We start from the raw sequence: 72,089 nt of genomic DNA, 5'->3' as shown, positions 1-72,089 counted from the left end.
TTTGTGCTTGGATGTGAGACTAGATTTGAAAACGTCAACTTCGGGTAAATGTTTACCTTCAAAAGGTTCGAGAGTGATTCTTTGATGGCCAAGCTGGAATCTCCCCATTTAAGCAGAAGCTGGACTGCTCTAGCTGTTGCCTCCAAAAGCTGCACACTAATTAACAGTAATAAAACATGTAGTAAGTAAGCGTTATAATTAAAGAGGTGCACAATCTAATAAGGTCACAAAGCTCTCTTAAATGGGAATATAAGGTGAAACACGAAGAAGAAAAATAAGTATATTTGTTCTCAATAGTACCTCTAGTTGTGGTAAAGTGCACGCTTCTCCATCGGGGAGCATTCCATCTATGGTACGTTGTAGAAGATTTGGAGAACTAGATAGAATTACCAACGATTCTGGGCAATCATTATTTCTCATTAGCTCCACCATTAATTTTACTATCCGTTGATTAATAATCCATGTATTTTGATCTTGCTCACCATCTCTAGCAACCCAAGAAAAATAATCTGTCACTCCATATAAAAATAAATCCACCTGCACATAGAAAAAGTAAACTTGAAACATCACAATTGAAAAAATTGGATTCATCAACTAAGTGCACAAACAGAACCATCTGCTAACAACAATACGAGTGGGTTCGATTTGAGCTTGCCGAAATGGTCCAACTTGTTAGACAGAATATCCCTTATGAGATCTGGGTCCATTATGTTTATCCTAGGAGTTGTTCCATACCAAATAACAGACATTTTATTTGTATTCAATAACAAATTCAATTCTTATATGCTGATTAAATGTAAAGAATCAAAGATCTTCTACTTCAGTTGTTGAAAGATTGATTATGACATAAATATGGTTGGCCAAGTTGTTTTTCTCAACCAAAACAAACCTTACCTTAAAACATCTCCAAGTAATTTTTCTTAAAGGTATGCAAAATGACTAAACCGTGAATAATTTGTAGGTAAAAAATTCATGTATAATTAGTGAATAATGTGGAGAATTGCTAACTATGGTGAATCCATACAGTAGACCACTCTTAAGTTTTCATTATGTTTTTTTTACTTGTATTGAATCAGGTTCAAATGACAACCACAGTATTGCCAAATGAAGGGGGGAAATAACATGAAGTAGAAGACAATCTTCAAGTCGTTAAGTAAAATACCTTCCACCCATGAGTTAATCGCAGACGTGGTTAGTCTTTAAGAATGTCATGGACACACTGTGCTATGATAGTCCAATTCTGATAGGTACACCATGAAACACATAAATAAATAAGTTCAACTTGAAAGCTACACATAAGCTGCAATGCAGGATTCAATATGAACAGTCTAATTCAGTTGTAGAGATTAAAGCAGCCATTTTACCTTCCGGATATTGTCACCTTCAAAACTAAAATTGAAAAACTATATAAAAATACAAACGATTAGACACATCTATCAAACTATTCTTTAAGTAAAGTAAAAGATGAAAAAACTATTCCAGATATTGTCACCTTCCAAACTAAAATTGGCTACTAGCTAAACATTTAAAAAAATAAAAAACTTATAATAAATTGGTTAATTCCCATGAACCTACAAAGTTATGAATGCATGAGGCAAATGATTAAAAGAAGAATTGGTATTTCTTTGTTAACATAAGCATCATAGAGAAAGTAAAACCTATAAAGAGATGAGGTATATCTCAATATTTCTATGGGGTGGGGTAATCGACCACAACAAATACTTATTAGAATCACTGAATCATGTGAGTCAGTAGGTCCACTTTAACACAAAAGAGAGCAGTATTTCGTATATGGTTTAACCACATCATACTTTAACACAAAAGAGAGCAGTATATGGAAATAATTGACTTTCGTATATGGTTTAACCACATCAAGGTATCTTGACAATAAATTTACGTCAATGAATGAATCTCGTGTACAATGGATAACAGAAGTATTACTTAAGAAAATGTACCAAAACAGGTGAGTTTGCATTTGTAAAAAATTAGTCCAACTACATTTCCAATGTAGCCTCACACACAAACAGTCTAATTCAGACATTTGAAAGGAGACAATATATGCCCCCTTCTCAGTACTAAATTTTAAATTTATATGACATTTTGGAAGACAACAGCAAAAAGTATCCCCGTAGATTCACCCCTAGAACTCAAATTGCTTTTCTTTTAGTAAGATAGTATGGGTCATTCTCAACAAAAATGGCCACCTTGATTCAGCTCCTTGTAAGTGCAATGAGTGTGTGTCATTTTATTTACAGCTTCCATTTCTTTTTACCTTTTACTTTAGGTAATAAGGAGATACAACCACATCATCCCAGTTTTCTTGGTTTAATAACAAATTTTGATTGGAAGCATTTCTTGTCTGATGTTTCTCCTTTGCAGCTAAAAGAATACACTACATGGAAGGTTCATTGGTTAATAAAAAAGAAAAGCACGTTGATTTTGTTTCTATAGATCTGGTAAAGGCTAAACTACATCATTGAATTTAAGACACCCAGAGAAAGTGATGAATCTCAATATCATATATATGACAAATCGTGTTTGCCAAATAGTTGGCACACCAACTATTTTTATAACATGCCAAACAAACAATTAGAGACAAAAGGGATAAAAACAAAGAGGAAGAACAGAGCAGTGGCAACATTTAGAGCTCGAAAACCCAAACTGAAGAGCCTCTTGAGAGAAGTAAATGACAAGGTGGAGTAGTCATTAAAACAATATAATAGTTATCCGCACCTCAGATGACATATTTATTTCCATTGTTGGGTGTGTTATAAGTAAGAATCAGGATCAGGTAAGGTGTTCCGTTCTAGAAACGGTGTCCACATGGCATATTTTGGTTTGAATTTAAAACACATTGGACTCCTAACTAAGCCATTCTTCTCTTCATGGCATACAGCCCGAAGAATGTGCCACATAGACACTGTACGTTGCTATGATGGCCACATAAAAAACATAGCAGATATTCCAACAGTAAGGTAGCGGCCTAACTTAGCATCAGCCAAGAAACCAGCGAGAAAGGCTAGAAGATTGAGAGTACCCATGAAATTAGTAACTAGAGTTGCAGATTTGGAGGTCTAAATATGCAAAGTTCCAACTAAATAAGTCACCAAATTCATCGAAATTCCATTAACGCAAATCCTCTCAGCAAGTTCAGTACCTGTTCTAACAAAAAAACAGACAAAATTGTTAACTTTTTATGTGAAAAAAAAACAAGAAGAGTGACACATTAATTAATATTTATAAACTAAAGAAACATACCTAAGAATAGGCCAGCTGAAAGCCGTCCTCCTGTTTTGGATCTGTCAACTGGATTTCCTCTGAAGTCTACTGCTGTTCTATCATCTTCACTGTCACCATGGGTTGCAGTCGAAACCTACAAAAAAAAATAAGGAAAATGGATAAGAAAGAGAACCCATTAGCATGTTTTTTCATAACTTTGTGGGATTTTTGGATCTGTTTGGAAGTTTGAATTAGGGTTAGTGATTACCATTGTTGCAGAGAGAGAGAGACAGAGGGATGAAGGAAATGAAAATGATTAGCTGATCCAGAGCGGTAGCTCTAAGGCTTAAAAGAGGATAGTAGAGAGAGAGGCGGACAGAAAAGGGGTAATTTAGATATAGCTCCTTTAATGGGTTAGCATGCAAGCTTCTCCCCTTGATTCCAATTGTAGCATCGCATCTAGGATCCCCAAATCTTTAATAGAACAAAAAAATGAATAAAAATAAGCCAAAATCTAACCCATCTTAACTGGTGCTTACATTGAATTTCCATATTTTGTAGAGCTAGAATAGTAGCAGTTAAGAACCCCTCTCACTCGTCTCCACTACTTTTCTTGTACAGAGAGCTTTTGACCACCAAAAGGACATACTAGGCAGTAACCTGCTCCAAGAGATGGAGAATCTATACACATCCACTCCCATTTGCTTCAGCAACTTCACATCTTCCTGCAATTACAATAAAGTGATAGAGTCAGTATTGGGTACAATCATCGCTGCCACATATTTCAGAAAAAATATGCCTACAACAGTGGTGTCAACAATTAATTAATGTCCATTTTCCGTTTGGGAAAATTCCACAACATCACATTTGCTGGGCTGAACCTGGAGACAACGAATTAAGTAACTATCAGCCTTCTTATTAAGAGATTAGAGTATAAATAAAAGGGAAAAAACAAAACAATCAATCATTTTTTAGATTATGTTTTTTTATGATAATTTGTTCATGTTTACTCAAGAAATTATAGTGGAAACAAGAGAAAAATTATTACAATTTGAAAGAACAACCAAGTGTGGTTAAAGTGGTATTACAGTTACAAAAGAAAATAAACATTTTTACCTCATATCCTATACATGCAAAGGCATATATGTGTACCTCGTTGTGGTGGAAATTCTTGAGCACCAACACGTGGCTCAATTAAGGGCCAGAGTTAATGATTTAAGGACGGATGAACCGCGTTTTCTGCTCGGTTTATTAACCTCGACGGATGCACGGATTCTAAGCTCGAAACTAGGCCATCAGCCGATGAAGTAGTCCGGGCAAGTGCAGTATAGGTCGGTAGGACAGATCTGACAGATGTGCCAATGATAGACAGTCAGTCCTGGCAACCCACGTCATGTCAGATCAACTCAGATTTTCTTAGAAGTGATAGGGCAGTTGCAACAACTCCTGCAGCTGACATGTCAGGGAGTGAGCTAACTACCCTAGGTCACCTCAGAGGGTGGCACAGAAAACGATCAAGTCTAAACGCCTATATAAGGAAGAAAACTACGAGTAAAAGAGGTTCGAATTCTTCTTCTCTTAAAAAAAACTACACTGATCGATTTGTCTAACTTGATCGTCGGAGTGGGCTGATTTGCAGGTCCCCCCGAGCTGAGAGAGAAGGAAAGTGTAGAGCAAATTCTTGCATCTACAATTTGGCGCCGTCCGTGGGAAACTTACAGGGAGAAAAACGACCAAGATGGGAAGGGCTAGAGGCAAAAATCGTGGAGAGCCATCAAACCCGCTACCAGCAGACTCGCCTCCAAACGCGCAAGACCCAATGCTTGCAATGTACAATTTACTCACGGAGATGAGAGAGGAAATGCGCAGGGGGTTGGAGAAACAAAATGATGAGATAGTGAATATAAGGAGGGAAAACGAGGAGCTCAGGCAAAGGCTAGGCGAGCGTGCGGAGACCGAAGAAGGCCCAGGTGCAGAGCGGAGTAGCGATCATATTGTTCGAGCGACAAGGACGGAGGCAAACTGGACCGAAGATTCAGCAGCAGTAAAAACGCAGCAAGGAAGCTCCGAAGTTAAAGAAACGATGACGAGGTAGGAAATGGAGGAAATGCTCAGGAGAAGGGATGAGGAATTAGCCCGAGGAAAGGATCCCGCACAAAAGGTGAGGAACGCAATTCGGAAACTCAAAGGGACACCATTCTCGTCGGCGATAATGAAGTCAGAGCCACCCAGATCGTTCCACATGCCAAAGTTTGAAACTTATGACGAAACACGAGATCCTATGGATCATATACTGCACTACAGAAGTCAGATGGTATTGTACCAGAACGACGATCCATTACTCTGCAAGCTATTTTCGTCAACCTTGAGACTCGGGGCCATGATGTGGTTCCAGACCTTACCAGCTGGAACCATAACAAATTTTTTTGAGCTAGAGGAAACGTTTGTTGGGCAGTTTGTTCATCTACGAAGGAAGAAGGTCGGAGTTAACACTCTATTTAACCTTCGACAAGAGTCCGGGGAGAGTATTAGATCGTTCGTAACTCATTTTCGAACAAAAGCCCTGGATGTAGAAGGCATGGACGAGGCAACGGCCTGCGCGGCGTATATCGCTGCGGTCATCCTGGGGACACGGTTGCATGAGTCCTTGATCAAGTCTGACCCGACTCGTCTGGAAGACCTGTATGCAAAGGTGGAAAAGTACATCCTGGTGGAAGAATCGGTAAAGGGCAGGAGACGAAGCGCTCAAACAGTAGCCAACAGCGAAGGGGGAATGGACGCTGCAAAGGTACTGGCACACCTCGGAGGGGAAGGAAGCAAGAAAAGGCGGAGAGATTCGAACGAGCAGTCGTGGTGGAAGAGAGGCCGGGTATATACCCCGCTCAATGAAAAACTATCCGTGATACTGAGGCACATAAAGGGAGAACCCGACTTCATTCAACCACCACGGGGGTATAAGGGGAAACCGGGAAAACCGTATTGCGAGTACCATGAGGGTGAGGATCATCCTACCGAGGACTGTTACAGGCTGCGCCATATCATCCAGGATATGATCGAGGCAGGGAAACTCAAAGGTTATGTCTCGGCGAGAAGAGGAAGAGGAGGAGAAACTGCCTAGAGAACCGAGCGGAAGTCCGAACAAAGGCGACCGATTAAAGGAGGCCATAGAGAGACGGAGGAACGCAGAATAGTCCACACTATCACGGGGGTGTTGGGGGCCGAGATGCCATCTAGGCAGGTGATGCGGGAAAGAGTAAAAAAGATCCGACATATGGTCGGGGTTAACAGTGTGGCATCAGGAGTACGGACGGCAGGAACGACGAACCACGGAACTGATTCCCAGGCAATTGTGTTCACGAAAGATGACCTGAAGGGAACGTCAAGGCCCCATCAGGACGCATTAGTCATCGCACTCCCAGTGGGAAACGTCGAGCTCCGTAGAATACTGGTGGATTCGGGAAGCGCGGTGGACATTCTTTTCCTAAGCACGACAAAGAGGATGGGGGTTTCAGAGAGTTTGGAACCAACACCGACCCTCGTCTATGGGTTCAATGGTGCTCCGAGCAGTCCGGTAGGAGAAATCACGCTCCCGATCACTACAGGGTCAAAAGTGGTAATGACAAGATTCGTGGTAATAGATGCGGATTCTGCCTATAACGAGATCCTGGGGCGAAGGTGGATACACGAGATGAGAGCGGTCCCGTCAACCTATCATCAAGTTATTCATTTCCCGGGTAAGGAAGGAATAATGGAAATTAGGGGTGACCAGAAGATGGCGCAGAGGTGTTTTCACCTGGCCTTGAAGCAAGACCGAGGCCCGAGGCCGTCCCCCCGAAGAAGAGAAAGGTACCTCCAACTGTTAATGAAGCTTCGTAGCAATTACAGAAGTAGCCGCAGCAAAAGCAGCGGGTAACAGTTGAGGAAGTCGAAGCCGTGGACCTCGGCGGTGATGGAGGACAGCTAGTTAGTATTGGTACCACGATGTTGCAGGAGGAGAAGGCAGCACTGCTCCAACTTCTGAAGGCAAACAAGGACGTGTTCGCGTGGTCATTGGAGGACATGCCTGGAATAGACCCATCAATGGCATGTCATAGATTAAATGTCGATAAAAGCTTCCGACCTGTTAGACAAAAGTCGAGGAGGCTGTCTCCGCGCCTTAGGCAGGGGGTAAATGAGGAAATCGAGAAACTTTTAAAGACCGAGTTTATCAGGGAGGTAGAGTACCCAGAATGGATAGCGGACATAGTGGCAGTACCGAAGAAGGATGGGAGGGTGAGAGTGTGCATTGACTTCACGAACCTGAATAAGGCGTGCCCAAAGGATAGCTTTCCGCTGCCAAGGATCGACAGGTTGGTCGATGCTACTGCTGGTCATGAGAGAATGTCATTTATGGACGGCTACTCGGGGTATAACCAGATCCCCCTAGTAGTGGAGGACCAGGAACGAACATCATTCATCACCGAGCAAGGATTGTTTTGTTTTAAGGTTATGCCGTTCGGCTTGAGAAATGCCGGGGCCACTTACCAGAGACTCGTGACAAAAATGTTCGAAGGATTGATCGGGAAGATCGTGGAGGTATATATCGACGATTTATTGGTAAAAAGCAAGCGAGCAGGGGACCATCTGGTAGACCTCAAGCAAACATTTGATCGGCTGAGGAGTTTCAAAATGAAGTTGAATCCGAAGAAGTGTGTCTTCGCCGTCTCCTCTGGGAAATTCCTCGGGCACATTATCACCAGGAGAGGCATTGAGGCAAACCCAGACCAGATCCGGGCGTTGGTAGAAATGCCGAGCCCCACTAACCAGAAGTAGGTGCAGAAGTTGGCAGGGAGAATAGCTGCGCTGAACATGTTTATCTCCAGGGTATCCGATCGATGTCGTCCGCTCTTCACGTTGTTGCAAAAGGAGAAGAATTTCGCCTGGGGTGTGGAATGCGAGGTAGCGTTCAACGATCTGAAGAGGTATTTAGGGCAGCCACCGATCCTTAGCTCTCCGGAAGAGGGAGAGGAGTTGGGAATTTACCTGGCAACTAGTTCGTCATCAGTAAGCTCGGTTCTCTTTAAAGTCGATATGGGACAGGAATACCCCATCTACTATGTCAGCAAAATGTTGGGCTTATCGGAGATGAAGTACACCAGGACGGAAAGGGTGGGGTTGTCACTCGTCTACTCAGCACACAAGCTCAGACCTTACTTCCTTTCACATCGCATCCGAGTTGTGACGGACACCCTGTTGAAAGAGATGATGCACAGATCTGAAAAGTCGAGGAGGATGGCGAGGTGGGCTGTAATCCTCGGCGAATACGACTTACAATTCGAGTCCCGGACAGCAATAAAGGGACAGGTATTGGCAGATTTCCTTACGGATTTCCCGGTTGAGGATCCGAACTGGGAAGAGTTGGAGAACGAAGACGAAGGGATGGAAGAAGTGGAGTTGTGGGATAAGCAGGCAGGGTGGAGAATTTTCGTCGATGGGTCATCTAATTACTCAGGTTCGGGGGTGGGAATAGTAATTGTAACACCGAGCAACGATAGACTAGAAAAGATAGTCAAACTCGGGTATGGGGCATCAAATAATGAAGCTGAGTACGAGGCAGTCATCCACGGGCTGAGAATGGCAAGCTAGTTGAAAATCAGCCGGGTAAAGCTATGTACCGACTCCCAACTTATAGCAAACCAGTGCAACGGGAAATTTGAAGCAAAGGACGAACGCATAGCGAGATACCTGATCTCAGTTAAGCGGGAGATTAAGAAGTTCGACCAAGTGGAGATATGCCAGATACCCAGGGATGAGAACAGGCATGCAGATTCGTTGGCTTACATTGCCTTAATGCTAGGAGAAACAGAAGGACGGTCATTACCGGTGGAATACCTATCTAAAGCGAGCATCGAACACGAGGAAAAGGAGTACGCACAGGCTGGAAGAACCTCGGGATGGATAGAGGAGTTCACGCGGTACCTCCACTCAAAAGTTATGCCAGCGGATAAGGGGAAAGCCAGAAAATTACTTCTACAGGTCGGCAAGTACACTCTCATTGGGGAGGAGCTGTATAGGATGTCCTTCGGGGGACCACTTCTTAAGTGCCTTACTAAGGAAGAGTCCGAGCTCATAATGGCGGAAATCCACGAGGGAATCTGCGGCAATCATTCGGGAGGACGGTCGCTCGTCAATAAGGTTATCAGTCAGGGCTATTTTTGGCCTAGGATACAGGAAGACTGTAAGAAGTATGTAAGGACCTGTGATCAATGCCAAAAACATGCCCCCATGCATCTGCAGCCAGCCAGCGAACTCCATCTCATGAAATCACCCTGGCCATTCTCGATATGGGGTATGGACATTGTTGGACCTCTCCCTCGAGAAAAGGGGGGTAAGCTGTTCATCCTAGTAGCTACAGACTATTTTACTAAATGGGTGGAAGCTGTGCCCCTCACGCGGATTAGGGAAAGGGAAGTCATCAAATTCACTTGGGAGCACATCATAACGCGCTTTGGGATCCCTTATGCGTTGATCTCTGACAATGGAACGCAATTCAAGGGCAACCGCGTGCAATCGTACTTCAAGGAATACGGAATCCGATCACTGTAATCGTCACCAAGATATCCACAAGGAAATGGCCAAGCTGAAGCATCAAACAAGACAATCCTCGCGAACTTGAAGAAGAGGCTGGCGGAACATAAGGGAAGATGGGTAGACGAGCTACACAGTGTCCTATGGGCATACCGGACCACGGCGAGAAGGGCAACAGGTTTCACCCCGTTCGCACTAGCCTATGGAACGGAAGCTGTTATTCCAACCGAAATACAGGTTCCTACTACAAGGACGCAAGTGGCCGAGACAGAGTTCAACGAAGAAATGGTGGCTCGGAATTTGGATTGGTTGGATGAGACGCGGGAAAGGATCATAGAAAGGTTGGCAAGGTACCAACAAGTGTTGAAGAGGTCTTACGATCAGAAAGTACGTCCTAGGGAGTTCAAGGTCGGCGATATGGTATTACGAAAGGTATTTTCTAACACCAAAGAAGTCAATAGTGGGAAGCTCGGCTGCAACTGGGAAGGACCATACATTGTGCGGAAAGTCGGGGACGCAGGCGTGTACTACTTGGAGACTCCGGCGGGGGACGTAATTCAATCACCATGGAATGTATTCAATTTAAAGAAATATTATCAATAAAGTCATCTTCGCTCCTATGCCTGCCATCTAAGGGAAAGCCTCGACCCCTCCACAGGAGCCGAGCCCAACTGAGGAGTTGGTCGGAAGGGAAAAGCCTTGGTCCCACCACGAGGACCAAGCCCAACTGAGGAGTTGGACTAAGGGAAAGCCTCGGCCCCTCCACACGAGTCGAGCCCAACTGAGGAGTTGGTCGGAAGGGAAAAGCCTTGGTCCCACCACGGGGACCAAGCCCAACTGAGGAGTTGGACTAAGGGAAAGCCTCGGCCCCTCCACAGGAGCCGAGCCCAACTGAGGAGTTGGTCGGAAGGGAAAAGCCTTGGTCCCACCACGGGGACCAAACCCAACTGAGGAGTTGGACTAAGGGAAAGCCTCGGCCCCTCCACAGGAGCCGAGCCCAACTGAGGAGTTGGTCGGAAGGGAAAAGCCTTGGTCCCACCACGGGAACCAAGCCCAACTGAGGAGTTGGACTAAGGGAAAGCCTCGGCCCCTCCATAGGAGTCAAGCCCAACTGAGGAGTTGGTCGGAAGGAAAAGCCTTGGTCCCACCACGGGGACCAAGCCCAACTGAGGAGTTGGACTAAGGGAAAGCCTCGGCCCCTCCACAGGAGCCGAGCCCAACTGAGGAGTTGGTCGGAAGGGAAAAGCCTTGGTCCCACCACGGGGACCAAGCCCAACTGAGTTGGACTAAGGGAAAGCCTCGGCCCCTCCATAGGAGCCGAGCCCAACTGAGGAGTTGGTCGGAAGGGAAAAGCCTTGGTCCCACCACGGGGACCAAGCCCAACTGAGGAGTTGGACTAAGGGAAACCTCCATAGGAGCCAAGTCCAACTGAGGAGTTGGTCTAAGGACAAAGCCTCGATTCCTCAACAATAGCCGAGCCTAGCTGAGGAATTTGTTTGAAACTAAAGACCTGGTCCATACTAAGGAGTCTGATTCAGAGTCAGAGTCCCGGTTCTTCGCTGGCATCAAGCCCATGCTAAAATACCAAGATCAAGACAAGATCTCTGTCTTGAATAAACGATGAGCCTAAGGTGTTAGGTATAGTTAACTATTTAGGTTTTGTTTTTTAAGCAAAATACCTTAATTTAAAAGCAGAAAAGAGAAAGCAAAATAAAATGGAAGGCACAAAAGTTGGCACAAAAAAATATATATTTATATACTTCCATTGGGATTACATATGGAGTTACAAAATTATGCTACAAAGAAGGAAAAAGGAAAACTATTCGTCCGCTTCAATCGTTACCACGGCATCTTCGGGGGCTTGGATGTCAACTGGTGCAACTGGGGCTTCGGGACTCGGCTCGGGAGCAGCGGTTGGTGTAGCTCCTGGGATCACCTCCGGCCTCTTTGCAGCGGCCTCGGCTTTCCTTAGCTTCGCCTTTAGCTTATTATAAGCTGCCTCCCAGGCTTCCTCTGAAGAGTCCAGCTGGGCCTGGAGAGAGTTGAGCTGATCTTGAAGTGCTCTCTCCTGCTCTGCCTCCTTCGCCTTCACCAGCTCTTCCAGGGAAGAGATCTTCCCCTCCGCTAGAGCTAGCTTATCTTTATTCTGCTCCAGCTCGGATAGTGCGCTATCCAAGCTTGATTGGAGCTTTTGGGAATTGGCCGCAGCCGCATCCCTTTCAGCCTGAAGCTGAAGAACACGACCTTTCGCGGCCCGAAGGTTATCCACGGAAGCGTCGCGAGATTCAACGAGCTTGGCCACGACGTGTTGAGCCTGATCAGGAAGGAAGAAACGGCGTTAGCAGGATGAAAGAGCGGAAAAGATATAGCAAATTAGAAGAAAAGAACAAGTAACTTACCACGGCCAAGGCTCGGAACGCGTCGCGTGAGAATTTCGCTGAATCAGCAGTAAAACTTCGGCGAACCTTCTCGACGTCACGCGGGAGCGTGGACGCATCGAAGATTGCCCGGGCTATTGCCGGGTCAGATAAGGTAGAGTCCTTATCAGACACCGGCCTCCCCCGGATCATGGGTTGTACCACCCATGGAGAGGGAGGGGGCATACTCCCCCTTTGTGCCGATCCAGCCGAAGATGCCTGGGATGGCTCGGCTGGATGGTTAGATTCCTCGGGTGCGGGAGGTGGTGGCAGCTGGAGAATGGGGGCCGGAGAGCGAGGCCCCCTCCTTAACCTTTTGAGGAGAGGCTGATGATCTTCCTCTTCTTCTTCTTCCAGAGGGGCGCTCCCCACCCCGGCAGCTCCAGTAGGTGAAAGCGCCCTCGATCCGCGGGGTGCACGGATCCACTTTTGACTCTTGAGGTTTGGGAGTCGCCACCTAGTTATTGTGGTCTAGGAACCAAACTGACTTTAACATGGATAAAAAGAACTAATCTACCACAAAAAATCTGAATTCGGGGATCATGTTACGGGGTTGGAAGGTGTTAGGCACCAACCCCGCCCGGCCAAAGCCGGTCTCTACTAACTTCCCAAATATATCACATGGCTAAAAATCTAGATAAAAATAAAAAAATTACATACCTTTCCGATAGCAAGGATTTTGTTCCCTCAGATCTGACAAAAAGAGCTCATTGTACTGTACTCCCTTGCTTCGTTCTGTCTCCGGATTTGACTTCGGATCTCTTAGATCAAGGTATCTCCTTGTTTTTGGATCTGAACTCTTCAAGTTTGTTGCGGATTTGGGGGTGTTTTTGGAGGGATTTTAGGTGTTTTCTAGACTAAAATTGAAGGAGGGATGTTAGGTAAGGAGTTGGGGCTCCAAAACTAGGGTTTATGGGGGGCTAGGGGAGCTTCTAGACCTACTTCTCTTAGGGTTTATGATTTGATACGAAAATAGGGTGTGAGCACCTCTATTTATAGATGTTTTTAGGGGTTGATTTGGATAGAGTTAGTGTTTAATTAGAGATCTTTTAATTAGAGTTGTGTTTTAGTTAGACTTATTTTAGGTAGAATTGTGTTTTAATTAGAATTGTTTTAAGTAGAATTGTTTTTAAGTTAAAACTCTATTAGATAGAGTTATTAATCAATTATAATTCTATTATGACTTTTGGTCTTATTTGATTGACTTTTAATGTTTTGACTTTAGTCTTAATTGATTGACTTTTAATATCTTGACTTTAGTCTTGCTTAATTGACTTTAATTTTGACTTCAGTCTCAGTTGATTGACTTTAATACCTTGACCTTAGTCTTGCTTGATTGACTTTAAATTTTTGGAGAACCCCCCTTTAAAATATCTTTAATTCTTTGGACCCCCAAATGGAGGGGTCCTTAAAGAAATATCCTACGAACCCTCAACAATTTTACCCGAAAGTTCGAATGATCAATTTTTTAGGTTCAAAATTTTAAATTAATTTCATTAATGTTTCACTTTAATTATTTAATATTTTATTTATTAATTTCGAATTTTTTAATTATGAAAATTGTGAAATTACCGTTTTACCCCCGGAGAGGACTTTTCACGTTTCAAGTCGATTTTTAATGTTCTAGGATGTTTTAGAATCGATTTTTCGTAAGGAATTCAATGAAAATGTTGGTTTGTATCATTTATGAAAAAATTTTATGTGAAATGATTGTGAAGTTTCTTTTTGGTCTGCAAGATGATGATTTCTATGTTTCTGGGGTCGTATTTTCCTAGCGTAGCGTGGTTTCTAAGGTTTTGTCAGTTCGAGATACCTCATCCAGATTTCTGAAACATATCTGGTAACAAAAATAAAGCAATGGAATACACATCCATCATTGGGAATCATTGCAATCGGATTGACGAGTTGATTAATCAGGCGAGTGTAAAAATGGGGTGTCTACAGATGCCCCTCTTTGGCAGAGGGTTGAAGCAAACTAGATAGCAAATCTATTTTAGTAGATAGTGGGATATCCGAATGCCAAAGCTAATGACAGTTCATTTTGCAGCCTGATTTAGCAATTCGTCAAGGTGTTCGGATCCTTGAAGGTAAAGCTCTCCCCGAACTAAAACGTTGTCAGGTCCTTGAGCGAGAGCTCTCACTGAAAGTGTCAGATCCTTGAATTTTAGAAAATTCTCCTTGACTAATGAAACAAATGTGCAAGTGTGTGCAATGTGTGAAATTGAGTAAAATCTGAGTAAAATAAAACTCGAGAAAATTTGAATGATATTTGAGACAAATCTGAGCAAAAGTTGGGAGAAAGTTAAATGTCCTACTCTACCTACTCTAGGTGAAAGAGTAATGAATTTATATTTTTTTGAGAGTCTTATTCTACCTACTCAGAGTGAAGGAGTAATGCACTAAATTTTTTTTGGGAAGTTTTACTCTACCTACCCGGAGTGAAAGAGTAATGAACTATTTTTGATTTTTTTTTTTTTTTTTGGAAGTTCTACTCTACCTACTCGGAGTGAAAGAGTAATGAACTAAGCTTTTTGAGAGTCCTACTCTACCTGCCCAGGGTGAAAGAGTAATGAACTAATTATTTTGGGAAGTTCTACTCTACCTACTCGGAGTGAAAGAGTAATGAACTAAGCTTTTTGAGAGTCTTACTCTACCTGCCCAGGGTGAAAGAGTAATGAACTAATTATTTTGGGAAGTTCTGCTCTACCTACTCGGAGTGAAAGAGTAATGAACTAAGCTTTTTGAGAGTCCTACTCTACCTGCCCAGGGTGAAAGAGTAATGAACTAATTATTTTGGGAAGTTCTACTCTACCTACTCGGAGTGAAAGAGTAATGACCTAATTTTTTGAGAGTCCTACTCTACCTGCCCAGGGTGAAAGAGTAATGAACTAATTATTTTGGGAAGTTCTATTCTACCTACTCGGAGTGAAAGAGTAATGAACTAATTGTTTTGGGAGTCCTACTCTACCTGCTCAGGGTGAAAGAGTAATGAACTAATTTAATTTTTTTTTTTTTTTTTTGCAAGTTCTACTCTACCTACTCAGAGTGAAAGAGTAATGAACTAATTTTTTTAGGAGTCCTACTCTATCTGCCTAGGGTGAAAGAGTAATGACCTAAATTTTGAGGGAACAAACGGGGGATTAACCTCGCATTTGATTTTTTTTTTTTTTTAATAAAACGTTGGATTTTACAAAGGTCCGGTAAACATATTAACTCTCTTTGAATCTGAGGAGTTTTCAAAATTGCTATCAAGAGGGTAACATTTAATTCAAAGTTAACCTTATCCTTTGGGGTTGAAATTGACCAGTCATCAGAACAAAAATGCCCCTAGTTTGACAAGGAACATTGCACTGGGGATAATTGAACATAATTTGAAAATACATGCCCTTAGTGTAAGGGGGGAAACTATACTCTTTAGAAAAAGGAAGTGCCCTTGTTATGAAAGTTTGAAATTCTTGATTACCGCAAGCGCAATAAAGGTTTAACTTTTAATTTTGACTTTTTATATTGAAGATTTTGAGTTAGGCTCAAAGACATTGGAACAAAATATTTCTTTCTGAAATTCATCATAGAATTTGTTCTTTCTCCCCGTCGGTTCACTTAGGGACATGAAACTCTTTAGATCAATCATAGACGAGATACTTGTATCCACTGAGTCTATATTTGGTTCAAACTGGGTATTGAAACTTGATCATTCAGACTTTTGATATTTCGGCACGGACTGTCTTTTCAGCTTCTCAACTCAACGGAGATTTTCTTTTATTTTTTCATTGCTCTAAGTTTTGCCTAGATTGCCTTTTCAGGTTTTCAATCTAGCGAGCATACCCTAGCTTTTGCCTAGATCGCCTTTTTAGGTTTTCGATCTAGCGAGCTTACAATTTTTTCTCTTTTCTTTGCTCTGATTGTTGCCAAGGTCGTCCTTTCAGATTTTCAACCTTGCGAGCTTGCCTTAATTTTTGCCTAAGCCGCCCTTTTTGGATTTTCAACTTAGCAGACTTTTTTCTTCTTCTTCCCTTCTGAACTTCTGGAGTTGCTGTCTGATCATGATTTACTATCTTCCTTGACTTCTCGCACGGTACTTAGGAGGACTTTCATGAGTAAGTTTAGGACTGGGTATAAAAAGAAAAGAATTTTGAGGCTCAAAAACCCAAATGCCCCTTGTGTGGCATTTCCTTTTAAATTATTTTCTTTTTTCTTGAATTTTCTTCCCCACTTTGACAATTTTTTTCTTCTGAATTTTTTTCTTTTTAGATTTTTCCTTTGTCGGGGAATCTATTTTTATTTTATTTTTATTTTTTTTTTGATGTGATCGGGCCTGAAGTAACTTCTCAGGTTGCCTACGTACCCCAGGATTTTGGAATCAGACCAAAACGTAATTCGAAACTTCCCTCTCCTAGGTTAGGTGATCGGGCTAAGAAAGAAAAAGGCATAATTTTTCTTTTTGAAAAAGGTTGCAAAGGGGTTGAGAAAGGATATATTGAACTGGGTAACAGGAGAATTGATTCGGCCAAAGATGGCCTCCTTAAATGTAGTACCGTTTGATTTGGTCAAGGTTGGTTGGTTCTGGTAATTATATTCCATCATGATCTTGAAGTCTAGCAGTTCTTCCAGATAATATTTCCTTAATGATTGAATCTCTCCAATTGGGTTCAAACTTTTTAGAATCGAGGAAGAGTACTCAAAATTTTTTCCTTGGGTAGTCTGATGCTTTAGATCCTTGACTCATAAGTGATGAACTTTGACTTTCTTGTCAAACATGCAAGTGACTCCTCTCCATTGACAGATCCAATCTGTTTCTAAAAATTAACTTCCATCAAGACCTTGAGATACAGGATTTTTCCTTTTAACCGGTAAGATTGCTTCTATATCATACTAGAGTGACTCTAGTAGAAGACTGTATTGAAATGTAATATGTCCATAATACGAATGGTAACTTCTTTGGCCAGTCCCGGTGTGATGTGTGATTGACACATTTTCACGATGATTCTCTTGAGATTTTTACTAGCTGCTTCAACTATTCCATCGATTTTAAAATTCCAGCGCTAATGCATTTTATAATCCCTCCTCTGACTATGTCAGTCTATTCTGGTTGGTGTTCTCACAGGATGGGTATATATTTCATATTGAACAACACTCCAAATTTAACCGACATATTCTCATAGGACCATGTAAGCAAGTCATTTGAATTTTCTGAATAAATTTATCATCTCTTTGTGCTCCTCTGGGGATGAGTTAGTTCCAATCTGAATTTCTTGGAAATTATTTTTGTTACGAGGTCAATGACATTTAGTTCCTCGAGCAAGACATTTATCTTTTCATTCAAGAGGGGATTCCTTATTAGAGGAATTGCTCTTTGAAGCCAGTTATTAGTTAACTCGTTAATGCGCTCAAGGTATTCAAAAATTTTCTTTATTCAATTAAATTTAGATGGGGCAACTGACACCATTGCAGACTCGACAAACTAACTTGACTAGAACAAAATAAGAAAAAAGACAGACTTAACTACTGAATTGATAGAAAGAACTGGACTCAAGACTCATAAACAACTAAAGACAATTACCCACAACGGGCTTGATTATAGACTGAGAATTCGAGAAACTATTTCCAAGCGGTTAGACTGAGTTTTCTTCTTCAGATTCTTTGCATTATTCAGACTTACTTCTCCTCTCTTGGCCAAGACTGCATTTGGTGGTGAAAACCTCATTAGGGACCGTCACTTTGGTAAAAGGAGTGCTAGGAGGTTTATGATTGACTGATCGGATGAGAAGGATTGGGTCAAACAAGAGTTGAGTATTGGATATCATGTTCAAAGTCTGAGGAGGTTGGTAACTAGGTAGAGGGTTGGTAGTAACATTCGGCTGCTCAGGGGCAGGGACAGTAACTTTTTGGCGTCGATGAGGTCTTGAACTGTATGACGAAGAGCGACGTAACGATCAGTAAGATGACCGGGATTTTGGTGAAACTCACAAAATAGGTTGGTATTGTGAGAAGTGGGGAGTAGATTTGGTAAAGGTCGAGGTTGGAGAGGTGCAATGAGCCCTTTACTTAATAGTTTCTGAAAGACAATGCTCAAAGGCATACTAAGATTGGTGAATTTTCTACGTGGTCGAGGTTGACTAGGGTTAACTTGGTTACTAGGCAAGATAGTAGATTGGACGGGTGTAATAGACGTATGGGCTACATAGGCGTGATCAGCGCTAGACTTGGAATTGGTGAAAGGCTTTTTGAACTTGTTGTCAGAAGGATTGGAAAGGATTCCGGAAGCGAAAGCATCTTCCAATTGGCTACCAGCTTGCAATAGAGACTCGAATGTAGGAAGGTATTGGGAGACTAGATGTCGGGCATACCCTTGCGAGAGGTTTTTTAAGATAATAGCCACTTGTTCTTTCTCTGAAGGTCTATCCCACATTTGTGCAGCCTTGGCCCTCCAGCGACCAATGAAATCAGTGAATGTCTCCCCATTTTTCTGTTTAATTGCTTCCAAATCCCTTCTTGAGGTCTCAATCTCAGTACTGTATTTATACTGATGCCAGAAGGCCTTTGACATGTTCTCCCATGTACCCACAGTAACTGGATCTTGAGACATTAGCCAACGTAGTGCTGATCCTGATAAAGTTCTTTGGAACAATAATGTCATATGTTCGTCGCTGAGCCCCATAGTGCGCATGTTAGTAATATACACTTTAAGATGTGTTTTCGCACATCCTGTCCCACTGAATTTATCCATTTCAGGCATCACAAACTTCTCTGGCAAATGGATTCTAGGGATGCGGTTCAGAGTTTCAATGCCTGCTGCAATTTCATCAATACCCTTTATACTCTTCATAGCTGACTCCAATTGAGACATTCTATTAGATAATGCCGGATTTTCATCAACATACTCTTCATCTCCGTCGAGCTCGAAAACTTCACGTGGACGTTTCTCTTCAACCTTTTTCCCCTTCGGGTCATCTAAGGGAATTCCCGTTGATTTCGAGGTCTGTTCTAACATTTCCACCTTGCCTTTTATATTGCTAATATCATTGGCAAAGGCTGCCAAGATCTTACGGATCTCTGTGAGCTCAGATTCTGAAGCCATCTCTGCTTGTTGACTTGGTACTGTGGTTCTTTCTAACCGACTGGACTTACGACTCCAACTAGGAGGTGGACGCTTGAGTTTAGGCGCAATGATAATCCTTAAAACCTCTTTGAAGGTGAATTTAACCAATTTTAGTGTCACCCCCTTGATAACATTTTAATGAACCCTGAGATTTTATAGTATTTTGTGCACCAATCCGTTAAACAATTCATCCATTCAATGATTATTCAGAAGAAAAATAATTTTATTGCACTCTTGAAAATAATGTTTTTATTGAATAACAATTTTCACAATACTGATTATTTTTGCAATCATTTTCTTTTTAGAAAAACATATTTTGATAATTTTATAAGGTACATGCAAAAAATAGATTTTTGGTAAAAAACATATTTCAAAAAAATTTCATGCAAAAATAGATCTTTTGTAAATCATTTTCTTTTCTTTTCTTTCTTTTGGAAAATATTTTCTTCTGAAAAATATTTTTTCTCTGAAAAATACTTTTTTATTTGGAAATCATTTTCTCTGGGAAAATCTTGTTCTTATGAAAAATATTTTTTGAAAAACGTTTTTTTTCTTAGAAAATATTTTTTTCTAGAGAATATCACTTTTTCTAGAAAACACTTCTTTTGAAAAACATTTTTTCTGGGAAATACTTTGCATTTGTAAACTATTTTTCTTCTTTGAAAATTGATTTCTATTTCGATTTAAATGGCCCGGTCCATCAGGACTGTTGGATCGGGATGGACTGGGTCATTATTGTAAAAGAATGGATTCTTTATTGGGTCGGTGCACCCATTTTGATTTTCAAAAACAATATTTTTGATCCTTGAGGACAATCATACACTCTGATCTCACCATTCACATCACTCACATACATTCATCAATCAACGGACTCCATTCAATAAACAACCCGGGAACACCCACGATAAGTTCGAGTCGTGACCTACTAGGAAGGTTTCTAGACTCTAAGCTTACTACGTGCAATGCATTTTTATCTGGCCACCCTTGCCCAAGCACACCTATATACCTTTCGATACGTGGTGACTTGGTTTGATATACCGTATAGGTGATAATCTAAAACCTCAATTCACTTCTCTGAAGTCAAAAACAGTCAGTTCGATCTCCAGTTGAGAGGTGGCGCACAATGCTGAGTAAGGTCCCACTTAAATACCTCTCGTCTAGAATAGACGTAGTCTATCCCCCTCGTACAGTAGGGTACAGCGGGGCAAGATCTTGCTTAGGCACCGGTTTTGACCAAGAAGTGCAATTGATATACTTAGATTATCTTTTACACCTACGAGTACGAGTCAAGAGTTGTAGCTTTCATAAATGGTTTGGCATCCCACGAGGGGACCGACCACGTACTAGTACTACGTTGGCAATCGGGACATGTGACTGTGTGGTTCACAATAGGTCAAAAGCTCAGGTCGCTCCAGCCTGGGTGCATCAATATATCTCTCAGAATCACCTGATCAGACGGTATTAATGCCCCCAGTTTGATATACCCTAAGGTATGTGACTGGAGTTGTGGGTTTCATGAATGACGTCGCATCTCCGAAGAGACCGGGTCACGCACTAGTGCCACGTTGGCTATATGGGACGTGTAAGTGCTCAAAACAGTAAACGTGCATGTGGTGTGTGCAAAACAGCGTGGGGTGTGCCCGGGGCCTTTTTCAAACAAATGGGCCCATGGATCCAATCAAACCAATCATACATTTAATCAAAACCAAAATCATTCAAATCATATGAATATTCAATTAAGATCACATTATTCCCATCACATAAGCACATTAACATTACGATCAACATCAATTATGTATTTCAAGCAAGATCATGGTAAATTAATCAATAAATATGGCATATGATAATGATCAAACAAATATTGCAATAGGCATAATTTTTATAATTTTTAAGGTCCAATCAATGATCACTTTTGGGTGATCCAAAATAAATCGAGATTCCAATAGGTGTTACATTGATGATAGAATGACAATAGTTGAGATGAGCTCACTCTCAAGAACATTAATTGTGTCAACATTAGATAAATTCAGATTTTCTGTGAATTAGGAAAATAGAATCTGAACTTGCATCGATGATATCTAAGGCTCCCGATAACGAAATCGAGTGAACTCAAGTTCTAAATTAATCTACTCGATGAGATCTACATTTTATTAATAGGTGTCCAGACTTAGTTCTCACCAGAATGTTCTGTAAAAACGTTTTAACGTTGCTGTCCCAACTTTCATTCAGAAATAATTCCAAATTTACAGATTGAACTTGCATCGATGATATCTAAGGCTTTCGATAACGAAATTGAGTGAACTCAAGTTTTAAATTAATCTATCTGATGAGATCTACGTTTTATTAAGAGGTTCCCAGACTTAATTCTTACTAGAATGTTTTGTAAAAAAGTTTTAACATTGCTATCCCAACTTTCATTTAGAAATAATTCCAGATTTACAGATTGAACTTGCATCGATGATATCTAAGGCTTCCAATAACGAAATTGATTGAACTCAGATTCTAAATTAATCTACTCGGCGAGATCTATGTTTTATTAAGAGGCTCCCAGACTTAATTCTCACTAGAATATTCTCTTAAAAAGTTTTAACATTGCTATCCCAACTTTCATTCTGAAATAATTCCAGATTTACAGATTGAACTTGCATCGATGATATCTAAGGCTTCCGATAACGAAATTGAGTGAACTCAGATTCTAAATTAATCTACTCGACGAGATCTATGTTTTATTAAAGGCTCCCAGACTTAATTCTCACTATAATATTCTCTAAAAATGTTTTAATATTTCTGTCCAACCTTCATCATTCCATCATTTTCATAGGTCAATTTGAATCTTTCATTATTTAGGGGTCATCAAAAAGTGATCCTTAATTGGAAAAAAAAATGCAATACCCAAAATCATCTACAATCAAGACAAAAAATAAATAAACAGAAAAAATAAATAAAATAAATCCAACTAAATAAAAAAAACTAGGTCATCTTGGCAATGCTCCCATACTTGGAGTTTTTCAAGTTTGATCCTCAATAGTCCCCAGTGGAGTCGCCACTGAAAGCGCCCTCGATCCGCGGGGTGCGCGGATCCGCTTTTGACTCTTGAGGTTTGGGAGTCGCCACCTAGTTATTGTGGTCTAGGAACCAAACTGACTCTAACATAGATAAAAAGAACTAATCTACCAAAAAAAATCTGAATTCGGGGATCATGTTACGGGGTTGGAAGGTGTTAGGCACCAACCCCGCCCTACCAAAGCCGGTCTCTACTAACTTCCCAAATATATCACATTGCTAAAAATCTAGATAAAAATAAAAAAATTACATACCTTTCCGATAGCAAGGATTTTGTTCCCTCAGATCTGACAAAAAGAGCTCATTGTACTGTACTCCCTTGCTTCGTTCTGTCTCCTGATTTGACTTCGGATCTCTTAGATCAAGGTATCTCCTTGTTTTTGGATCTGAACTCTTCAAGTTTGTTGCGGATTTGGGGGTATTTTTGGAGGGATTTTAGGTGTTTTCTAGACTAAAATTGAAGGAGGGATGTTAGGTAAGGAGTTGGGGCTCCAAAACTAGGGTTTATGGGGGGCTAGGGGAGCTTCTAGACCTACTTCTCTTAGGGTTTATGATTTGATACGAAAATAGGGTGTGAGTACCTCTATTTATAGATGTTTTTAGGGGTTGATTTGGATAGAGTTAGTGTTTAATTAGAGATCTTTTAATTAGAGTTGTGTTTTAGTTAGACTTATTTTAGGTAGAATTGTGTTTTAATTAGAATTGTTTTAAGTAGAATTGTTTTTAAGTTAAAACTCTATTAGATAGAGTTATTAATCAATTATAATTCTATTATGACTTTTGGTCTTATTTGATTGACTTTTAATGTTTTGACTTTAGTCTTAATTGATTGACTTTTAATATCTTGACTTTAGTCTTGCTTAATTGACTTTAATTTTGACTTCAGTCTCACTTGATTGACTTTAATACCTTGACCTTAGTCTTGCTTGATTGACTTAAATTTTTGGAGAACCCCCCTTTAAAATATCTTTAATTCTTTGGACCCCCAAATGGAGGGGTCCTTAAAGAAATATCCTACGAACCCTCAACAATTTTACCCGAAAGTTCGAATGATCGATTTTTTAGGTTCAAAATTTTAAATTAATTTCATTAATGTTTCACTTTAATTATTTAATATTTTATTTATTAATTTTGAATTTTTTAATTATGAAAATTGTGAAATTACTGTTTTACCCCCGGAGAGGACTTTTCACGTTTCAAGTCGGTTTTTAATGTTCTAGGATGTTTTAGAATCGGTTTTTTGTAAGGAATTCAATGAGAATGTTGGTTTGTGTCATTTATGAAAAAATTTTATGTGAAATGATTGTGAAGTTTCTTTTTGGTCTGCAAGATGATGATTTCTATGTTTCTGGGGTCGTATTTTCCTAGCGTAGCGTGGTTTCTAAGGTTTTGTTAGTTCGAGATACCTCATCCGGATTTCTGAAACATATTTGGTAACGAAAATAAAGCAATGGAATACACATCCATCATTGGGAATCATTGCAATCGGATTGACGAGTTGATTAATCAGGCGAGTGCAAAAATGGGGTGTCTACAGTAGGCAGGGTTGGGGGAGCCTCGTTTATTTCCTGCTCGGAGTCTGAGCTGAGGACGGGTGGGGGGCGCTTGGATTGGAGCGCCATATCGGATCGGCGGATGGTGGGGGGGAGAAGAGCTGTCACTTGGTTGTAGAGTTCGGGGTTTGCAAGAAGATGAGCGATCACCACCGACTCCCCCGGGAACTATCCTTGCTCGGATCTGCAATATCGTTCAACCAACTGATCAGAAAGTCACAGAAAAAGGAAAAGGGGGCATGACAGGAATCAAGACGGGAACAATTAGTAAAGCTCACCTTGAGGGTTGAAGGATGAGAAGGCGAGAGGGGGAAGCTCGTCCCCTGGAGCGTTTTCCCATTGCCCGGCCATCTGGATCGGGAACAAGAACCACTCCTTGTCCGAGTCCGGCAGCTCGACCAAGGACGGCTTCCCTCTCCTCTTCGACAAATAAAAGAAGCCCGGCCTGTTCGGGCACTTCTTTAAAGCAAACTGGGCCCTGATGTCCCAGAGCCCGAGTTGGAGGCCCTCCTCCAAACCACTGTTCATGTGCTCAAAGGCACTGATGAGTCGGAAGAAATTTTCGCTCATTTGGCCAGGGGCCCTCCTATAAAAGTTTAGGACCTCCCGAGTCAACCTACTTAGAGGGACTCTGAGGCCCGCTTTTAGTTGCCCCCAGTGCACCACTATGGTACCGGGGGCACTACCTCTGAGCAGCGTGGCATCGTCCACATAGGACATGCCCACGCTGTCAGGGACACCAAATGTGTCCCTAACTAGCTCAAGGGGAGGGCAGGCAGGGGAATAAGATTTCCCCCTGGCCATGAATAGAGTGAGAAGGAAGAGGGCGGAGGCAGAGGAGAGGGAGAAACCTTGTTTTGGTTACCTTATTCTCTCCTCCTGAGAACCCAAAAGCCTTGGGTGATTGAACGACTGGTGGCGCGAGGGAGTTGAGAAGACGCAGCAGGGGCTCGAATGGAGACGCTGGCAAAGGCAAGGAAGGCACGAGAAGGCAGAAGGGCAGAGTAACGGCAAGGCAAATGAGAGTGAAAATGAAAATGAGAAATGGATGGGGTATTTATAGGCCTGAGAAGCCTCGAGATGTGTGGTTGAAATCAACAGCTGAGACCTTTTAAGCCAATAATGACGAGGCATTAATTGCTGAGAGATCCAATATGACCGTTCGAAATTCGCACACGAATCAAGCCGTCTACAGAACGCCACGTGTACTCTGTGCAATAATTGCGCCGTTTAAACCAACAGACAGGACGCACACTACGATAACAGCCCAACCGACCGCCGCCCTCGAAAAGTGAAAAGGCTAAGTAACGATTCGCCATAAAGACATCATTAATCTTAGCTGAGACCCAATGAGAGGGACTCACGTGTCAGTTTCCTAATTTCTTATTAAATATTCTCGAGTACCCGATCATTCTGCCCGAGCCCTCGAGAGGGGGTATTGTGGTGGAAATTCTTGAGCACCGACACGTGGCTCAATTAAGGGCCAGAGTTAATGATTTAAGGACGGATGAACCGCGTTTTCTGCTCGGTTTATTAACCTCGACGGATGCACGGATTCTAAGCTCGGAACTAGGCCATCAGCCGATGAAGTAGTCCGGGCAAGTGCAGTATAGGTCGGTAGGACAGATCTGACAGATGTGCCAATGATAGACAGTCAGTCCTGGCAACCCACGTCATGTCAGATCAACTCAGATTTTCTCAGAAGTGATAGGGCAGTTGCAACAACTCCTGCAGCTGACATGTCAGGGAGTGAGCTAACTACCCTAGGTCACCTCAGAGGGTGGCACAGAAAACGATCAAGTTTAAACGCCTATATAAGGAAGAAAACTACGAGTAAAAGAGGTTCGAATTCTTCTTCTCTTAAAAAAAACTACACTGATCGATTTGTCTAACTTGATCGTCGGAGTGGGCTAATTTGCAGGTCCCCCTGAGCTGAGAGAGAAGGAAAGTGTAGAGCAAATTCTTGCATCTACACTCGTCATCATCGAAAATTAGATGAGGTGGTTCTTGTAGATAAACATCAGCTGTTTTTGCCATTTGAGCGGCACAAATAAAGTCCATCAACTCCATAATAGAGGTATTTGGATCTGCAAACATTTAAAAATTGATAATCTAAGAATAAGCGATGAAACGGTAATAAAAATGCACCGATTTCTATGCTGAACTTGAATTAACACTGCAATTAATGTCACTCTTTCACATAGAAAAACCAATGTGGGTTATCTTAAGAAGATGTCATGCAGTTCAACAGCGAGAAGCTTTAACAGAGAGAACAAGAGATGGGCTTCACTAGGGTATCTTAGATGTTCAACAGTTTTAAGTAGCAGATTTCAATTTATTAATATTATTTTTTTAGGGAAAAGGGGGGGGGGGGCGAGTTGGTTTTGAGCATTCCTGCGCTAGATATAAGCATAAACAACAGCCATGTATAGTATCTGATGCACGAAAATTGTGAAGATATTTACAATCTTCAACTTCCAATGCAGGATACACACCACAAGCATCAATGGCTGACGAAGCCTCATCTACGAGGAAGCCCATATCCACTAAGTGCAACAATTTCTTCTCCTTGGCAGATGGATGTTCAACATCCTCCTGGCACCAAGAATCAGGAAATTTGAACCAGAGCACATGCTGTTAGCTAGAACGAATATCTTTTAAACTGCACAATATTTCCCTCATTCAATAGAGTTCGGAATGTGAAAATTTAACTGAAAGTATAATCAAAGAAAGAATGAACCCAAAAATCATTTTCTATTGCATGAAACACCTCAAATCATATGAAGAGAAGATCTGCATGAACGAAGTACAGAATTCTTCTCATAGCGCTCATGGGCTTCCATTGTTATCATACCATCCACAATCATTAAATCATATTGGCATTGGAACTACCAGTCAAGGTCCAGGTTTAGAAAATTCAAGAGGAAGCAACAATGGTAGGATTTTATCATAGGGATATGTATAATTGGCATAAGTATAAACCCCGACCATTGGATTTTGTGTTTCAACGGTCAGGATTATGTGTTTTTCACACATGCATGTGCACCCACATATACACACAAGTTTTATTAATTAACAATTTTGAAAAAAACTAAAGAACTCACCATTTCTCAAACCCAAATTTTATCCACCTAGTTTCATAGCCTGTTTAAGAAAGACATGCCTCAATAAGTACTCATCGAGGCATCCCTTCCAAAGTGGGGGAAAATCTAGACTTTAAAAAAGAAATATTGTAGTTGAAAACAAGAAAATCAGTGCTAATATATTACTACAAGATTATTATTGAATACCCCTCAATGAACCACAATTTCAGAGAAATCTCTTCAAATCATATGATACTAAATCATTACACTATGCCATACATTTGACATGATGTGGACAATGGGCCTTTCCACATGGTCAATACAGCTGGTTATCTATCAGATGGGGAGTCTACATTAATCATGTCAGTCCTTCACATAGAAAGAAAAGTCCACCACCCCTGTACTGTGGTATGGATTGCCACTCCATAAACCTTTTCCCTTTTTTGAATCAACAATTTGCTAAATTATATATCTCGATAAAACTTAACCCATACAATATACGAAATAGAAAAGCGAGAATATGATCACTTTAATATCAAATATAATCAAGACTATTACGTAACAACATCACAAAAACACTATTTTTTCACTTATTTCTCTAGATCATCACCAGAGACTAAATAACACTAGATCAATCAAATGCTAAAAAGGCAAGGAAACTAATCATTTCACAATTTTCACATGACAATTATTGCTCAATCTCCACAAAAAATACCAACTCTACCACAATTCATTTTAGGAGATGGGTTTTCTCAATGGACAACAAAAATCTTGACTAAAGTGGCAGGGTATTTTTAATTGTTGCTGCTGAGGCACCGGATGGCCGGACCCAAAGTGTTCGACACATTTCTCCACCTCACCATCTACCTAGTATTTTTTTTAAGTGGTATAAGGGGCCAATGAGGGACCCCCATGGCATCTGGAACCTGAGTGGGCATCTTTAAAGTCTGTACCTCTTCCACTTCCTATGAGTTCTAAAAAAAATCTTATTCTACCCATTAAACAGAATGGAAAACTAGACACAAATTACCTAGAAATGTAGTTAGAAATATCCCAAGTTCAAAATTTCTGATTGTTTGCCAAAAGTTACTATTTTTACACAAATTACCTAAAAATGTAGTTACAACTATGTCAATTTTCATGTCTATCTTCATGTGTTATTGTATGAAGTTTTAAGTGTATATACATCTTCAGGACAAACAACTAAGGGAAGGGTCAACAAAACGTGTTGAAACAGAGATTTTGACTGAGCATAAGAAGAAAGAGCGAGAAGCGGCAAAGAAGGGGAAACAATCATTTTATCTCAAGAAATGTATATTTCCATCTCTCCCTTCTCATATATCTGCTATAACTTAAAAGCTCACTGACGTGGCAGAGTTTTACTCTCTGATTATTGCTGATATGACGGTCTGAGTTTGCGTAGCTTGTACTTATACTTACATTGATTGCTAGCTAAAAGAATATATATATATATATATATATATATATATATATATATATATTATATATTATATATATATATATATAATATATATATATATATATATATATATTCTTTTACTTATGAATTCTGATAGTCCTTAAACATGTAGTAATAAAGATTCATTAACAGTTTAAGAATGTAAGGTAAGGAGGACATATATAGGAAAAATGAATGGGGACAAGTTATTGTCTTGTGTAAGGGTAGTGAGAGGTTACATACTGGCAAGTTATTGTCAATGTTACTTATCAAAGTAACAATCACTCTTAAGTTAATGTCCAGATGTGCCAATCATTGTTCAAAATAATCAGTGTCAGCTGAGACTGATATAAAGCATTGATCCTGAAACATTAACCATTCTACGAATGAATCGGAATGCTTCAAAATGTGTCGGCCAAAACAGTAGTGATTTTTCCCTTGATCGAAACATGGCCTCAACATGAAATTTTAAACCTTGGTGCCAATTGCCAATTTAGATATTACCAAACCAACATGTTGAACCTTTGGCATTGCACATATACATATACGGACTTAAAACTCAAGAATCAAACCAAATAATGAGACTCCATGGTGAAAGAAAAAACTCACCATGCATGCAGGCCAGGATCTTGCCAAGATCACTTGTAGGAGTGACCAAAACACGAACACCTTTGCCAGCCATCGTTAGAACTCCCACTGTGTTCTCCGGATTAGATTGCATAACCAACATCAATAAATTTCACCATCTCAAGTCATGAAAAAAGAAAACTAAACAGATTCAACGTAATTACAGCACAAATTCCGCACATTCATAGGTTGCAAGAGATCAAAATCACATATAATAGAGATCACCTCGAAAAAAAACCCTAGAAATAAACTTTATAACTGAATTTTGGGAAAAAAAAGTAACCCTTGTTTTTGCTCCACAGATGAGATTAACAGCATCGGATTGAGCTTGGAATCGCGTGGGAAGATAATCACCGTTCCTCATCCATTCGGAGTTATCGATATAGATCATGGTCACCTGATGAATCAAGAACAACCGATCAGACTAATAAACCCTAATCTGTAATAAACCCTAAGAAAAATAATTAAATTGAAGACTGATGAATGTGGATCATAAGATGGTTCCATTACTGACCTCGAGAACCATTGTTGGAGATTGGACAGACTTGCAGAAAACGAAAGAGTAGAGAGAGAGAGAGAGAGATCAATCCGAAGAAATAACAAATAAAAAACCAAAATCATTGAGTGAGACCGAGAGCTCAAACCCTAGAACAGTTCAAGAGCGGGAAAAAAAAATAACAAACCTGACGAACAGCGCTATGGATCTAACTTGAATAGATCGAGTCGAGAGTGAGCGCGAGTTTGTTTATCTAAGGAGAGATGAGTACAGAAGAATCTGAGAGTGAAACCTGATTGAAGAGAGAGAGAGAGAGAGAAATTCGTTTTTCTCTACGGGGACGAAGGAGATTTTTTTAGAGAATGGCTATTGGCACCCCAACTTTTACTTGAAGCGGTAGAAACGACGGTTAAACGACTGCTGAAAACTGTCGCAGTAAACGACAGCCTTTAGCAGTCATTTTTAGCGAATTTTGGCGTCGCGATAAGTGCAATATGACGTAGTGACCCATCTTACCCTAAAAATTGATTTCAATACTTTAAGTCTTCTGTCATAATATTCAAAGTCGCAGCAACCGATTATAGGTTGCCCATTGTGATCATAGTTTAACACACTGTTTATTGAACCTATGATGTGTGTAAATCATTTTGCACATTGTTTGCTAAGGGATTTTGCACATCCGTTCTTTTGTTTCATGTGATCGTGCTGTTCCTGATGGCCTCTTGATTAGAGCGATGGTGTTCAAATTGTGAAAATTACATGTGTTTAGTGTCATGGTCAATTTGTAGTGTGTGTCAATCAATGTTCGACCGGGGATTTTAACTTGACACTACTTTCATTTCGAGTGATCCCGAGTTCATCGTATCTTATTTTTGGACTATTATTTTTGGACTATATAGTCCGGGTGTTGCTCTTCGAACCATAACATGGTTCTACACTTTCAACATGTGTTCTACACTTTTCTCGATCAGATGCAGTTACTGTAGTTATTAGAATGCTCAGTATTCTGATGTTGGCTTTTAACTTTTCTAGAAATTTTTTTTTTTTTTACATAAAGAATATAAAATATAGTAATATTTAATAATAAAAAAATATTATTTTCTCGAGATCTCAAATCAAAACGACCGCCCTTAAATCAGCATCGAAGACTGTTAAACGAACCCAGTCAACTGTTGGATTTATTTATATTTAAAAAAAAAATATTATTCTCCCGAAATTTTGAGAATAGAACCTTACCCTCACACTTTATATTTTATAAAGACTAAAAAGAAAAAAAAGAAGAAAAGAAAAAGAAGCTAATTCAGACTTCACCCATTTCGGTTTCCTTGAAGTATATGTAACATTGATATGTATTATAGATCCAATGACCACAGTCCACATGTACTTCAATGTCGCATCCAAAATTCCATCCTAGTTGCTTTTTTTTTTTTTTTTTCACACAGGTAAGGTGGACTTGAAGTGCCGAACCCACATCCTCGAATTGAAGTTTCTTTGCAATGTGTCAAACCAACTGAACTATGGGTCTAAGCCCATTTCTTTGATTGTTGATCAATGTGTTTTAAATTTAGGAGTTTAGTAGTATTCATTGTTGAAGTATTTGTGAGAATAGCGAAAATTGCATCATGTTCAGTATATGCACTAAAAAAAAATTGCAAAATAGAAACAGAAGTTTAAAACGGCATTAAGCCGTTTTTATTAAAAAATGGTATTAAACCGTTTTAATTTTGAAAACCGTTTTATTCGTATTTTCGACAACCTAATGTCCGTCTCACTCAGTTGGAACGAACTTGTCTCACTCACTCTCTCTTTCTCAGCTGCTCCACGATCGAACTCACTCTCTGTCTCTCTATCGATCGAACTCTCGATCACATCTCGCTCTCTCAGTCGCTCTCTCAGTCGCTTTCTCAGTCTCTCTCTCCCGATCGAACTCTCGATTTCAGTCTCTCTCTCTCTCTCGATTGTACTCTCGATCTCAGTCTCTCCCTCGATCGATTTATCGATCTCATCTCTCTCTCTCAGTCGCTCCCTCAATCGACCTCACGATCTCATCTCTCTCGCTCATCACCTCACGCCACAAGCCAGGAATCATCGAGACTTCGGGCTAGGTACTCTCTCTAATCCCTCTTGTATTAGGGTTTTTTATTTGATATCTTCGGATTTGGATTGACGATTTAGGTTTTTAGATGTGATTAAACACAGTTTTGTTAATTCGATTATCTCACAATTCTGATTTACAATGGATTCAATCTTAGATCTATTGACCTTATTTTAATTTTTCTGCACATATGTAATTTCTAGATCATCCTTCTTAAATTGACCAAGAACTCTTACCGAGTGTGATAATAGTTCCTATATTTGCACTGTCCCATACTTAAAATTCTTGTGTTTGTGCGATTCTCTGTTCTCTCATGGTAAGGTCACCATTCTAAGTGAGGTTTTCTTTATGTTTAGGAATAATTTCATCTTCATTAATAGTTTCTACTTCAATTTCTTTTATGTTATTCATGTTTGTTGTTTTTAATGTACTTGTTGAAAATCTGAGGATTTTAGATTTCAGAAGCTTTTTTTCTCAATAAATAAATAGAAGATGGTCTTCTTTTAATTGGATTTATGTGCTTTCTTCATGTATTTGAATAAAATGTAGCAATCTGATTTTTATATGTTTTTGGATTTATGTGATTTCTACTTCCATTTTAAGTGCACCGAAATTACTTTGAAGTATGAAGCCTTATCTAAGTGTGTATGTGCTCTCTCCAAGACTTGTCTTATGATCTTGAAGGACCAATGATGAATTTGATTTGTTATATAAATAATGATGAATGCATGCAGTCTTGGTACGTAGTTGGAATCTGTGATATACATGTATACATCACAAGGAGAAAAATCAGAAGAGCTTGCTTGCTTGCAAACTCTTCGATGGAATCTTTCACTATTACTTTTATTGACTTTCTGAAATTTACATTTTTTATTATCTTGGGGTATCCTAGCTAGAAGAGAGTATGTTTGAATTTCAACAAGAACATATTTAAGTTACAAGTTGAAGGTAGAGCATTAGGAGTTATGGGCAAATCTAATCAAAGAACAATAAAAAAAATCCCGAAAAATATGTCAATAAATGACAAAACGATATTCATTTGTTAACAAATGACAAGGACGGATGACATGATGTGGATTGTTATAGTAAAAAAATAAGAGTCGTGCTGGGGTGACACAAGCGGAGACACAAAGGTGACAAAATGATGTGGTGTTGTGCACATTACCGTAGATGCTTTTCCGTGAGACACAAAGGTACTCCTGTATTCTTGTTTATATGATAATCAGAGTAAATAGATTCTCTGTTTGTTCAAATCCTTGTGTTCTTTTTGGAAGCTTTAATGTATCTACCGAGTTTTTTCCTTCAAAGTGGAGATATATGCTTTTCAGATAATCCTTAATAATGCTCGTCCTCCAAAACCTTGACACTAGAGCATGTTTGTTTGCAATAGGGATTCTAGTGGAGTTTGATATACAAACAACTAATGTAGGTATTCTGAGAACTAAATAAACAATACTTCTAGCAGAGTTGTGCACAGTATTTTGAGAATTTATTGTTTATAAGAACTCTAGCTATCTTAGTTTTAAGGTATTTTGGTTCCTTTCTATCTGTGTAGGTCATTGAGGCCGATGTCCAACCTAGTGATCTATGTACTCGTCATGAGTATGCCCGATGGTTGGTTTCTGCAAGCGATGCTTTTTCAAGGTATTTATTTTCTCTTGTTTCCATGACTTGTATGGTGATCGTTCTTGGATGGGTAGCTGAATACTTGGTATTTATTTTCTAGCAAAATATAGATGTTTAAAGATATGAACCATTGATTATGGAGTCCTTTATTATTTTATTTAGGAATTCATCCTCAAAGGTATATCCGGCAATGTACGTAGAGAATGCTACTGAACTGGCGTTTGATGATGTTACACCCGAAGACCCCTATTTCACATCCATTCAAGGTGAGGAAATGGGATATTATGCTTAGAGTTCATGGCTTTCCCAGATTTCTATCATCACATGTCATAGTATCTGCATTGCATGTCGCAGGCTTGGTTGAAGCTGGACTTATCTCAAGGAAATGTGATATTATGCTTAATCTGATATGATCTGATCTAAATCTGACCCACCGACGAAGATGTGGCACATATTGGAGGCGATGAATCGGAACATGAAGAAGAGTTCATGAGTCGCGGATGAGAATATGTTTGGACACTAGTGTGTAAATGATAATGCAGAAGACGTGGTATCGTAACAAGGTTAATCCCTTATCTCTTGGTATCATAACAATTGATCTGATAGCTTGATTAGTTTCATTGCTTTTACACTAATTTCTCTGTTTTCGTAGCATATATAGCCGACGCTTGCAAGCTGTTCCTCTTCCTTCTAGGAATTGCCAACAGCAGGTATGTCAATTCACTTAACTACATAAGTAATCTCTAATGCATGAGGAATTGTCACTTTAATTCTTAGAAAGAACATAATGGGTGTCCATGGGTTGATTCCGATTAGTCCTGAGGTAACTAGAACTGGGAACCATCATATCTTCTCGGTTTCGACTTCTGTTGATTGTGATTCTAAAATAATTAAGTGGAACAAGAATCAGAATTGGAAACAACAAGAACTGCGGATGCATATCGGTTTTGGTTCTGTAATTTTTTCCTGCCTTTCAAGAAATATGTGCATTCACCTCTAAGCTCAAATGATGTTTGAGTCAGAGAGAGAGAGAGAGATGCAAAAATGCATTGATTTGAAATACAATAGTTGAATGTCAAAAATGCATTCCTTCACGGTTGTCATATACATTCCTTTATGCATTATATATTTCTTTTCATCTTTGTGTAAACCATCTTTAGTGTCACTGATTTTTGCTTGGCAAATGCTTCAGCAAGCATCTCTATCAGACTTGAAATGTTGGAACAATGAAAGATTAAACATCCACTAAGCTGAAGATAAGAGTTGTGTTGTGCCTCACCTGTGGGGGAATTGTGTGCAACTCATAGGCTGCCCAGGCAACTTTGTTGGGTTTTTTCTTTCTGCAATATTAGCAATTTGCCTGAATTCTACACCCAATTTTTTTAATAAACCCGAACCTTGTCCTACTTCACTTGGATGGATCCACTATTTTGATTTTTAATCTTCAAGCATGAAAATAAAGACTTTTTCTTTTATCTCAACATTTAGATTAAGCTGCTACTGATATCCCATTCTTTTATTTACTTCTCAGTTCTTTCTTAAACTTCTGCAGGCACAGATGTGATCTTCCTCCTTCACGTCAAAATAGAGTTCAAATGGGTGGCCGTCTAGCTGGGAATGGAAGATCTGCTGTTGTTGGTTCTGTCCCATACTTTAGATCGACACATAATGATATGGAGGCCCAGTTCCACCATATTGAGCAAGAAGCATACAGTTCAGTCCTACAGGCCTTTAAAGCCCAATCTGATGCCATTACTTGGGTATTTATCGTTACATCATTTCACCACTAATGCATTTATATTTTCTTCACAATGCTTAGATAACTACCTCATGAAATGGAAATTCTTCAGGAGAAGGAAAGTTTAATAACAGAACTTTGAAAAGAGCTTAGACTATCAGATGAGGAACACAGAGAGCTTCTAGGCAGAGTTAATGCAGATGACATCATTCGGAGGATAAGGTCTGATAATGTCATGAAGTGAACTATGTTCTTTTTTCCGAGATATATCAATCAGATTTGCAACAAGTTTTGATCAGTTCTACCTTTTTAACTGGAAGTGTTATTTCATGATTACTTCAGGGAGTGGCGACAGTCAGGCGGGCTCCAATCTGGCTTGCATAGTACTGCTCAACTTGTTCATGATCCAGTACCCAGTCCTACTGTCTCAGCATCTCGCAAGAAACAAAAGATAGCACAAGCACTGCCTTCTATGTCCTTAAGTGCACCATTCCCTGCTTTGCACCCACAAACAGTAGCTGCTCTTATGCAGCCATCATCATCGGTTGCTAAACGAGGAGCTCCCACCAAGGGCAAGAAGCCTAAATCAGTAAGTTCAATATTTTGAAGTATGAATTTTACTTAAAGATTCTCCACCGGCATAGCTGCTCCCTGCATTCAAATGCAGAAGCATTGATGCCATTTAAAGGTGCAACTCGCTGCACACTTAAACTATAATGGCTCAATAAGAAAATCAAGTAGAAAATTGAGTTACCTGAGAAAGGAGCGTGAGCAAGGGAATAATCCTTTGCCTTGTAAAGCCATGTACTGGAAGAGCATCAGTTGCAAGTTCCATTATTTTTCCATGTGACAATACGTACTTCTGGCCTCTGTGCAGTACCCTGCACACGAATATTTGTAAATACTAAGAATAGCATACGGGTGCTATAGCTTTCTCCTTTTTCCATAAGAACAACCACTATACCATAGTTATTTTTAATGCACCATGGCAATAGAAAATAGTAGCCTTCTTCTGCTGTGGTTCTAGTCCACAAAACAAATTAAGATCAAGAAACAATTTGATAGGTAATAGAAGAAGAAAAGCACTAGTAACTGTTGTATACACCCCAACAGTTGGTGAGGCTTGCCAGAAATATGGAAGCATCTTTCGCCGCCCTCGGTCTTTACATCAGTTTGAAAGAGAAGTATGGGTTCTTAGGAGATATTCTGTTTTTCAGCTCCCCACATTACTGTAGCTTGGATTTTTTATGTGTTGTTTACATTAATTGTTCATGTGGAGACTGAGGAATTGTGGGTTTTATAGGGGGAAGATTCTTGAGGTATTGAAGAACTGGCCTGCGAAAGCTATCCAAGTCATTGTCGTTACTGATGGTGAACAGATTTTGAGGCTTGGGGATCTCGGTTGCCAGGTAATAATCTCTTGATTGGTTATCTTTGGATTCTTGGACATAGATATTTTAAAATACAGATTCACAAAACAAGAATATTGGATAAGCATGTCAGTTAGTCATCATATCTGTTTACTTGGGATTCCTTGCCGACCCAATCGACAACAATATCTGAAATGTTCTCAGGGGATGGGGATACCCGTTGCGAAACTCTCTCTATATATGCGCATCAATAGAGTTAAAGTCTTATATATGCACATTAAAAATTCTTATATATGCACATTAATAGAGTTAAAGTCTTATTCTTGCAATCCATCTGAATCATCTATTCAACGTCTTGGGTTCTATAAAACGAAGACCAATTATATTTCAAATACCAAAATCATCGGAGCTAATTTAGTGGGTATTAGGAAAGAACGGAGTGCTGAATGGACACATTTGACATAATTAAGGAGATATATGCAATGCCATATTTGTTGTAGTGTGCCAAAAGCTGTCATTTCTAAACGACTGATAAAATCTGTTGTTTACCCTGAAATTACCATGATCAATACCTCGTGGCTTGCTAGGAGTTCTGTTGATCCAATAACTTATCAACGATTAATCTGATCTGAAATATATTGATTAGTAAGGTCTCTTATAATTATTGAAATGTGCTACTGTTTTTACTAAATATTGTTTCTAGAAGATTGGGAGTATTTGGAAAGCCAACCAGTTGAAGATCAATAAGCTAAGGTGGTTATGTTCATTTATAAACAAAGTATGTAGGTGGTCCAACTGCACCAAATTATTAAGTGGATCTCATAAGCGTGATGAAATATTATTTGGATTCCATTTGTAAGTTATGGGGCCCAACTATGATGAAGGGTTTGGTTTTGCTTTGTTCTTAGTTTCTCTCCATGGCAAGTTTAATTATAACAGTCCCTATGAATTTTTCAAACCATTGGAAATTAAATTTCAGGGAGCACATTTTAATAGATCTCTCTGAGATTGCTATGATGAATAGAGAAGAGTTTGAGGCTTGAAAAGCTGACCAGAGGAAAAAGCATGAAATTGAGCGACATGGCGAAAGGTACATTATGATGCTTAATTAATTTCTTTCTGTTTAGTGGTTAATTGTTCTATTCACTTGCATAAAAGGACGTTGTGAATTGCTGCCATTTGAGAGTTATTTGTGGAAAAAACTGTAAGGTCCATGCCTCCTTATAATACTTTAGGAGCAAAACCTTGTTTAAATCCTCTAAACAACTATTACCTGCTTTGCTTGGATAATTTAATAGTGAAATTACACCTTGAATATCCTACAAATCTGAAACATTGCAAAGCAACCCTGAAGTTGTGGGTTGAAGCCCAATTTACCCAAAAATATAATCTATGATCTTCAAAAACATGAACATGACTGATGAATTTTTTCCCCATCTTTTATATTAACAAGTTTTTTTGTTTCGTTATGCGGAATGCTTCCAACTAAAACACTACCTGTATAATTACTGATTAAAAATCCTAGAGAATGTAAATTGGTTTATTTACAAGAGCCTAAATTTGGATTGAGGTAGTAGTGCAGATTTGTGGAGACTTGAATTAAGAGAAGGAACCGACTACAGATGTGTAGTCAAATAAACATAGGAACTTCGAGCATCGTGTGGAGGCCGACCACCTCCATGGCTATAGATGGTAGTGTATTAAGTCAGCCATCTTGAGAAGAAGGGTGATACCAATCCCAGGTGAAACATTTGTGTGCACATTCCTCAAGGGTCTAATCCTTGGAAGCATAGTAGCATAGTAACTGAGTTCGAATACAACATTTAATCAGTGATGGGGAAATTCAATTTAATTCAGATAAGTAATAGAAAGTTCCCAAAAAAAAAAAATCAGAGATAATAAAAATTATATTTTTAACCTCCCTAAAAAACCTATCTTGTTCTTGAGATTTGAAAGTCAAAGAAGATGAATCTTGAGGTTGAAGGGGTGTATAGGTACGTAGGTGTGATTGATCAGAAAATCGCTGATTAATTTGTTGATTTGCCATTTCATTTATTCGAAAACAAATTTATGAATTAATACAAAAGTTTGTTAAAATCGCTGATTAATTCGTTGATTTGCATACTAATCATGTATTCAGGACCCAAAAGGCACCTTTCAATAATAAAGTAGAGGATAGCAGATGTCCTGAACCGTTGAGTGGTGTAGAAGTTGAGAAGAAAGTAACAGGTATTGCTTTTCTTCCTCTTTTTTCTCAAAACTTGTGGACAATGTGTTTTTTTTTTTTTTGCTTTCCATGCTGAGAGTGATTTTTTTACCTTTTCTTTGATTCACATTCCAGCCTTAGTGAGTTACAAGTGAACTATAATAATGAGCGGTCCAGGTATGGGATACATGATATTGTACAACTTTTATAGGAACGTTGTGTTTGTTGTCATGCTATTCTGGTGAGTATTCTCTTGTGAGATATATTTTTCGCTTATCTAAATATTATAGAGCTTCTATTGGCACCGCAACTTCATGATATAATATTCGCTTGCTATTTCCAAATCCCAAAGCACTATTACATTCCCCTTAGTATTATTCTACACTGAACTTCATGATTTATTAGGGAATCTTTTATGCCTTTGAGGGCACCTTTGAGTGTTCTTGAAAATATGGGATTTCTTCCAACCTAAAGGGAAAACAATAACTAATTTGAACTTTTTGATGAGTATAAAATTTTATTAAGAAACCGAAGAGAAAAGAAAAGATACATACAATTCATAATATTTTTCCATATTAGAAAAGGCCATATTTACCAATACATCTCGTTCTTTAAGGTGCACCTATACACATTGATCAAATTAGTATTTAAAACCATGTTCCAAGAATTTAAGGTTGTTGCATAACATATTCATTGGTTTTCCGAGGTTAACATATATAATGTTTAGTGCTTTCTGACCAAAGCACTGGTGTGATGTAGAGGAAGGGGTTCAAGGGCTCTTCTGAAGTGGTTTAAAAATGGAGCAGTTGTACATGATGCGAGCTACTATGTTCCTGTCCAATTGGAGGGTCCAGAGGTAGGCATTGCTCTTTTCTTCGTAACTTGTAAACAATTTCATTATATGTCTATATGGACCTAATAAATTCGGGTTTTCCTTGTTATATATATTTTTTTTCAGGACTCATTCTCAATTTTAAGAATGGTTTAATGTTCATGCAATTAGAGTTTAGAATAGTGTAAAATCTCACAGAACCCTCATTTCTTTTAGGTTTTTTTCCATGGATGGTTTACCAATGACCTTGTACCTCTTCCAGGGAATTGATTTGTGCTATATTTAGTGTTCACTGTTAGGAATCTGATGGTTGCTTATAAATGGTAATACCCTTGATGCTGGGTTCTGTAGGAACAAGCAACCATAAAATGAGGAAGAATATGTCCCAGAAATCACCTCATTCTTATTGTGAAATTGCTGATAACAATGGTAACCAAGGCATTTGAGCTCATTAGACTAGAAATGTTACTGGTTGTGTTAGTTTCTGTTTACAATTTTTTTATTTTCTACTTCAAATTATAAGTATTTTGATTCTACTTGTTCTCTTAGAAAGCAACAGTTTTGTAGCCGTGGGGAAAAATAATCTTGCCTCTAGATCTTGAGATGTTTGTAACATTTGATGAAGTGTTGAAGGAAGGTTTCCCCCACATCTTTGGTGCCATTTGTGGGATCGTTTCACATCCCAGCTAAGAACAATAGGAATGGAATGAATGACAAGTCCCAAATCCAATGCTGGAGAGGGAAGCGAAGTGAAGTCGGAGGACTGTTGTCAAATGTGTCACACGTCTCGAGGTGTTGGAGAGTAGCTCTCCTTAGTAAGTTGTAATCGTGTGTATTCAATGCAACCTTTCATTGAGTGCATCTGTGTAGTTTGAGTTAAATTTTCAATATCCTCACCTAATGCTTTGGACGATAAGTGTGTGAAGCATCGTTCAAGAAGCCCAAAGGACCAATTGAGGTACTAAATCATCGAATGCAGGTACTAATCTAAGTTTTATATCCTAATAGGCTAATGCTTCTATTGTGTTTTCTCTTTGATTTTTTTCCTTTCATGATTTCATTTTAATATTTATGTGTTTCACTTGCATCAGTAACCAAGTTAACATGCTTTACAGTATGATCCAGACTTAACCAAACAGTTCTCAACCTTCGTTTAAGTGCCTCTAGTTAAAATGCCAAAAATCAAATAATAAGAACCTTATGAGGAACTAAGATGTATAAGATTTTTTATTTTATTTATTTTTAAACCCATTGAAAAAAATGATGAAATGGTTAATTTTTGTCAAATTTTGGTCTGCTGGAACTTTTAGTAAAAAAAATGATAAATTACTTAAATTGATAAAATGGTAAAATGATTTTGATTTTATAAGCCTTGCTTTATTAGATAAATAATGGCAAATTGATGTGGTCTCGTCGTATAAGATACCATGCAAAGGATGCAGAGATCAATGCACTCACAATATTGGCCATCCCACATAGTACTCTCCATTTTTCTCAAAAACTTGGTCATCAATTGTTCTTCTTATCTATGCTCGAATGTAGGTGTCATTAACTAGCATGAAGATATTGAGAAGTGCTTAGCATTGGAGGCTCACACCAGGCTTGCAACTGGAATGGCAATGATATTCCTCGATGACGCCGCCAAGGGGTTGGATTGTACCATTCCGATCTGAGATTGTCTTCATGACCCATCAGGTAATAGCCCTTGTCATTATTAGCATCAATTCATTGCTCTATGTTCTTATTAGTATCATACTCGCGTAACGTAAAAGTTTTAGCAACAAATTGTCTCGAGAGAGTATCTGATGTGAAAGAAACAATCAGTCAGTCTTCAACAAGTCCTTCGATCTACTTTGGTAAGTTTTATCCGTGATTGCTTCCACATTTTTTTGTCAAATCCCATTCATATGGGCGTATCTCTATTTTTTTTTTCAAAAGTTTAGATATCAATTTGTGATAATTTTAAATATCGGTTTGTAACCGATGTCCAAAGTCTCAGACTTTGGACATCAGTCTTATAGACATCGGATTTTAATCGATGTCTAAGGTATGTTTTTTTGTGTTAGTGCTTTCATATTTGGAACGGTTTTTAACCATTCGGAATTCTGAGTTTTGGAACGGTTAAACACCGTTCCAAATCTTGAGATATAGAACGGCTTCCAGCCGTTTTAAGTCATTAACGACGCCTCGATTAGAGACGGTCGTTCAACCGTTTCATACTCGTTTAGAAACGGATATAAACCGTTCCTAATTTGCATTTTTGTTGTAGTGATGTATTGATTGACCGATCAACTCTCGGTCATATGAAAAAATTGTGATCAATGGGTATGGACTTTGCATTACTTTACATAAATCACTCTCCACTAGATTTTTCTAAATAAAGAACTGAAAGAATTAAAAAAAAAAAAAAACAGAAAATCTGAATATTTTTTATTAAAAGAATAAAGAATTGTACAAAAAGTCATGCAAACACGGGGCCTAACCTATTGGATATGTGAATATCACATATTTTTATCACTTCTTGAGCAACAAACTTCAATAGAAAAAAGTGGTTGCTCTTCAAAATAGTTGATATGAAAGGAACACAAGAACGAGAGTTTGATGAACTTTCATAGAAAATTGTAAAAATAAAAAATATTCCTTCTTAGGGATTAGCAAAATTACTAAATTGAGATAATTGGGTTCAATTAAAAATTAGTCCAACCAAAAGACCCAACTCGAAAAAGAGAAAATAGTTTGGCGCCATTAGCCGAACCTCCCAATCAAATTTCACTATAGGTTCGGCCTCATTGGACGGCGTCCTTTTTTATTGACCATACCATGAGGTTCAACCTCATTGGCTGATCCCCTATAAATCAGTTTCCACTATGAGCTTCAGCCTCATTGGCCGACCCCCCTCTATAAGCTTGATTATGAGGTTTGGCCTCAATAGCCAACCCTCCAATCAGTTTCTTCGTGAGGTTTAGCCTCCTCGGCCAACCCCACTCCGATCAATTTCATTATAGGTTTAGCCTCGTTGGTCGAACCCTTCTCTACATATACTTTGGGTTTTCGAGATCTAATTAATTGAAGAGGTTTGTCCCTTTAAGCCAACTCTTCACCATCATAATCAATTACAAAAGACCAATTTACTTAGTAACACAAGGAATAATATAGTGCAAAGTTACCTAAACGGTAAAGATACCACACAAGATTATTTTAGTAACCTAAATAGACACTATACCCAAAAGAGTTACAGCTACATAATTTAACTAACTCAACTCATGAAACTAAACAGTCATCGAGTTGGAGCAGTTACACATTTAAGGCCACTCCTCATGTTAGTTGCAAGAATCATAAGGAGTGGCTCGTTATTATCATCAAAGCATCATGGGATTTTATTATCATAAGTGTTACAAAATATGGGGGAGTGGTTACAACTAAGTTTAGTTGGCCCATTAAAAAATACATTCTATAAATACGGAGGCTTTTCTCACTCAAATCCAAGGCACAAACCACACAAAGATTCCTTATTCTAATTGTCTTCTTTTTTGCTCTGCAACTTTTCCCAAGTTATAACTTGATTGGCGGAAGCCCTTTGGCTAAGGTTGCAACTTAGGCTACTTGGAGGGTTAACCCAAGCTTAACTAAAGTGGTAGAACCCTCAACTTGAGCTCAACTCATTCCAACCATCGGGGTTTGAGCTCACCAACCCGAGATGGGTTGACTCGTTGAATATCCCTAATTTACTTTTAATCAATAATTTTTTATATTGATAAAAGGTATTTGATTTCCAAAGTATTGTCAAGACTTTGGAAGTGATAATAATTTTAAGAGATCAGATGGAAAATAAAAATAATGATGAAGTATCCTGAATATTTTGTATATTAAATATTTCAGACATTTTAAAAATAAAGGTATTTGATTTCTAAAGTATGATGAGGAGAATATTTAATAAGGTATATTGAATTATGATATTGCATTGTTGAATTTTAGATTATGTTGAATTTAATTTTTGGCATGGAAAAAGTCATGTCCAAGATAATCAATAATTTGATATAACAATCATATTAAAGTGAATTTGATGAAAAGCTCCAAAAAGGAAAAAAAAAATTCTTGATGATTATATACGAGATAAACAATATGTTATTTATCGTCTCAACACTAATGTTTGTCTAGTACTTGAGGGTGAAATAATTGGGCAAGTTAGAAAATGATTAAGGTCTTGAAAAACTATACACCTCTTTAATAAGGGGAAGCTTATGCTGATTAGGAACACTCTATCGAATATCTGGAGTTATTTTCTTTTGTTGTTTTTTATCTTGAAGAAGTAAAAGTTCAACTAGGAACTTTGAAGAAGGATATTTTTCTCAATGACAAAGTCAATAACTGAAAGTTCCATTTGATTAATTAAAAGATTGTTTATAAAAAATAATAATATAGGGCTTGAAATTATGTGATCCTCATTAGGACTTCACTAGCTAGGGAATGGTTATAACATTTTTGGAATGATATAAATGGTTTGTCAAGGATTGAATTTAAGACTAGACATAAATAAAAAAATTTGGTCTCTCATCCTAATTACAACTTGTTGGGACTTAAGGAAACAAAGGAACAAACTTATCATTCAAGAAGTCAAGAAACTCTATTTAGACTATCATCTTTAGAATCTTAAGTTTGTTATCTTATGTGTGTAAGCAATTTAAAGATTTGAGAAATTTTTTCTTGAAGACTTTAATCTTTAGGTGGGAATTTAATTGTAAGGGGAGGAATTAATTATTTTCATATTTCTCTTAGAAGCCATCTTTTCCTTCTTATCATTTAAATATAGCGACTTATCTAAAATAAATGTGTGAACTTAATAATATAAGGAAAGATAAGGTTTTAGATGCAATGATTCGTAAATTTGAAAAAAAAATAAAATTGATACTGATGTTTTTGTTTTGAATAAGATTGGGTTAGAGATTGATATCAACATGTGAATTCTAATTGATAATGATCAATTTCTTGAACTTAAAGAATCTACTACAAATTGAATATGTATAATCTGCAACAAAAAAACTCGTTATTGAAACTTGGAAATTTTATATTTAAAAAAAAATATATTGCATGAAGAAGGGGCCTAGTAGGTCATTGATTTAGAATTTGATGAATAATATAGATCGATGAATAAGGTCTTAATCATAAATTCCAATGAGATAAAAGTTTTGTGGAAACTTAGCAAAATCGCAACAGTAAACAAGAAGTTCATATGCGAAAATCGATCTAAATATTAATCGTGAGGTTTATTTAAGGAATTAAATACATACTTATTCTCTAATTGATATACATTTTAATTTCTTGGATGAAATTCCCTTTAGTGGGGGAGATTGTAATGTCTTGAATATTTATTATGCATCTCAAGGTAATTTTTTATATATTATGCATATCTCGAAGTATTTCAATTAATACTGGAATTGATCTTGTAGAAAGATTTAGGAGACTAAATTTAGAACATTTGGAAAGTATAGCTCAGATTATAAATATATGAGATCAGAGTTCAACCGAAAAATTAGTATATATCTCGAAAACGTGCAAATAACCCATCAAAATATGAACTTTTTATGTAATTCATTTTAGCTAAATACGATGATACTATTAGATTCATATTGAAAAATTATCCAAAATGAACTATAAATTTGCATAAATTGAAGTCTCGAGCATTAAGTTATTAGCAAAAGAAAATAATTACATTAATTACAATTATGTCCACTGGTGTCATATAAATATTAAACTTAAGTAAAAAAATCATACTTCTCTTTTTTCTCCAATGAAGAATACCCAAACCCTAAAATTTCAATCAATGATTCAAGCATCCTAGAATGAGAATTGAGAGTCTATGAAGAAGAGAAAAATTTCTCTTATTGAGATCTTCGCTTTAAACCAAATAATTTGTGTTAGGATGAAAAACAAAGATAGGGTTTCAAGCAAGGAGCATTTTAGAGTCATTCTTAACGAAATCTTATTGTAGAAGACACAAAATAGGTAGAAAATCTTCCATTCTCTTTCAATTGTTAGTTTTTGAAGAAACATAAATTTATCAAAAGTATTTTGTTGAAGTTTCTTATTTAGAGTTGATTTACTTTAAATGTGTCTAACACTTAGCAAATTCTAATGACTATTTTTGTGCCAGACGCATTTTCAACACAATGTCGAACACATTCCAACACATTGTTAGACACATTTAATAACTTTGAGTTTTCAATTTACTTTAAGCTATTCAATGAAAATTAGGCTATACCCCCCATATGGAAATAATGGAATAGTTTAAAAATCAAAACCTTAAAGAGTCCAAATATAATTATTGGGTCCAAGATTAAAATAAGAGTTTTGATGTTTTATCAAATTTTCAATCCTCATTTGTTCAAACCTTCCCTTCAAATTAAGCTCCAAATATTTTCAAAAAATCGTTTTACATTTTAAGAACTTTGAAAATCACATTGTTGACACTTAACCAAATTTCCTCAACTTTTCATAGTTTTAATTATTTATGATTTTATTTCATTTTTCAAGTCTTTTCTACTCAACCGAGATCATCATGTGGAAGTTGTTGATACCTTTAAATCACAAATGTTTTTTTAGAAAATATACTTTGATAGATATATAAACAAATAGATAATTGATCGATTGATTGATGGATGGATAATGAAAGCTTATGTTCTCCCCTTATTGAATGAGACAGTGACTCTAGAGATATGATGAATGGATGAATATCTCACATTCCCACGTCTACTAAAGATATGATGGATGGATTGATCAAAACAATTGGAAGACACTATCATTGTTTGTACTTTCAAGAAAAATAAATTGTATATATGTAAAAAAAATAAAATTATTTTGTTATACGAGAAAAGGTCGTAGAAAGACTAAAAAAAGGGATACGTTATCATATTTTCAGAAGCAACATGTTAGTCTATGATAACACTTGATATTATATACTCTTTGGTAATATATGATACCTTAGAATATAATACAACTTCTGAGATTTTGAAATTTTTTATCTTCTTTCCTAATAAACATTTGTGGGTAAAGACAATTTTTGTGTAGTATAGTGATAATTGAGGTTCACATGTATTATCTCTTAATAAGCTTAGACATGGGGAGTTCACTCCTAAGCTAGTTGGTGATCATTTGGGCCTGGAGTTGTTGAACGAATGACCAACATAATTTGTTCAAGTATTTGAACGTTAATCAACGGCCAATCTGAATCGATTAACCTGTTATCCAAGTATGGTAGCAATGACCGACCACATAATCAAATTTAATGGTGGGGTTCCACACGTAATTTGGTATATCGATATGCCATGCCAAAATTATCGTATCAACGTGTTCTTGAATACTCATATCAACTATGCCATTGTGTTTATATTATGTATTTTTCTTTATTATTTGATGATAGATTGATGTTTTAAACCACTGAAAGAATGACAGATTATTTTAATGATAGAACGATAGATTGATGAATATTACAATTGCTTACTATTTTTCAATTAGTATTTATTCGAATGTTATGTTATGATAAAACATGTATTATAAAAATATTTAGCATGATTATACATTTCATGTTGTGAGTAGATGTTGGAATGGTACATTTTCAATTGAGTAACTCCTCGTTATTCACCCTACCATTGAACATTTTAGATTACATGACTATTGGGGAACCAACTTATGAGGAGTTGTATGTAGAGGTTCTTGAGGAGACTAATGATGATGAGTTGCAACCACTATGTAATTAAGGATTATCATAGGATTTAGCAGTTGATTATGTTTTATATTTTGAGAGATTTGAACAAGTCTTGAGTTAAAATGTCATAGTTGATTGGAATAAGACTAGACATCACTTCAGTGCATGTCACTTGGTGTGATGTTATTGGGAATAATTTGAGTCGTGATGAATGCACACGGTTTGGTATGCAGGTGACGTGATAAGGGCACAGACCACACATTTGTTTCCTGTGAAAAAGATCTATGGTTTTGTTCCTTTACCATGACAGTCGCATACCAAAACTGTCTGCATTCATCATTATTCAATTTCAAATTATGTTTTTATTATCAGGTTGAAAAGCCAAGAGACTTGTACCCTATGTTATAGTTATGTCTCAATATTTGAGGCATGAGAGTGGCGTTTCGACCCTGAAATATTCACCAAAGTCTGGAGGGGGCACTTTTCATGTGAAGTGGATGGCTTTTAATGAAAAACAAAGATTTTCCAATGTCGTTGATATAAGACTTGACTTCTGTCCAACCCACTTTTCAAGTCTTCCACTCAATGCCAAGTTGATTGCGATAGGGCTAGACTTCTTTCCACACCACTTGGACAGCTCCTTGTGTGGAGATTAATGAACAATTTCGAAATATCTTTTTTTAATTATATGTTTGAGTGACTCCTATCTATGTTTTAGAATTTTCTGTCATCCAAGATTGGTTAGATTGACTCACTTAAAGAATTTCAAGTTGTTTTGGGTTTTAAGTGATCCGTACTCTATGTTTTAGAATATTATGTCATCCAAGATTGGCTGGGTCGACTTAGTTAATGAATTTCGAGTTGTTTTATCCCACAAAATTGTTTGAACCAATTTTCCGAGCCAACTCGGAGTAATTGCCAATTTTTTCGAAAATAGAAATAATATAATTTGAAAAAAAAATGACAATGAAAATTTGTCGCCTTGGTCCATTGAATTAATGGAATTCAATAGTCTGGGAACGTCGAATATGAGTTTTTTTTCATGTTGTTCATGCCAACACATTAATAATTAATTTGACATTAAACTAAATATATTTTTACAAGCTCAAATACCTTTTGGTCATGAAATTGGCCAAATAATTAAAAAAATATGATGTCAACAGTGAACAAAGATTTGTTGTCTCAAATTTTATGTGTTAAGCCGATCAACCAATGGTAGCCGCCACACATATTTGTAAATACATCATTTTTGCATTTGCCTAATTCGACACTTCATCATCCGATTACCGTGAATTCCTAATGATGAGCGTAAAGAACTTGAAGGTTTATGAGTATTATCCTGATTCCTTCCATTTCCACTCTTTTCATCATTCCTACTCGTTACGACTCGACATAGAAATTTACACATGCTTAGGATCGCTATACCTTACACTTGATTTAGCAAGTACGTACGTTTTAGGTTCGATACACAATTCAATAACTTAGAGACCTCGCTACGTTAGGAAAATACGACTTTGAAACATAGAAATAATCACATTGGGACTGAAAGAAATCTCATGCCAGAATTCGTAAAAATTCTACGTTAATTGATAAAATGACGAAAATAACCTTCATAAATTTTAGATCTCCGAAAGACCTCGAAACTACCTCCATTACACTCAATATCTAACTTCGACTTAGAGACCTTAATTCTTAGGAAAATATGACAAAAAAAAAAAAATCAAACAATTAAAATTAAAATCCAACAATTAAAATTAAAATTAAAATCAATAATTAAAATTAAAAAATTAAACAAATAAAATTTAAAATCTAATTTAATAAAAATTAAGTTTAAAATCAAACGATTAAAATCAAAATCAAAATTAAAAATTCAAACTCAAATCGAAAGCAAAATTAAAATCCAATCAACCAACAAGTCGAAATCAAATAAAAAAAATTCAAATTAAAAATTATTTGACCAATTCAAATTAAAACCCGATCGATCCACTTAAAATTTAATTAATCAATCAAACAAAACGTAATCGACTAATCAAACACAAATCAAATTAAAATTTAACTGACCAATCAAATAATCAGATTAAAATTAAATCAACCAATTAAATTAAAATTAATCGACAAACTAAAATTGATCCATAAGATTCAAATCAAAACAACCAAAATTAATCAACAAGACTCAAATCAAAACAACCAAAATCAACCAATCAAGACAAACTACAGGTAGTGTGGGATCGCCCCACCATCATTCTTCTAAAAGGAAATCAAACCAAAAGAAAGAAAATCAAAAACAGAAGAAAATAACAAAAACGTGTAAAAAAGAAAATAAAATTTTCTCTAGAGAACTCCAAAATAGAAACTCAGTTTCTATAAAGGAGAGGACTCTTCTCCTCCATGGTAGGCTGGGGGGAGGATGTCGAATATCACTCACAGACGTTTTCAACCATCAACTTTTTCTCCTCCATGTTTTGGAGCAAACAAAAAGGCATAACCAGCAGCCATTAATGTGCTCCACTTGCCTCTCCATTCTTTTTCACGTTTTAAGGAGGGAGGATACCCTCTCTGTGCTGCACGTCCACCTCACCTCCCTCACTCCATTGCTGCTACTCTCATCTTCTTACAGCAGCAACTCTACTCTCATCTCCCAGCACCTACAACGTCCCTCTGCCCAACCAACTTTCCCAACACTCATCTCTCTCTGCCCAGCCCTTCCTTCTTCTTCATTACCACTCACAGCCCCCATCTCTAACGCCATTGATTCCCCCCATCATCTCCATTAAACCTGTAATTCACCCATAACGCCCCAGCCCCTTCTCTTTATCTGTTGGTTGTTGTACCAGCGCCCTCGGCCATTGATCCTGCACTCTATAGCACCCATAACGCCCCAGCCCCCTCTCTTTCTCTGTTGGTTGCTGTACCAACATCCCTGCCATTAAGCCTGCACTCTATAGCACCTCTAACGCCCATCAATCTTTTTCACTTTCTCTGCTGCATTCACAGCATTGTAACTCAGCCATCCACAGCCTTGTAATCCAGCCCCTTTGCTGCCCAGTCTTTCCATGCGCTACTTGTCAAGTTTTAGATGAATTGAAGTTTTGGTTTGTGAGAAAAGATCATGGAGATGAAAGTAGATGAGATGAACTGAAAAATACTTTCATGAATTGAAATTGGATTATTTGAATTACAGAGTACTTGAACTATATTTATACAAGGCAAAATGAGAAATAACAGACTAACTAAGTCATAACAGAAAAATAACAGACTAACTAAGTCATAACAGAAACATAACAGACTAAGTAAATCATAACAGACTAACTGTAATAATTAACTCTTCTTCTCCTCTTCTAGTTTAACACGTGTAGCTTTAGATTGTAATTCCATTTGTTCAATCCGTGAGGCTATATTCCAACACCCCCCCTCAAGATGAACATGTATATTTAGGATGTTCATCTTGCGGAGAGTATGATGAAATGGAAGAGAGCCTAGAGGCTTTGTTAAAATATCTGCTAATTGCAATCTTGAAGGGACATAGAAGAGCTTGATGATATTTTGTTGCAGCTTCTCTCGAATAAGATGACAGTCTATCTGTATGTGTTTTGTTCTCTCGTGTTGGACTGGATTAGTTGCAATAGATAATGCTGATTTACTGTCTGTATAAACCAAAGTTGGCAGGTGGTGGTTGATACTTAGGTCCTGTAGTGCATAAAGGAGCCATTGAATCTCACAAGCTGTTGAAGCAAGGGCCCGATATTCTGCTTCTGCAGAAGATCTGCTGATGGTAGCTTGCTTTTTACTCTTCCATGAAATTAATGAATCACCCAAGAAGATGGCAAAGCCTGTTACACTCCTTCGAGTGTCAATACACCCTGCCCAATCACTGTCTGAGAAAGCCTTGAGCTGCAATTCTGATGAAGCTGGGAAGAATAATCCTTGTCCAGGGGTCGCCTTTAGATACCTGAGAACTCGAATGGCTGCTTGGTAATGACTAACAGCTGGTTTGGCTAAAAATTGACTGAGAACTTGGACGGAATAGGCAAGGTCAGGTCGAGTTAGTGTTAAGTATAACAACCTCCCAACTAATCTTCTATAGGCTGAAGGATCTTCATATAAATCAGAATCTGAAGCAGTGAGCTTTAAATTCGATTCCATTGGAAAAGCTGCAGGTTTTGCACCAAGAATTCCAGCTTGTTCAAGTATGTCTAGAACATACTTCCTTTGACAAATTGATATGCCAGTTTTAGATCTTGCTACCTCCAATCCGAGAAAATATTTGAGTTCCCCCAAATCTTTAATTGTAAACTTATCATGTAGAAAAGTTTTGAGCAGTTGAATTTCAAGCAAGCTGTCACTGGCTAAAAGAATATCATCTACATAGACTAGTAAAGCTATGAAGGATGAGTCAGATTTCTTGATAAACAAAGAACAATCTGAGCTACCTTGAGTAAAACCATAGTCAAGCAATGCTGTGGACAGTTTAGCAAACCATTGCCTAGATGCTTGTTTCAAACCATAGAGACTCTTCAAAAGTTTACAAACTTTATTTTCTCCTTTGACAACCAAACCAGGGGGCAACTCCATATAAACTTCTTCATGCAATTCACCATGTAAAAAAGCATTATTAACATCTAATTGGTGAATATGCCAATTTTTAATAGCAACTATAGCAAGCAGTAGCCGAATGGAAGTAATCTTTGCTACTGGAGAAAAAGTATCAAAGAAGTCCAATCCTTCTTGTTGAGTGTAACCTTTAGCTACCAATCTAGCTTTGTGTCGTTCTATAGTTCCATTTGCCTTATACTTGATTCGAAATACCCACTTACAACCTATGGTCTGTTTATTTTTAGGAAGAGTAACAAGTTCCCAAGTCTTATTTAACTCTAAGGCATTTATTTCATTTTGCATTGCAGATTGCCATTCAGGAATTGTAGCAGCCAATTTATAATTTTTGGGTTCTTGGGAGGCTGAAAGGGATACTAGAAAGGCTTTATGAGAAGTGGACAATCGATTTGCAGAAAGAAAATCAGATATGGGATATAGAATACCTTTGTTAGGAGAGCAAGCAACAATAGCAGATGAATGAGTTGCATTTGAAATCTGTGAAGCAGTACCACAATAGTAATCCTGCAAGTAATGTGGCATTTGTTTAATTCTTGAAGATTTTCTAAGAGGTTGTGAGGCTATTTGAGAAATAAAATCGTTGTTCAAAGGTAGTTGATGATGTGGAAGATTTTGATCGGCGATGAGGTGTGGATTGGATGTGATATTCTGATCTGAATTAAGGTTCTGATGTGAAGTTGGATTTTGATCAGAATGAATATCAGAAGAATGAAAATAGAAATCTGAAGCAGAATTTGTTGGAGGAAATAAGAAGGTATGTATCTCAGGATTAGATGGAAAAGCCTTGAAAGGAAAGACATTTTCATAAAATACTACATTTCTTGAGATGAAGACCTTATTTGTGTTAAGGTCAAGTAATTTGTAGCCTTTTATGTCAGAAGGATAACCTAAGAATAGACATTTTGTAGCTCTCGGGTCAAATTTATGTCTATGATTTGTGAGTGTTGAGGCAAAACAAAGACAACCAAACACTTTGAGGTGAGAAAGATTAGGTGGTTTATCAAATAGCATTTCGAATGGTGTTTTGTTTTTGAGAAGAGGAGTAGGAATTTGTTTATAATGTGTGCTGCAGTTAACACACAATCACTCCAAAAGATGAAAGGCATGTTTGCTTGAAACATTAAGGCCCTAGCAGTATTTAATAAATGTTGATGTTTCCTCTCCACAACTCCATTTTGTTGTGGAGTTTCCACACAACTTCTTTGATGTATAATGCCATTGTCATTATAGAATTGAGGCAAAAGAAATTCAAGTCCATTGTCTGACCTTACTATTTTGATAGAAATACTAAACTGTGTTTTTACCATTGTACAAAAATTTTTGAGGATAGAAGGAACTTCAGATTTCATCTTGAGCATGTATACCCAAGTACAACGTGTATAGTCATCAACTATAGTAAGGAAGTATTTGAAACCAGAGTAGGAAACAACATTGAAGGGACCCCATATATCACAATGGATCAAGTCAAACATTTTATTTGAACTGGTTTGAGATACAGGAAATGAAAGCTTTCTTTGCTTTGCTAAATGACATACATCACAGACATTTGTAGAATTGAAAGGTATAGATGACTCTAGCTGTCTAAGAAAAGGTAATCTCGAGTTAGAAACATGGCCTAATCTATAATGCCAAGTATCTAATTGATTTTGAGTAATAGCTGAGACAAAAGATGAAGAATTAAACTTGGGTTGATTGTAGATAGCAGTTTTTGAAGGAGCTTGAGATAGGTGGTACAGTCCATGTTTTTCAAAGGCAATCCCAATCATCTTCTTTGTTGAATGGTCCTGTAAAAGGCAGTAGGAGTCAAAGAAAGAGACACAAATATTAGACTGCTTTGTTAGTTTAGAAACAGATAGTAAATTGAATGAAAAACTGGGAACACATAACACATCATGCAAATATAATGTGTTTGAGAGACAAACATTGCCAATATGTGAAGCTGGAACAGAGTTCCCATTTGGCAAATTAATAGAAGTATTGATTGATGTAGGTGTAGATGAATATAATAGTGGTGAACAGATCATATGATCTGTTGCACCTGTATCCAGAATCCATGAGGATACATATTGTAAAGAGGAAGAAACAGAATAGCAAAGGTTTGAAGGTTTACCAGAAAATTGAGAAGTAACAATGTTTACAGCTGGTGAAGGTGTTTGGGTAGGTATTGGCGATGAGTTAGAATTTGCAAGTGCTAGCAATTTATTGAAGTCCTCAGAAGTTAAAGAAAACTTTTGATTCTCGTTACTGTTTTGAATATAGACCTCAGAGGTTGACATAGCAGCATGAGCAGTAGGTGGATTCCGTTTCCCTTTTGGTCCAGTCCAGCCAGGAGGGTATCCATGAAGTTGGAAACATTTCTCTACGGTATGGCCATTGTATCCACAATGAGTGCAATATAGAGAAGATCTCTTTTGTTTGTCTTTGAAAAACTTCGATGGAACAGGTGGCTGATTATTCTGTTTGGCAAGCAAAACATGAGTTTCATTGCTGACAGAATTATTGAGTTGTCGCTGGCTTTCCTCTTGAAGTAGTAAAGAGAATACTTGTGCCATACTCGGCAATGGTGAAACCATAAGCAATTGGCTTCGAATGGAAGCGTAGGAGTCATTTAAGCCAACCAAGAATTTTAACACATAATCAGACTGCTGTCTAATGAGTAAAAAATCAAACAGGTTGCAGGTACATGTTGCCATCTTTCCACAGCTACAAGTTGGGAATGGTCTGTAATTAACATACTCATCCCATAAGGTCTTGAAAGAACTAAAATACTCAGTGATCGATGAAGAACCCTGAGTAATAGAACTTAGAGATTTTTCAAGATGAAAAACTCTCGGACCATCGCTTCGTAAGTATCTAGTTTTCAACTCTTTCCAAAGATCAACAGCAGATGCAACATAAAGAAGACTGTTTCTGATTTCCTTGGAAATAGAATTCATTAACCACGAGAGAACCAAATTATTGGCACGCAGCCAAGCAGTATGAAGAACACACTGATTAACAGGAGGAGCAAGAATCGTACCATCAATGAACGCTGCTTTGTTCTTGACTGTTAGAGCAATGGTGATTGATCGACTCCATGCGATATAGTTATCACCAGTAAAGATTTCTGAAACAAGTAATGCACCAGGATTGTCGCTTGGATGCAAGAAGTATGGACTTGATGAATCATCCGAAGGATTGATCGTGCGATGAGAAGTATGAGAACGGATAGAATTTTCGTCGTCTGAAGTCATTTCTGGAATTTCTCCAAGAAATGCAAGAAAGTATGTAGAAGGAAAATGACAAAGATTTCAGAGCAAAATTTTTGGAAGGTCACGGAAGCAAAAAAAAATTTGATTTTTAATCTGATACCATGTCAAGTTTTAGATGAATTGAAGTTTTGGTTTGTGAGAAAAGATCATGGAGATGAAAGTAGATGAGATGAACTGAAAAATACTTTCATGAATTGAAATTGGATTATTTGAATTACAGAGTACTTGAACTATATTTATACAAGGCAAAATGAGAAATAACAGACTAACTAAGTCATAACAGAAAAATAACAGACTAACTAAGTCATAACAGAAACATAACAGACTAAGTAAATCATAACAGACTAACTGTAATAATTAACTCTTCTTCTCCTCTTCTAGTTTAACACGTGTAGCTTTAGATTGTAATTCCATTTGTTCAATCCGTGAGGCTATATTCCAACACTACTACAACGCTTCTCTAGCTGCCCTCGTCTCCCACGCCCTCACAACAGCGAATACTCGCAAGTTTTTGAATTATACCTAAAGGAATCGACTCTTGATAATTCTCTTTATAGGTAAGTTTATTGTTGGATTTTTTATTTATTTTTATCTTTGTTATTCTTTTACTCTTCGTCTTTACGACATTTTTTCATGTATTGATAGGATTAGGGAAACGCTTGTTTATGCGATTTTTGTTTATTTTATTTATTCTTGCACATCAAATAAGATTCGATAGCTTTTTTTTTTTTTTTTTATTATGTATTTTTCATATTTTTATAGAAGTAGGACTAGGAGGGTATTTTTTATTTTATGTAGTTTTTTGTGTTTTTATATCGATAAGATTAGGATAATTTTTATGTATTCTTTTCTATACATTATCTGTTCTTTTGCATATCGGTAAGATTAGAGAACATTTTTAGGCATCTCTCTTGTTTGATTTTTTATTTTTATTTTTGTTTGTATTTGCATATTAATAGGACCAGGAGAATTATTTATTTGTTTATTTTTGCATCTTTTTATGAATTTGTGGTGACATGATCCTTGTGTTTGAGCATGATGGTTCTATATGCTTTCTACAACGAATTTGTGATAAAGACTATTCCATGTGATGATATATTTTTAATATGACGAGTATGCATGTCGTTGCATGATAGTTGCTTTGCAAAAATTGAAGGTTGTGCATGCTGCCCGTTTGGGTCGATTTAAGAATCATTTGAAAATTAGAATTTTTTTATGCAATGATATTTATCAATCTCCAATTTGGAAAGTATGATAACCTGGATTCTTTATTGTTTGGTAAATTTCCAATTGGGTGACTCTTGACAAATCCATAAGCTTCTAATTTGAGACTTCATTGTTTATATCATTCTTTTTTGAAATTTATTTGTGGATCATTGGGAAACTCATATTTGGAAACTTTCTAATATGGGATTGCATAGTTTTCTATTTTGGGAGAACATATATTCATAGATTTCTAATTTAGAAATTTCATATTTTAGCAATTTTCCAATTTAGAAGATTCTGCATTCTTATATTTAGAAGGTTCACATTCATATGGGAATTTGGGCGTTCCTAATTCAAAAATTTACATATTTTGAAACTTACTACTTTGGAGAATATATCTTTTAAATTTCTAATTTGGAAATTCAACATATATTTTTTGAATTCTAATTTGTGAAACTTCAGATTCCCAGTTTGAAAATTCTATGAGTTCCAATTTGGTAGTTTCTATTTGGGACAGTTTGAGAAATACTTGCATGTGGAATTTCTTAATCGATTTTAGATCATGAGGCTAATTATGGCTTTTTAAAATCCTTTTATTTTTTGTGAAATTTAAAGAATAATCATATAATAATGGGAGAATCTTAGTCATAGGATTCATGTAGCAAACCCGATATAAATTGATGATGATGATTTGACCATAGTCTTAACCGTAGTCTTTCTTATTGACCATAAGTTTGTTTTAGATCGTACTAGAAACCGATCATGTTGATCGGGCGGGTTCGGTGCCTAACACCTTCCGAAACCCGTAATATGAACCCTTGCTCATCTCTCTGATCCGTGGACCAACCCATGTTCCTTTGTAGTCATTTATGGTTCTTAGACCTAAATTAGGTGGCAACTCCTATTCTTCAAAAACCCCCAATTTACTGATCGGACCCTTATCCATGATTTAGTGAAGAAGGGTCGACGCGATTTCAATATTAAAAAAAAAATAAATAAATAAAATCTAAGCACTTAAACCATTCAAAATTTTTCTTCCGTAATTTTCTCTTCACTAACCAATAACCCTTGTTTTTTCAATACACGTCAAGTCATATATGCCATTGGTTCATCAACTTAGCACATAAAATTCAAAACAACAAATCTCTATTCCTCAAGGGTGACCAAAAATGTGTTCCAACGTGTCATGACGTACCTATATACCCATCAAGATAACTTTTAATGACTACTAAGGCACAAAATAAATAAATATTGGCCAAAAATCAAGGTCATGACAATAAACTTGTTAATTATTTTAAAATAATTATTAATATTTTAAAATGCAAAGTTATATTTATTTATTTTTTTGAAAAACATTAAAACTAACATATAACTTTAACCCTAAGGGGGTAGCTCAATGGCAATTTTGGATCCAACAAGCGGTGAGATTCCATAGGTTGTGATTTCGATACCAAGTATGAGTAGTATTTCCTCGGGACCACATGCAAGGGCACACCCTCACTTACCCAGTGTGTGTGATGTGTGGACCTTGCATGTGCTTGGGGTAGGGACCCATATACCTTAGCTCCGGCCTTGGTTCTTTCGGTCCCTCTAGTGGGACTTGAACATAAGTTCGGACACCTACGTCATAAGAAAAATTAAAATATAACTTCTGACACGAGTTGATGTATTTTTTTAATTGATTGGGCTCTGTTATGTTTGTTACATTAGACTAATTCGAATTGTGTATCTAAGATTTTTAAAATTATTTATAGATTTTTCTCTACGGACCAAGATACACCTTTCAACCTAAATTTTCTTGATAAAATTAATATTTTCATAACTTATCATATTAAATTAGAATTTAAGTATGTTGATAGTCTAAATTATGTTTTTCGATACTTTTGAATTCAACGGTAACTCTGTTTGACTAAAAGAACTTCCTATAAAATTTTGACTTTTATCTACTTCGATTAAATGTTTTAATTCTTCAATAATAATCATGAGAAGGTTCTCTGAATTGTACATTTTATTTAACAATTATCTTTATAGAAATTATTATTTTAGATCGATAATATTATGATTTATTTATTTAATAATTTATTTATTTATTTTCTAAGAAGAAAATAGGTTAATATAGTTTACTTAATTCCTCAATATATGTAATAAATTTCCTAGCGTTACAAAAAAGCTCCAATTTAGATTCATATTTTAATTTTGATATGTTAGAGGTGTAAAACTTTTAGTTATTGGTGGATGAGAATATAGTGATTGTGAGAAAGGGGGCAAAGTTGAAAGTTGATGAAAATTTGAGATTTAACAAGGGAGTTCACATCGTAAGTGAGATTGCATTGAGAAGGAGGATTTTGAAGGTAACTTTTAGGGGTAAAATAAGATGAAATGGTGAAAATATGTAGAATGGTGTGAGGTTTGTGAGAGAAGGTGTGTGTAAATTGAGGGTAGTGGAAGAGCATTTGTGGAAAAGGTGTAAGTTGATTTTTGTAACTTAAATAGGTTGGATCCTTCAACCCATTTGAGTTGAGTAGAGTGAGTTTTGATTAGAAGAATGATATTGTGTAAGAGAGTAAGAATGAGAGTATGTAAGGGAGTGATTGTAGATTTTTTTAGGAGCATGGAGGAGATGGTGACATGTGTCAAATAGGTGTGAGGTGTGTGTATTTGGTAAGTTGATTAGGGAGAAGAGATGTGGGGGTGGCTTATGATGAGGGATTTGAAGAGAGTGATGGAGGTAGGTTATGACATAGGTATAGGTCAGATGTGGGTAGGCTAATTTTTTAGAGAAAGGTGATGGGGTTGATAAATGACTTAATAAAAGGAGTTATGGTGGTGACATGTGTCCTCTTGTGATGATCTTGGGTCATTGTGGTACCGTGATTGGTGGTAATTGTTGGATTTGGGTTGATGCTTAGGATAAGAGTTTTGGATTGGGCTTTGGATCTTATGAGCTTAGAAGTTGAATTGGATTTGATTAGAGTAGCATTGGGTAGGTTGAGAAGTGAGGTTCTTAGCCCATGGGCTAAGTTAGAAGGGGCTTAAGTAATTTATTTAAAATAACACAAGCTTTTGGAGGGTTTGGGTTTTGAGACTCATTCCAATTTTCATGTATTTTTAGACACATTATGTTGAGGGCCCGTTCAAATTTGGGAGTCTGCAGTAATATTATTGGAAAAAAAGTGTTAGACAATACTAACGTCTCCATGAAGTATTGGATGCTAGCATTGCCCTATATATATAAGTGGATAGGAATCATAAATGCTTTTTCACGCATGTCTCGATAAAAAGCATCTATGGTTCCCATACACTTTCACATCAAGAAGTGCGATATGAGGTTCCAACCTGATGTCACTTCAACAAAATTATTCATAAATATTACATAATTATATTTTTAATTCATTTGGAATTTGATAGTAACTGAGTGAATCCTATAACGATATGAATATAATCTTTTATCCTAATTCAAATTTGAATACCAAATTTTTTGAATAGTATTTGAATAATCAAATATGGAATTGGATAATGGATTGGACATCTATTTTTTTCTTCCGTGTAACATATTGTCCATTGACGCATGGTCAGACCAAGTGCTAAAGGCAAGGTAAATCAAAGTCTATGTTTAAAGATTGATGCTAAATGCATGTTATTTTTTGCCAACGCCCTTGACATTCCTTTTTCTCTCGTGCCTTGAGTGAAAAAAAAGTAAACTTTTTTATTTGATTATCTTGTGACATTCAAAAACATGATTTAATGCAATGGAGTTGTAGAGGACAAAATTATATGAACTAAATTATTTTTTTTTTAAATAGTTATTTTTGATTGTTGAATTTTATTTTTGATCGGTGGAAGTCTATTTTAAACACCTTGGATCAAGCTCGAAAAATAATATTTAAATATATATAATTTTTTAATATGAAATATTTCATGAAATTTAAAAGACTGTTGTTGGATTGTCAATGTGGGACCAGTTACCCTTTTTAAGATTTGAAATCTAAAAAAAATAAATATGTGAGTAGTGGGCAAGAGAGAGAAACACTCTCTATTGCTGAAGTAATTGTGTCACATGTCGAATGTTTGTTGGACTGTGAGCCAACATATCATAGGGCGTTGGCCAAAAACAACGTCTATTTAGCATTTCTCATGTTTAAAATATAAATTTAAATAGAGGAATGCTAAATTGGCACTGTTTTTGGCTAATGCCCTAGACACCTTATGACGTGTTGGCTCACTACCCATCAAACGTTTGACATGTAGTGCAATGACATCAACAATAGAAAGAGCTTTTTTGTCTTGTCCACTCTCCACATATTTATTTAGTTAGATTTCAAATATTTAAAAGGATTCTCAGGCCCACATTGACAATTTAACAACACAACCTTTTAGATTTCATGAAAATATTTATATTAAAAAATTATTGTTTTTTTAGCTTGATCCAAGGTGTTGAAAATGGACGGCTACCGTGCACCCAAATTTAAAAATAAAATTGAACGGTGAATAATAATTATTTTTAATTTATTTTTATTAAATTTATATATTTTGTCCTCTTCAACTCCATTGCATCCCATCATGTTTTTGAATATCACAAGATTATTAAATGTACATAAGAGAGAAAAGGGCGTCAGCCCCGTTGACCAAAAATAACATGCATTTAGATTCACGCATTTAAATAACAGTGAATAACAAAATAAAACGTATTATACAATTACACAATAAATTGTTATTGATTTACACAATAAATTAAAAATATGTAAAAGAGAAAGAAACGTCTATGTTTCCTCTCTCTCTCCCTCAAGCTCTCTCCGAATTAGCTCAGGCTAGTTATCCTCTCTCCAATCGATTTATTTTTTCTGATATCTCTATGTTGACTTCTTTGTCCGTCCATTTCTTTTCAGTGGTAAGGCATTCACACACACACACTTCTCTCTCATTCTGTTTTTTTTTACTCATTTGTTTCTTTAGGTTGAATCCATGTTTGTGTTTCCATTATACTTTAAAGAAACTTGATCAACTTCGGTCATGTAGTGATGTAGACTATATTTTACTTTTTTTTTTTTCGATGCCATCAATTTTACAAGATCCAATGGCTTTTGGCTGTGTTGTAGAGAGCATTGAAAAAATGGATGGAATTCGGGTGGTTGTGTAAAAATAGTTGTCAGTTTTAGATGTCCACCAAACACGTCCCATTTTATAATTTAGTAGATTTTTTCAATTTTATTTCATCTAAACAGAAACAATTGTCTAGATTTATCTTCTGGGATTTAATTTCTTCCTGCATGCCTTTACTAGCTTGAACTGCACAATTTCAACATTATCCTTCCCTCTGATTGTGTTTTAGTTACAGTTTGATTATTAAATATTTGTTCTTGTGGAGTTAATCTTTTTGTATCTTGGAACAATTTTCATCAACAGAAAAATTAGATTACTTGGAACAACTCAGATCATTTATATTTTTTTTTTAAACAGTAAGCTATGAACCCGTCACCATGATAAAAAAGATAAGAGAATCTAGGGCATCATCTCTATTTGTGGTTCTTGGGATGCTAGGGTTCTTCTTTGAGACTTATAACTTGATAAAGATAGTGATTCACAATAGAACCACCACCACTTTGTCGACATCTTCTCAACCCATATTTCAGATTCATCAGAAGAATGTGAAAAGACCTTTCCATGTCGCGGTCACCGCGGTTGATACCTCTTACAGTAAATGGCAATGTCGAATTATGTAATATTGGTATAAGAGAGTGATGGAGATGCCTGGATCAGATGATATGGGTGGATACACCAGGATTCTGCATTCGGGAAAACCTGATAACCTCATGGATGAGATTCCAACATTTGTGGTTGATCCTCTTCCATATGGTCAAGATATGGTGAGAAATCTTTTATTAATTACATTACTTGGTTTCCAATATATCAGGATCCGTGCACACACATATCTACTCATATATTTACAACGTGTTTTGTCCTGTGGGCTAAAAGTTTCGGATTGAGCTGATTTTTGGCGAGGATGATCTCTATGATTAGGAGATCATCCTCTTCAAAAATCAGACAATTCTAACACTTCTAACCCTATATTTATGAGTTGAAGAATCGTGGACCGTCAATTTTTTGTAAATCACTTTTGACAAGGTTAAAAGTTTTGGATTGAGCCGATTTTGGGTGAGAATGATCTCCTCATCATAGAGATCATCCTCACCAAAAATCAGCTTAATCCAAAACTTTTAGCCACATAAGACAAAACATGTTGTAGATATATGTGTACACGGAATCCAACCCATGTATATATAATATATATATATATATTTTTTTTTTTTTCTTTGGGAAATGTTCAACACCCTAAGCTTTTCCCTACACTTTAACAAACGTGTTTTGTCCTACATGGGTTAGAAGTTTTGGAATGGGCTGGTTTTTGGTGAGGATGATCTCTATGATTAGAAGATCATCCTCACCAAAAATCAGCCCATTCCGAAATTTTTAGCCCCATGTTTAGTAGTTGAAAAATTGTGGACCGTCCATTTTTTGTAAACCATTTTTGATGGGGTTAGAAGTTTTGGAATGAGCTGATTTTTGGTGAGGATGATCTCCTCACCATAGAGATCATCCTCACCAAAAATCAGCCCATTCTAAAACTTCTAACCCACGTAGGACAAAATACATTTGTTAAAGTGTAGGGTAAAGCTTAGGGTGGGGAACGGGACCCTTTCTTGTCTTTCTGTAGTTACATTCTTGGTGAAATTATGATAATACATACAAAACTTGTTAACCCCAAGAGGTTAGTGTAGTGGCAAGCCGAGCCTTGATCTCAGGCATGTCAAGTGTGTGAAACCAATGAAGCAATGAATTCCTTGGGATCACCCTACCCTCAACTCAACTAGTTGCACATAGGACTTTTCAACGGGGTAGTGTATATGACTTTGGGCACGTGCGGAATAAGGAATTTGCCCATGTGGTAAAATTTTTGTTGTGGGGGCAACTAAGAGGGTAAAATTTTTGTGGGGGCAATATAATTCACAATAGCTATGACCTTCTTGACTTCTAAGATTCTTGTGGGGGCAAGTGCCCCCACTGCCCTCATTGTAAATCCGCCCTTGACTGTGGGATTAGTCTCACCCGAAGGTGGGATACCCATGATAAGGAATATATATATATAGGGGGTGGTTCAAGGGCCATATGTAAAAACAGATGAAAAAACAATGGTTTTTCAAAATATGGGTTAGAGGTTTTGGATTGAGCTGATTTTTTGCGAGGATGGTCACTATGATGAGAAGATCATCCTCACAAAAAATCAGCTCAATCAGAAACTTCTAAATCCATCAAAAGTGATTTATAAGTTATTGACAAAAATTGGTAAAAAATCGACGGTCCACATTTTAAGTCACTTTTAATGGGGTTAGAAGTTTCAGATTGGACTAATTTTTTTTGCGGATGATCTTCCCATCATAGAGATCATCCTCACAAAAAATCAGCTCAATCTGAAACTTCTAACCCATATTTTAAAAATTTATTAATGTTACATTTTTTTTACATATGTTTTCTCATATGTCCCTTGAACCTGACCCATATATATAACTTCTTGTGTTTTATATGGCTATCTTCGAATTATTTTTATTTTTTGGCTATCCCTTTCATTTGGTGTGCATCTCAAGGGTATTTCCCTTTGAAATTTTTCTTCATGGGAGATTATATGGCTACCCATTCAATTTGCTTGTATCCTATAAGTATTTTCCTTTTAATTTTTCTTCTTATAAGACAAAAATCAGCTTAATTATTTAGAATTTTTAAATTAAAAAAAAAAAATACAAACCTTCTTGAGTCTACATATCTCTGTATAAGTTTTGAAAATACTTACCAACAAGGATGTATATATTTATTGTACTGATGTTAATTTAAAATTACTTTAATACCATTACATGAAAACTAATTAAATTTAAAAGATTACAACATTTTAGGTGAGATTACCACAACACCGTTATACTAATCGTTAAAAATGGTCAGATTTTGGTTTTCCTGTTTATTTTATTAAGCATGTAACGGAATATTTTTAATTTGAGTTAATATCTCGGTTCACTCTAGTTAAACCAAATTGGTATAAAAGGGAAACTGCCCTACATTATTTATAATTATAACTTGTTTAAAACTTAAAAGTTATCACACTAGGTGAAAACTGGAAAATTTGATGGGCCAGCGCCCACGAATTTTACAAATCGAATTTCAAAGGACCAAAGCCATTGAAACTTTTTATGTTCTCCGATTTGATGGCTTAGAGCAATCAAATTTCTCCCATCCTCCATTAATTTGACGGTTTCAACTCGTTGAAAAAAAAATTATACAATGAAAAATTCAATGCTTTGGTCAGTCAAATTTTATGAAATTCAATGGCCTTGGCCCGTCAAATATGGGCGTTTTCACCCCCTTTGCAAAATGAAACAACATACAATAATATATTATTGTTAAAAAGAGATAGTAATCATGCACTATCTCTTGGATCATGTCTATTAATTTTCTGTTATGAAACTGTACAAACACCAAAAGCTAAGGCGTTAATTGTATGGAGATTAGGTTACGTTTTTTTCTCTAGGGATCATATCAGACAACTACAGTCAATCTGCAGTCGACTTCCATAGATTTTTGGAACCCTTAGATAGTACTTTCCCCTTAGGTCTCTTCTTCTGTTGTTTTCAACAAGGTCCACTCTATGGGTCTTTCACTATATATATAAGACCTTCTTCTTAGGTTCCTAGGTGGTAACCCTGTTCCCCCAGCCACCCCTTGGGAGAATTCGAACTTATTAAATAAACCAAAAGCTAATGGGGTCGAATTCATGTCTTTCTCTCGTAGGTTCATAATATTTTCTTTCACATTGTACTCAAATGTTGTTTCTAGGGATATATAGTCTTAAATAGACCATGGGCCTTCATGCAATGGCTGGAGAAAGCAGCAATTGAGGAAGAGTAAGTTCACTTTATACTTTGAATTACCTATATTTTTTTCTTGTATTAAAAAAAAAACAAAAACCTAAAGTTTTTGTGTTATATGACCATTACAGATATATACTGATGGCAGAACCTGATCACATATTTATAAATCCTCTGCCTAACCTCGCACGTGGAGCACATCCAGCAGCATACACATTTTTCTATATTCAGCCTTTTGCGCATGAGAAATTAATGAGGAAGTTCTATCCTTTTAAGAAAGGCCCTGTGACAAATATTCAACAAATTGGCAGTTCTCCTGTAATCATGAAGAAGGTAGACCGTTTTGTTGCTAATATTGTTTGGTAAATTAGTTGGATCAAATTGACTTGCTAGGCCATTTATATTCTATTTCTCAATTATATATCCCAAGGTTTTTTTTTTTTTTTTTTGGATAAGGAAACTATTATGATTGTGAAAATTAATCCCTACTTATTAATTTTTTAAATTTCTGAAAAAAATTCAAATGCATTGTTTGAAAAATGAAATAGCAAAGATAACCGGCCCAATTGCACAAGACACAAGGATTTATGTGGTTCGGCAATGTGTCTACGTCCAGGGAAGATAACAAGAACAATAACTATTTTCTTATAAGTTTTGCAGACCTAGTGATCTCTATTTATATAATCGAGAGTTACAAAAACATGTAAAACTCCCGAAAATAAAAACCCCTCAAAAATAGAAAACACTTAAAAAAATATTACACGATTGCCCTTTTCGTACCTTCGTGGTGGCACTACCCCCTGCATCCCCATAGTTATGCGTAGCGCAAGAGAATACAAGACATTTACACAACACAAATGCATGATCTTCTTGAGAGCACAGATGCATGATCTTCTTTTTTGATTGGTAAGCTAGGGTTGGGGACCCCTTTCCAATTGCTGAATTTCTCTTCCAATTTTCCGTATCTCCTATGGAGGTAAATTTTAGTTTACCCGACATCCATTGATTCTTTCTGAGCTTGAATGTAGACTTGTTAATCCCTGCAATGCCCAAGCTCAAGAAAGAAGTGTATAGAATGAATTTTTGGGTTGGAATTGCGTACCTTTTTGGTAGAATCCATGGCTTTCTAAGAGACTAACAATGAATTGGAGAACCACACGGGAGAATCGATGGATGATCTTCATCTTAGAAATTCTAAGAAAAGATTTGAATCACCCTCAAGAAATCCCTTCAATTTCTCAAACTAGTAACCACAGAGCTACTCATCCTTCTACATTTCAAATTTTCATTCACGTCAAATGTTTATTTATTGATATTATCATTATTGTTGAAATTTTTGGAGGTAACCTGTTGACACGATGAACGAAAAATATAGCAAAAGGCAATAAATATTAAAAAAAAATATTGAACACCAAGATTTACTTGTCTCCTATTTAAAGCCTACATATACAGGTTGTGATCATATTTCTTCACTATGAAAATCAAATGAGAAAACTATAAGAAAAACCTTTAGTTTTAACCCAAAATGAAGCCCCTGAAATCTTTGTACACCCATGGCCCTACCTTTCTCAAACCCTAGAAGAAGAAAAACCTTCTCATAAAAAATGACCCATATCCCTTATTTATTGGTCAATAAAGAGAACTTATCCCAATTGGATTAAAATTTTATATGATGACTTAGATAAAGGAAAGAAATAAATATCAATTAATATTATCATCAACATCATCTCTATTATCCTTTTAGGGATTTTCTAATGTGCCATAATTTTGTTGCTTGTATGTGAAATTGGATAATCACATTTGGTGTCAACTAAATTACCTATTACAGTCCTTGCTGAAGAAAATTGCACCCACATGGAAGAATGTCTCAATAGAAATGAATAAAGACAAGGAGACTAGAGAAGAATTTGGCTGGGTGCTAGAAATGTGAGAGAACTTTTGGAATGATTTTGTATATATATCTTCTTAGTTAATTTCAACTATAACTTCCAATCCTAAGTGTTCTTATATAATTCTTTTTGCGTTTGCATTGGTATCCTATTACTAGGTATGGGTATGGTATTGCATCCGCGTTGCATGGTGTGAAGCATATTCTTCCTAAAGATTTTATGCTACAGGTTGGGAATGTTATACCTAAATCCGATCCTCTCCACACACACTTACATGTAGGGAAAGATAATTGCAGGTGAAAAATGTAAGCGGATGTGAGGATTCATGATTTCATGTGACCAGATACATATTCAAAACATTTATATGGATGGATAGATTATCCATTTTTGTTATAAAAGAAACAGTATTTCTTGAAAAAGAATATATATATATGATTTTGACTATGCAATAAAATTTACAGTTTTAGATAGGATATGTCAATTAAATATTTAGTTTAACAAGAATGAAGACCATTTCACTCAAATTGCAAAATGCCATACAATTTTATGTTCTCAAAAATCAATAAATTCTTCTGTTTTATAAACATTTTGAAAACGTACTTGTTTACGTAATTTTTAAAATGTTTTATCCATTTGCGTAAAACACTGAAAATTTTAGGTGTGGACATTGCTATATCTCTAGAGGTTGTGCTAACGAGTTCTTGACATGTTTGATTACAGCCTCCATATGATGTCAAGGTTGGGAAAAAGTTCATCATTCACTTCACTAATGAATGTAATTTCAATTCAAAGGTAAAGGGTATTCACCCATCCCCATGCTGAAATCATTATAAAACCATGATATTTCAACTATATGCTCATGCATTGTTTTGCCCTTGCTTCTTGTATTTGCGTTCATCTGTATGTGAATTCTGTGGTGCCACACATGTTCATCTGCATTTCTTTAGATCCATTTCCATTTCTTTGTTTTTGCATCGAATTTGGTCCAATTTCAGGGTGACCTAAAAGTTAAGAAAATTTCGGACTTGTTCCATTTTCAGGGTGAGCTAAAAGTTCTAAAAATTTCGGACTGGCGATTTGACAAGAGAGCGTATCTTCGGCATCCTCCGCCAAGAAATTTCTCCTTGCCACCTCCTGGAGTTCCTGAAAGTGTGGTATGTCTATAGTCAATTAACTTTTTAATCACATATAAAGATTGCATAATTGATCATACTTGGGAGGGGATATCTGTAGATACCTTCGTCATGATCTTCAGAAAGTTTCGGCCTTTATGTTGTAGTGTAGGCCACATTTTCCTTTATTGGATGTGAACTAACAATTGAAGTAGGATCTAAACCAATTGCTGGTTATGTCAAATAGTTAAAATGTAAGAAGTTTGTTAGGATTTTGTTCAGAGGGGAGGGCCTATTTAAGAGAGAGTAGCTCTGGGAATTTCGCGTTTCTACAGAGAATATTATTTATTCATGAACGTCCTGTCAACGAGATGCTTAGTAATGATTTGCTTCATTTTCTTGGATTCTTGGTGAGAGAATTATTGGAAAATTATCCGTCGTTTCTTGGACGCTGATTACTTCTTGTTAGACTCTATATTCTTGTAAACATAGGTATCTAGAAAAACCTTTTAAAAAATCATGGTTTTTGTTTCTGTCTTCGGAGATCGCAAGACATGTAAGCAATCTGCTTTCTAGTTTTCAGTTTGTATCAATTATCTTTAGGTTTGGTCATTCATGGATGAATCTTCATTAGGAGGTCGTTCTCTCATTCTCCAAAATTGGTCCCTAGAGATTAAACCTTCGAGGAATATGTTGTCATCTATTCCATTTTGGATAAGATTACATCAACTCCCCCTCTTCATCAGGTCCTCTAATTGTTTGAACATGATTTGATCTCCTATCCGTATGGATAACTCCGTTGCAAGTAGATCCATGCTTTCTTATGCTAGGATGTGCATAGAGGTTGAAGCAGATTGTAGCTTCACACAATATATTCATCAAGAGCAAGAAGTTAATGTTAAGAAAAATAGATGCAATTGAAACAAGAAAATGAATTGAAAAACAAACACAAGTTGCAATCACACAAATAAACACAAAGATTTTATGTGGTTCCCTCAAGATTGAGGTACGTCCACATATCACACCGATTCCATTATGAAAAGAAAACTCACAGTTATAGATTACACCCTTTCACCAAAAAATGAGAAATATAAATACCCAACGAAACGTAACTAGGGTTTTACATAATAGTAGTGAAATTACGAAAATATCCTTAGGTGAAGGTGTGGCTTGATTTACAATACCTCATGCTTGACTAGCACTATCAGGCTACACAGACCACAACAATCTCCCACTTGAAGACTAATCAAGAATATCTCCAACTAAACATGATGCATCTAAAAAGTAAAGCTTCGATAACAAACTCAATGTGAATCATCCTTGTCTTCTAAGCTTGAAGTCTAATAAAAGCTGAACAAGTCTCCAACTTCTTAAGAGTAACTAATTTGGTGAACATATTTGCAAGATTCACAGTTGTGTTAATATTTTCCAAAGTAAACACCCCCTTCTCTAGAAGTAAACGTATAAAGTGATACCTGATGTCAATATACTTCGTCCTCGAATGAAATGTTGAGTTCCTTACTAAGTGAATTTCCCTCTGACTATCATTGTGCAACTTACAATCATCTGGCACCTTACCCAACTCCTTCAAAAGAGATTGAAGCCATACAATTTCCTTACACGCATTTGTAATTGCAACATATTTTGTTTCTGTAGTCGAGAGAATAACTATCTTCTGCAATCTTGAAATCCAACTCACCGTTGCACTACCCAATGTAAAGACATAACCTGTGGTACTTTTTTTGCCATCTGGGTCTCTTGCCATATCAGAATCAACATACCCCTGTAGACTAATCTTTGCTCCATTATAACATAAAGATAGATCTGTGGTACCCCTCAAATTTCTCATAATCCTCTACACAGTCTTCCAATACTCCTTGCTTGGATTATTCATAACTCTATTTACAACTCTCATTGCTTGTGCAATGTCTGGTTTAGTAAATTCCACAACATACATAAGGCTACAAATTACTAAAGCAAATGGTACCTTTGACGTGTATTCTCGCTCCTCATTTGTAGTCATTTCTTACCTTCTTGAAAGCACAAAATGATTAGCTATAAATGATGATAAAATAAAAACAAAAGAAAACCTTGGCAAGCAAGGGTCGAACCAGAGAGACAATGTTAATTCAAAAATCTTTTTGCTTTAAATCTAATTCAATTTTAACAAGCAATTTAAAAATAATTTTCAAGATGGAACTGTCTATAACATAAACCACTAAAGAAAAAAGGGATTAAAAATACTATGAAGAAGTGTAGATCAGTCGGATCCACCTTCACAAGCTTTATCAATGATTTATAGTTCTCTATTTATCTCGATCTATTAAACAAAGCTAAGGTTTGTGGATCGGAAAGTTAAACAGTTATAATAAAAACAAGATTGAAAGTATATGATAAATTAAGCCAAGATTATAGGACAAGTATTAATTGTTATTTGTGAAGCATGATTCATCTTGAACTTATTAAAAAATGAACCATCAAAACTTTGAGAAACAATCAATATTTAATTCGATAATACGAACTTAACAATTATCACAATAAAACTATGAAGCAGTTATCATGAGAACAATGAAAAATTGATAAAATCTTACTCCAACTTCCTCAATGGATATAACGGAGAGTTTAGCCAATAATCATCGCAAGAACAATAAATAAAATAAACATAAAAAAATGAAATAGATATGAGGAAAAAAATTCTTCTTTATTGCTCTTGATTCTGAAACTAGCACAGTAACCTTACAATCTTCTAACTAAGAAAGAAAAAATATAAAATATAAAAATCTAACACTAAAAGAATCGAAGAAGAAAAGTTGATCTCAAGAGAGATGAGAGATCTTAGGGGGAGATGAGATGAGAGACCCTTTAGTTTGGTCTCCTATTTATAGAGAGACCAGATTAGAGTTTCTTGTGGGATTTAGGATTTCAAAAATATTCAAAAATTACAATAACTCAAAAACCCTATTTCAATACAAATGGTATTCAGCCGACAAGCTCTTGCATAAACCTCAAGGTTGGACTCACCGACTTGACCATGTCACTGCCATTGACCAAGGCACCGTGCTCCAAATGGGACCAAATGACTTAAATTTTGATCCTTGGTCTTATTTTGGATCTTGGATTACAATGATAACTTTGGATTTTTCTGATTTACCTTGAAACTTTGCGAGTATTTCTTGTTAAACGTAAATAACAATAATTAGTTTCAAAATATATAATTAAATTGAAAATAAGAATTATTATGGACTAACAATGAACTATATCTAATTAGAGGGTTTAGTGTATAATTTACTGATAAAGTCTATGTAATTATGGCTCTAAAAATCACTTTTTAGGTCTTGATCACACCCTCAAATCTAGATTTTGCTAGTTTTGAGCAAAAGTAATGTAAAATTTTAAAGTATAAACTATTTTCGTAGGTTATATGATTGCATTTAGCGGATGCAACAAATCCTTAAACTCCTGGTAGATGAGTTTGACTCGTGAGGATTTGTAGAGAATATATCCACAAAATTTCAACATTTTAAAAATATTAAAATCAAAATCAAAGTTTGTAAGGTAAACATAACGACATTTCATAAATCAGTCAAAAGTCCATACATTTGAGCAAAATTCTAGTTTCCATTCCTCACTTTAAAAATTTTAAAGATAACTTGAGTGTTCGTGTAATTTTTCTGATTTTTCTTTTAAAAGTAACATCTCTTCGAGAATAAGATTTCACTTCCTAACTGCTAAGAATGGTCGGTTCTATCTAAGTTCTAATTCAAAACTAAGCATTCTATCAAGGATTGTGAGAGGTATGGATGTTCACTTTAATACCTCTAAGGGACTTTATCTGTGATATTCCTGCCTAATCACCATTTTTTTTTTAAAAAACTGGTAACCCTTTTCAAGGTACTCAGTCTAATCCTATGGTTATTGTCCAAGTCATACTAAATCCAATTCTGTTTTTCTTCTAACCA

At 36.8% G+C, this 72,089-nt stretch overlaps 2 protein-coding genes, 2 long non-coding RNA genes and 2 pseudogenes across 5 annotated transcripts in view; 3 read left to right on the top strand and 3 right to left on the bottom strand.

Moving 5' to 3' along the window:
* LOC147381871 (uncharacterized) overlaps positions 1 to 843 on the bottom strand; it is a 1,358-nt gene extending 515 nt beyond the window's left edge. The window contains exons 1-2 of the long non-coding RNA XR_015174304.1: positions 301 to 843; positions 57 to 156 (exon numbers count right to left, since the gene is read on the bottom strand). This is a non-coding gene — a long non-coding RNA (uncharacterized LOC147381871). The remainder of the gene's footprint in view (positions 1 to 56; positions 157 to 300) is intronic.
* A 1,863-nt stretch (positions 844 to 2,706) lies between these two features.
* On the bottom strand, positions 2,707 to 3,441 carry LOC147381870 (uncharacterized). Its single transcript, XR_015174303.1, has 2 exons — positions 3,259 to 3,441; positions 2,707 to 3,157 (listed from the first exon to the last, which is right to left on the bottom strand). It is a non-coding gene; the product is annotated as an uncharacterized LOC147381870 (long non-coding RNA).
* Positions 3,442 to 5,317: 1,876 nt separating this feature from the next.
* On the top strand, positions 5,318 to 6,337 carry LOC147381869 (uncharacterized). Its single transcript, XM_086429871.1, has one exon. It carries the CDS (start codon positions 5,318 to 5,320, stop codon positions 6,335 to 6,337), a length of 1,020 nt encoding a protein of 339 aa, XP_086285997.1.
* A 26,682-nt stretch (positions 6,338 to 33,019) lies between these two features.
* LOC147381868 (protein EMSY-LIKE 3-like) lies at positions 33,020 to 36,914 on the top strand (annotated as a pseudogene). Its single transcript, XR_015174305.1, has 8 exons — positions 33,020 to 33,103; positions 33,234 to 33,389; positions 33,483 to 33,570; positions 33,957 to 34,014; positions 34,857 to 35,064; positions 35,155 to 35,264; positions 35,385 to 35,631; positions 36,346 to 36,914. The product of XR_015174305.1 is annotated as a protein EMSY-LIKE 3-like (transcript).
* A 13,556-nt stretch (positions 36,915 to 50,470) lies between these two features.
* On the bottom strand, positions 50,471 to 54,996 carry LOC147381867 (uncharacterized). Its single transcript, XM_086429869.1, has 4 exons — positions 53,686 to 54,996; positions 53,299 to 53,547; positions 52,189 to 52,267; positions 50,471 to 52,107 (listed from the first exon to the last, which is right to left on the bottom strand). The coding sequence occupies exons 1-4, from the start codon at positions 54,994 to 54,996 to the stop codon at positions 50,471 to 50,473; spliced, it is 3,276 nt and encodes a 1,091-aa protein (XP_086285995.1).
* Positions 54,997 to 61,697: 6,701 nt separating this feature from the next.
* Positions 61,698 to 68,248, top strand: LOC147381866 (hydroxyproline O-arabinosyltransferase PLENTY-like; annotated as a pseudogene).
* Positions 68,249 to 72,089: the final 3,841 nt, after the last annotated feature.

The sequence above is a fragment of the Akebia trifoliata genome, unplaced genomic scaffold (genome assembly GCF_017979445.1).
Source record: "Akebia trifoliata isolate Shusen 1 unplaced genomic scaffold, ASM1797944v1 Contig00210, whole genome shotgun sequence".
Classification (NCBI taxonomy): Eukaryota; Viridiplantae; Streptophyta; class Magnoliopsida; order Ranunculales; family Lardizabalaceae; genus Akebia; species Akebia trifoliata.
This window is presented reverse-complemented; position numbering and strand designations above follow the sequence as displayed.

Coding starts and splice junctions, on each gene's coding strand:
- LOC147381869 (XM_086429871.1), top strand. CDS start 5,318: ATGGAGGAAATGCTCAGGAGAAGGGATGAGGAATTAGCCCGAGGAAAG.
- LOC147381867 (XM_086429869.1), bottom strand. CDS start 54,996: ATGACTTCAGACGACGAAAATTCTATCCGTTCTCATACTTCTCATCGC. Junction 53,548..53,685: donor CAGCTTCACATATTGGCAAT/GTTTGTCTCTCA, acceptor TGCCTTTTACAG/GACCATTCAACAAAGAAGAT. Junction 52,108..52,188: donor TGCTTGCTCTCCTAACAAAG/GTATTCTATATC, acceptor TATCCCTTTCAG/CCTCCCAAGAACCCAAAAAT.